This window comes from Lolium perenne, chromosome 1, assembly GCF_019359855.2.
Source record: "Lolium perenne isolate Kyuss_39 chromosome 1, Kyuss_2.0, whole genome shotgun sequence".
Lineage (NCBI taxonomy): Eukaryota > Viridiplantae > Streptophyta > Magnoliopsida > Poales > Poaceae > Lolium > Lolium perenne.
The window spans coordinates 193012160-193073107 of NC_067244.2; the positions used below are offsets into that span (position 1 = coordinate 193012160).

The following is a 60948-nucleotide window of genomic DNA, read 5'->3' on the forward strand; positions in this document are numbered from 1 at the left end:
AGGTTTCCCTTACCAATTCCACTTACCAATAGCGCGTCACTCCCCGGCAACGGCGCCAGAAAATAGTCTTGATGACCCACAAGTATAGGGGGTGTATCGTAGTACTTTCGATAAATAAGAGTGTCGAACCCAACAAGGAGCAGAAGGTGTTGACAAGCAGTTTCGATGAAGGATTAATTGTAAATGCTCACAGACAAGTATTCAGGGGGGTTTTGATATAGCAGATAAATAAAGTACAAGTAAATAAAATGCGAGAGTAATAGTTGCAGCGAGTGGCCCAATCCTTTTTAGCACAAAGGACAAGCCGGTTTGTTTACTTATAATGACCAAACGTTCTTGAGGACACACGGGAATTTAGTCTAGTGCTTTCGCTTCATATAGCTGATTAATCTTCATTGTTTTGATAAGTGTTGTGTGGGTGAACCTATGCTAATGCACCGCCCTTCCTAGGACTAGTACATACTTGTGATTATACCCCTTGCAAGCATCCGCAAATACAAGAAAGTAATTAAGATAAATCTAACCACAGCCTTAAACTCTGAGATCCTGCTATCCCTCATGCATCGATATACCAACGGGGGTTCAGGTTGCTGTCACTCCGGCAACCCCGCAATTAGCAAACGAATACAAGATGTATTCCCCTAGGCCCATAAAGGTGAAGTATCATGTAGTCCACGTTCACATGACACCACTAGAAGAATAACACCACAACTTAAATATCAAACCATTGAATATCAATCAACATAGTTCACTACTAACATTTAGACTTCACCCATGTCCTCAAGAACTAAACGAACTACTCACGAGACATCATATGGAACATGATCAGAGGTGATATGATGATGAATAACAATCTGAACATAAACCTTGGTTCAATGGTTTCACTCAATAGCATCAATAACAAGGAGTAATCAATACCGGGAGAGTTTCCCCTACCAAACAATCAAGATTCAACCCTAGATGTTACAGCGGTGACGAGGTGCAGCGGTGGAGATGACGGTGACGGTGGTGGAGATGATGGTGATGATGATCCCAATCAAGTCCAGCTCGATGGTGGTGACGATGGCGTCGATTTCCCCCTCCGGGAGGGAATTTCCCCGGCGGATTTCAGCCTGCCGGAGAGTTCTTTTCTCTCTGGTGTTTTCCGCCCCGCAGAGGCGGCTGTGTCTCTCCGTGATTATTCCCCTGAGCTTAGGTTTTCGGGGAGAAGAAGTACGCGAAGGAGAGGCGGCTGAAGGGGGCTGTGGGCCCCCTCCCCACAAGGCGGCGCGGCCAGGCCAGGGCCCGCGCCGGCCTATGGGGGGGGGGCCATGGCGGCCCTCCTCGGCTCCTCCTTTTGGCTAGCTCAATCTTCTAAAAAAATAAGATCTTCGGTGTAATTTCCGTCAATTGTTGATCTCCAGAAATATTGCATTCTGACGGTGCTTTTTTCCAGCAGAATCCTGACTCCGGTGAATGATCCTCCAATAATCATGAAACATGCAAAATAGATGAAATAACATAAGTATCACATCTAAATATGAAATATATCAATGAATAACAGTAAATTATGATATAAAATAGTGATGCAAAATGGACGTATCATCAATGAAGCTCGGGGATTTCCAGGTATGCTTGGAAGCATTGACTGCATGCATTGAAAATGGAAGAACTATCCGTTTGCCTGGCAGGAAATGTACAAGGGTCACAAAAAAGGCTGCAATATGATACTTGAGGCAGTGGCTACCCATGATCTCTGGATTTGGTACTCCTTCTTTGGTATGTTGGGATCCAACAACGACATCAACGTCTTGCAGTGCTCGCCGATCTTCTCCAAGCTTGTTGCGGGTCATGCTCCCCCGGTTAACTCTGTGATCAATGGCCGGTAATACAATAAGAGATACTATCTTGCAGACGGTATCTATCCAAAGTGGGCAACATTATATTTGTGAAGACTATCTCAGGCACCGTTCTCCCGAAGGAGGTGGAGTTTGTCAAGGAACAAGAAGGTTGCTGAAAGGACGTCGAGCATGCATTAATTTGGTGTCCTCGAGCAGAGATTTGCTGTAGTTCGGTTCCCCGCTTTGACTTGGTCCAAAGATCAGATGTGGGAGGTGATGAACGGTTGTGTGTTCTTACACAACATGATTATCAAGAATGAGTGGAAGTATCCGGTTCCTCTGAGCGAACAAGCTGCACCACATGACAGAGAGGATCCTCTTGCACAGCCTAACCACCAGGTGTCGGTATCGTGGGTTGCTTTCATCGCTATGCGTCAGGAGATTCGAGACTCCACAATGCATCAACAACTGCAGGATGATCTGGCGGAAGACATATGGACGCTTCGAGTCAACACCAAGTCACCAACTAGTTTCCATTTGATTTGTCTGAAAACTTGTCTTGTTTTGTTGAACTGTAACGTTTATTTGTAAAAATAAGCCAAATATTGGCAAAACTGGTCAAATTCGCCGAACTATGCTGGATATTTGATTTTGGTCATTTCCGGGGACGTTTTTTTTCTGAAAAACGTCGAACATCGGGTGTCTACCGGGGAGACGGCTGGAACTTCGGCGCTCCCCGGTCGAAACTTTCGTCCAATCCGGCGCTATTTAGCGCCGGATTTGGCCGTGGGAAGCGCCAACGGCTGGAGATGCCCTAAGTAACAACCTAGATTTCAAATAGGGCTATAAAAGGAGGTCTTGTTCCTCCTTTTGTTAAAAAATGTTGCCTCTCTCTCCTCCATTGTTGCCAACCTCAAACTTTCTACCCCCTAGCCACTCAAAATTGTTGATCTTTTAAGATTTGGGAGAGAATACCTTGATCTACCTCTCCAACAAAGAAAATTTGATTTCACCTTACTATCCCTTGTGTATATTGTTACTCTTGGGTGTTTAGGCATCCTAGACGGAAGAGGTCACTTCAAAGCTAAATCATTATGGTGTAAAGCTTTGTGATGGACCCAATCTTTGTTTGTGAAGGTCCAATCGCCGTTTCCAAGGGCACCATTAGTGGATTGTGGCACCTTGCATTGTGCGAGGCGCGAGGAGAATAAGATGAGCCATTGTGGCACTTGATGAGCATCGTGCCGCCATACCTCTCTAATGGAGACATACCTCCTCCAAAGGGGACCACTACTAGGAAAAGGCTTATAGCCGCACTCCTTATCGCCGGCAAATACGATATGAAGATGCCGGCGGTAATGCCTTCCGGGGATGCCTAACTCTACCGCCGGCGATTTGGGCCCAAAAGCGCCGGGGGTAGCAGGCTCTACCGCCGGCGAACACGAACCGAAGATGCCGGGGGTAACGAGTGCCAGGATGGGCCACCCAGCCTGCACTTACCGCCGGTGTTTGTGGGCCGTAGGTGCCGGCGGTAATGGGTCCTTCCGCTGGCAATTGCATCTGTAGACGCCGGCGTTCCTCCCGAGCCATGCCATTAAGATGACCAGCCGGATACGCACCCTGATCTCCCCCACCGCGACGCAAAAAAACAGTTGCCTCTCCACCAATACGCTCCCTGATCTCCCCCACCGCGCACTGCTCGCTCTCTCTCCCCAATACGCTCCTCATCTCCCCACTTCGCCGCCGCCTCTCCACCACCACGAGGTCGTGCTCGTCAACTCCAACCCGGCCACCATCATGACCGACCCGGACCTCGCCCACTGCACCTACATCAGGCCCATGACGCCGCCGCTCGTCGAGGGCATCATCACCAGCGAGCGCCCCGACGCGCTCCTCCCCACCATGGGCGGCCAGACCGCGCTCAACCTCGCCATCTCCCTCGCCGATTCCAGCGCGCTCGACCGCCTCGGCGTGCGCCTCATCGGCGCATCCCTCCGGCCATCCGCATGGACGAGGACCGCCAGTTCTTCAAGCTGGCCATGGACCGCATCGGGCTCAAGACACCGCCCTCAGGCATCGGGACCACCCTTGAGGAGTGCATCGACATCGCCCAGGACATCGGCGAGTTCCCTCTCATCGTCTCACAGCGAGAAGGAGCGGGGCTCGGAACAGATCTCCGGCGGGCGGTAGCCGATTCGCGGCGCGGAGAAGCAGCAGTAGCCTCGACGCCTCGTCCCGACCCGCCGCCTAGACGCCGCCGCCGGACATGGAGTGGTGGATGTGCTCGATTGCTTTTTTTCTTTTTTGTCCAAGGTCCTTACTGTAAAATTCAGTGACTGTGTTGTACTTTTTATTTTCTTCAGGATCTCTTTGTAAGATACATTGCAATGTGTGAATGGGTTTTCTGCATTGTTTTTCTCTCTTGTATATGCTACCGCCGGCGAAATTGGCTAGGTGCCGGTGGTAAACTGGTTACCCCTGGCGAACTGGGGAAAACGTTGGCGGTAAAGGCTAGTTACCGCTGGCGAATCCGAGGACGCCGGCGGTAAGCGCTTACCACCGGCGAGGTTATCGCCGGCGAATCCGAAAACGCCGGCGGTAAGCTTTTTCAGGTCGTCGGCGGTAAGCCTTTCCGTAGTAGTGGACCTTTGGGAACTACACCATCGTCTCCACTTGTGGTTATTTCTTTCCTTCACTTAGTTGTTCCAAGCTAGCTTTGTTGTGTATCTTATCTAACTTGTTGCTTATTGTGAGCTTGGCATATGGATTGTCCATCTAGTTGCATAATAACCTATATTCTTGTTGCATCCCTTAGAATTTGAAAATATATTAAAAATTGTTAGTCGCATATTCACCCCTTTTTTTTTTGAGAACACAGTACAACACAGACGCTCACAAACACGCACGTACAAACACCCCTATGAACGCACGTACGCACCCCTACCCCTATGAGCACCTCCGAGGGACTGAGCCGGCATATCTTGAGGTTGACGAAGTCACCACTGGCGCCTCGCTGTTGACGAGCACGTCACCTACCACTGAAAGCATAGCGCCGGTTAAATCCTGGAATAAATCCAGGTAAATGCAAACACCCATGTCAAATCTAGGACTTGAACCTGGGTGGGCTGGTTCCACCACAAGGAACCTAACCACCAGAGTCAAGCTCTGTTTGCCATATTCACCCCCTTTAGTTGACCATACCGATCCTTTCACTTGTCATGTTCAGTTTTTTGCCTGGATTTGCATGCTTGTTAGAAAAATAGGCATCTCGGGACAACATTTTTTGCGTTCGATTCGCCATGCCTAAAAATGTTGCACAAACGTTTTTTTTCTTTTGAGACAAAAAAAAGTGGAACAGTCAACAGCTGGCGTGAGCGTCGGTTTGTTGGGCCAGCCCACGTAGCCGCTGGCGTGAACTTCTAATCTTCCGCCGTACGCTTGTTATCGGCCGCTTGCACGAAAACCCTCCGCCCATTCCATTCCCATCCTCCGGCCTCCCGCCCAAACGTCCAAAACTGAAAAATTCCCCACGCACGGGCCACCGGCCACGGCGATGGAGCCCGCCGCCGCCGACCTCCTCGCCGCTCTCTCCTCCCCCGGCTCCGGCGCCGGACTTCACGCCCGCATCTCCGCCTACCTCCAGCCCTTCTCCCCGTACCTGATCACCGCGAGCCCTAACAACCCCAGGCCACCGCCCAAGAGGACGACGAAGAAGCCCACCCCCGACGCGGCCGCCGTCCGCCCCCTCGCGAAGCGGTTCCTCCCGTTCCTCTCGCGCGCGCTCCAGCTCCTACGATCGAACTCTAGATCGGCCGCCGACGATCTGCTCGAGATCTACGGCCTCGTCCTCGACTGCCTGGCCGCCATCTCCGCGTGCCTCGCCGGGAAGCCCTACTCCGTGCTGCTCCAGCGCCGCCACTTCCTGCGCTGCCTCGAGTCCCGCGGCCACTACGCGCGCGCCGAGGCGGAGGCCGCCGCCACCCTAGACGCCCTCCGCCGCGCGCTCTCGCCGACGGCCGCCCTTGGGCCCGCGTCCCACCTCCCCGAGCCGCCCGCAGGCGCCGCAATGGAGGAGGACCCTGAAGAAATCACCGCACTCGCGGTCGACCTCACCGTGTGCCTTGCGAATTGCGCCAGAAAGGGCAAGGTGAAGGAAGCCGCGCCGTATCAACGCCTCCTCCTCCTCGTTCACCAGCTCCGCCCATGGCTCCGGTGGTTAACTCTGCATTTTTCTTCTCCTTACTAAACTAAACAACGCACGCGATGCATATACAGTGTGTGACTATGAGATTTTGTCCGTCTGCAGGATTCTGACCGAGGAGTCCAGCGCGAATTATCTCACTCTGCTTGTGGATGCGCTCAGCCACTGTGCTGTTTTCCTGGCTGCCAGTGCCAAGTCTCGGTATTTCGATGAAAAGCTAGTGCACAAATTCTGTGCTGCAACATTAGAGGAGTGTGAGAAGCCAGAAATGATCCAACACTTGCCCGAGGTACGTGCACTAGCGAATTAATTGCGATTGGAACTCGACCAATATAACTTATTCCTGTTGATTTGCTAATGGTTCTACTGTTTATTCTGGTTCAAGGTTGCACACATGATCTGTTCTAATGTAGATTTGAGTTGGGGAGGGAGCACGCATCTTTTGCTTGGTGTGTTGAAGACTGTTGTTTCACATATCAAGGTATGTAAATCCCACCGGAACATGATGCATTTCGCTAAAATTGAGAAGAACGTTAAACTGCATGAAAGTTAGCAGTAAAATTCGTTACTTGACTCTGCCACATGAATGTGAAGCTAGATAATGTTCCTAAATTTCCAAAATTCAAATTATTAGTGGGACTCGTTGCTTTGGAGATGTGTGTGATTAAAAGTAGAATAAGGCCTATCAATAGTTAGACTTTGTAAACCTATCTTGCTAAACATTGTTTCCTAGCTATGGTTTACACTTCTTTCGGTACGGCACTTATTCTTTAATTTATACTGGATCATAAAATCGTGCTCGAGAAACTGTTCATGTGTGTCAAGTATAGTAAATTCAGTGCAAGGTATTTAGTATTTACACTTTTGGCTGCTTAAACCATATAGAGCTCCACTTCCCTGTGACTGAGCAATTTCACGCAGATAAAACATGTTGCCTTTCACATAATCCAGAAGCACATTAATCTGCATTGAGGCTCAGTTTGCGGTTGCTTAACTGTTCTGTGATATGCTTATTTAAAGCTTTGGAAAATTAGACACACAAGTACGCAAAAGCGGGTCAAACGAACACTAAAATGAACAAAAGCGGGTTGGGAAAATGGTATTATGATAATCCACTGAAGTACCAACCGCAACTCAAGTTTAGCAGTAAAAGTGGTGACTTGACAAAATCACATGAATGTGAAGCTGGAAGTATAGTTCATAATCTTATCAAAATTTATGCTATTAGTGTGATTCCTTGTCTTGGAAGGGGAGCCTTGGCGCAGCAGTAAAGCTGTTGCCTTGTGACCATGAGGTACTAGATAGTCAATTGTAACAGAAAAATATATGATTACTAGTTTACATGATCATGCCGCTGGCTGAGCAGCTGCGGTCACACAGCAGAAGCAACAGCGCACGATTGTGCTCCAGGATGGGAAGCGAGTAGCTGCTCCCTGTGCTGCGACGCGGCCACACGGAGGAGGCAGCAACCGCGAAGGGGTGCAGCAGATCAGCTGGCCAGTCGGTGAACCAGCACCCCCCCCCTCCCCCCCCCCCCCCCCCCAAAAAAAAATGGAAAGAAGAGCATGTGGGGAGGCTACCAGCGATGTGGGGCCAGACAAAAGATGGGAGGGTAGAGACCAGTTGATGCATTCGTGAAAAAAAAGATGGAAAACAATTCGTTTAGTTTGGTGGTGGCAGTGTGGATTTAAATAGCTCAAATGTAGGCTTTTGGGGAAATTGTAGATGGGTTGGTCAGACCCCATTCAGGTCCTCCACACCCTCATATATATATAATAGCTGAACTAGGTACATGTTAACTAGTACAGTGGAATACTCTAGAATCTGGTAGGACACTAGCCTAGACTACAACATTCACTGGAATGTTCCAGGCACTCCTAGGACAGCACTAATATACTATTACTCCTTGGAATATTCTGGGCTCTCCTAGGTCAGTCTCCAACACTCCCCCTCAAGATGGATGATAGATATCTATCATTCCCATCTTGTTACAAGCTGAACTACACTCTTTATTTCCTAATCCTTTAGTTAAACAGTCTGCAATTTGTTCGCTAGAGGTTACATGACTTATCTTAATTATACCGTCATCCAACTTCTCCTTTATGAAGAAGCGATCAATCTCCACATGCTTGGTTCTATCATGTCGAACAGGATTGTTTGCGATGTTGATTGCCGACTTGTTGTCACACCACAAATTTAAAGGGCCTTTCCTCAACAGTTTCAGTTGTGAAAGAAGATTCCTCACCCATAACATCTCACTCAAACCTTGCGACATAGCTCTGTATTCAGCTTCAGCTGTTGACTTTGAAACCACTGGCTGCTTCTTACTTCGCCATGACACTAAATTTCCCCTGACAAACACACAATAACCAGATGTTGATCTCCTATCATCCAAGCAACTTGCCCGATCAAGCATCACAATACCCATCCACATTTAGATGACCATTCCTTTTGAACCATAGTCCCTTTCCTGGACTACCTTTCAAGTACCGGAGGATTTGGTTGACCGCATCTAAGTGTCCGCTTCTAGGATCATGCATGTATCTGCTCACTACACTCACATCATATGAAATATCTGGTCTCGTGTGACATAGATAGATGAGCCTTCCAACAAGCTTCTGGTACTTCTCTTTGTTCACTGGTTCCCCAGATTCGGCGCATAATTTGTGGTTTTGATCAATAGGTGTTGATGCAACCCGACACCCAAGCATGCCTGTGTCACTAAGCAAGTCCAATACATACTTTCGCTGGGAGAGAACAATCCCTTTGGGGGATCTAGCAATTTCTATGCCAGGAAAGTACTTGAGTTGGCCAAGATCCTTTACCTCAAATTCCTTGCGTAGGCTGTCTTTCAATCGTGATATCTCCACCTCATCATCTCCGGTGATTATGATATCATCAACATATACGACAAGGATTGTAATCTTGCTATTTGAGTGCCGATAGAATACCGTATGATCCCCATTACACTGCTTATATCTCATAGCACATACAACTCGTCTAAATCTATCAAACCATGCCCGTGGAGATTTCTTAAGGCCGTATAGAGATTTTCTCAACCTGCATACCTTTCCAGATGTTCTAGGAGTGGAGAAACCAGGTGGGATATCCATGTATACTTCCTCCTTTAAATCTCCATGCAAGAATGCATTCTTGACATCCAACTGATGCAAAGGCCACCCGAAGTTAGTTGCACATGAGATTAGGATCCTTACCGTGTTCATCTTTGCCACCGGCGCAAAAGTCTCATCATAGTCAATCCCATATGTCTGACTATATCCTCTCGCAACTAGTCTTGCCTTGTACCTTTCAATTTTCCCTTCTGGATTTTGTTTCACGGTGTAGATCCATTTACACCCAACAGCTCTCTTTCCTGCTGGAAGATGTACAAGTTCCCAAGTTTTATTCCTTTCGAGAGCATTTAACTCCTCTATCATGGCCTCACGCCACTTGGGGTCTTGCTTTGCTACTTTCCAGTCTCTTGGGATCACCACAGATTGCAATGATGCGATGAAGGCCCTGTAGTTCGTAGATAGAGATGCATATGATACATAATTAGCAATGTCATGCTCCTCCTGGTACCAATTTGGAGGTTTTCTAGCTGCAGCTCGGGTTCCTTTTCTTAAGGCAATGGGCAAGTCCATTGAATCCCTCGTAATAGATGGTCCTGCGTCATCAGACAATTCATCAGTTTCAACACCTGTTGGAGCATGTTGCTCCCCTGCACCTGTGTGTCACTTGTCGTGGGAACCTGTTGTTGCACATGTTGCTCCCCCTGCACCTGTGTGTCACTTGTCGTGGGAACCTGTTGTTGCTGCTGCTCATGCTACGATTTTCTCCGTGTATACACTTTCAAGTTCTCTTCCTCGTTTGGCTTTCTCCATCTCTCCTCACTTGTAGCTTGTCTCCTTGTAGACACCCTTAGATTTTCTTCCTCATTTGGCTTTGTCCATCTCTCTTCACTCGTAGGAGATGGAATTGAACCAACAACAACTCTGGATGGTTCATGTTCCTTTGTCCTCAAAAGTTCACTCTCCCCCTCTCGACTAGCTTCGATTGTGCTAGGAGAGTCAAAGTCAAACAACGAGCTGAGGTCCGTCTTCTCTCCATAGAACGGCTCAGACTCTCTAAATGTCATATCCATGCTAACAAATGTTCTCCGCTCACTAGGGCTCCAACACTTGTAGCCCTTTTGTCCAGATGGGTATCCAATGAAGATGCACTTCACAGCACGAGGATCCAATTTTTCCACCGAAGGTCTATGGTCTCTAACAAAGCAAGTACACCCAAACACCTTTGGCGGAACGATGAACTCATTTTGGCCATAGATCATTTCATATGGAGTCTTCATCCCAAGCACTCTTGAGGGCATCCGGTTGATGAGATAAGTAGCAGTCATAACCGCTTCACTCCACAAGAATTTGGGCACATTCATGGTAAACATAAGTGATCGAGCCACCTCCAGCAGATGAGGATTCTTCCTTTCAGCTACTCCATTCTGTGGAGAAGTATCAGGACATGAAGTTTGATGAAGTATTCCTTTTTGGGAAAGAAAATTGCCAAATTCATTGTTCACATACTCCGTCCCATTATCTGTCCTGATAATTTGAATACTAGCGTTGAAGCGATTTTGGACATATGCATAGAAGTCCTTGAAGCATGTAAGCACCTCACTTTTATGTTTCAGAAGATATATCCAAGTCATTCGGGAGTAGCAATCAATGAAGGTGACAAAATACTTCATCCCGCTAACAGAGACCACCGGGGAAGTCCATACATCAGAGTGAATCAGTACAAAGGGCAACGTGCTCCGCAGTCCACGACTCACATATGATGTCCTGGTGTGTTTTCCAAACTCACATGCATCACACACAAGTTTTTCTTTGTCCACCTTCTTCATTTCTTCAGGGAATATCTTACTCATAGTATCAAAGGACATATGGCCCAATCGACAATGTTGGAGTATCAACCTTGCCTCATCATCATTGGTAACAACTGTGAGAGCAGTGCACAACGCTTCATCGGTTTCCCTTCTATCCAAGTACCACAATCCCTTATGTCTCACACCTATCCCAAGCCTCCTTCCAGTCTTCCTCTCTTCAATTGTACAATTATATCGATCGGCAATTATTCGACAATCAATATCATCAACCAAAGAGCTCATAGACACCAAACTCACCGGAAACGATGGAGCATATAATACCGAAGACAATGTAATGGACGGAGTGCATTTCACTCTGCCGACCCCTTTCACAGGTTGATAAGTTCCATCGGCTGTTTGGATTGTCTCTTTATGCATGGGTGGATGTGGAGTATATGATGCAAACTCACTCCACTTACCCGTGACATGTGCTGATGCTCCCGAATCCAGAATCCAATTTGAACAAGTTCCATTTAATGCAGGAGCCTGACTTGAGATTGCTTCTTCTGTTTGTGCAAGATTCACACAATTTCCTAGGACAGTTGTTTTTCCACTTTATTTTGGAATTTCTGCACTCTCCCTTGATTGTCTCAACTTCTCAATCTCCTTGAGCAATTGAGTCATTTTCTCAAGTAGCTTCTCAATTGTTTGATTCTCCCCCATTGATCAATATTGCTGAAAATCACCAACAAACCAGCTTATGTGCTTCTTCTCTTCTCTGCTATATTTGACCTACTCTTGCAGATCTCTCGACCCCTCTGGATCTTTCTTCTGGCTGCACACGCAGCTTAGGTCTCTCCTCTGTCCTCTACTCGCACACGCAGAAATCAGCACCTTTGCTTCTCCCTCTTCACTGCAAGCCACAAGCAGCTGCACCTCACCCAGCTGCTCCCTTCACCACCACACCGAACTTTGCAAGATTCACCACCACTCCGAACGCTGCAGACAGTTGGCTCCGCACCTCTGCAGCAGCTCACATCAACACTTCTACCTGGGTAGCACTCCACTCCTCTGCCCGTCTGTTGTATTTCCCCTGAATTTTGCGGAACTCCACCTCACTCCACCGAATCACCACAGGCAGCCCGTAGCACACACCATCACTGCCTCTAGCTCTGATACCATGTAGGCTTTGGGGGAAATTGTAGATGGGTTGGTCAGACCCCATTCAGGTCCTCCACACCCTCATATATATATATAGCTAAACTAGGTACATGTTAACTAGTACAGTGGAATACTCTAGAATCTGGTAGGACACTAGCCTAGACTACAACATTCACTGGAATGTTCCAAGCACTCCTAGGACAGCACTAATATACTATTACTCCTTGGAATATTCTGGGCTCTCCTAGGTCAGTCTCCAACATCAAAGATTAGGGGTAACGAGATATACGTACCTCTTCGTTTCTAACCCAAGAAGCTCGGGAAGCTGGCATTTTTTCGCTTCTCCGGCCAGCCTAAATTGCATTGCTGACCAGGCTGGCGGTGGGGAGAAGCAACCCAGAAATTTTGACTTCTTTTGGGCTTTTCCGGTGTGGAACCTATAAGTAAGTGTACAAGTCCAAAAGAAGGGGCCTTACTTTAGTGGTGATACTGAATGTGCTAGATGTCTTGGAGCAGCAGATGCTGTTTAAGAATCCTGATTCAGTTTGTTGTTCTATCTCGAAGCATTTTACCTCATTGTTATTTCTGATGGCCTAAGTCGCAAAGCATATTTCTGGTGCACTTCAGGTCTCATATATTATTTGCACCGGGTGTACTAATTCCATACTGCCCATCTCCATCCTGCAAAATTACAAGACAATGAGTTTTTTCACCAAAAATACATTGTTAACTGTTGTAATACCGTGTAAACATTTCCAGGATGACTCACCGAAAGCTGTAAACGAGTTACTGGAATTTGTAGCGTATTTTTTTCGGAGCTTTCTATCTTCAAATAGGAATGTACATTCTGATGCTTCAGAACTACTTTTACAAGGTGTACATGCTGGTGCTTCAGAATTACTTTTACAAGGTGGTTATTTTCCCGAGGTACATTCTGCACTGTTTTTTAGCATTCCTTGATGTTAATGCATACCATACAATGCCATTGTTATTTTTGACTAATTTATTTTCTTGCAAATTATAGATTTCCGTGCCCATCGCCTCAGTTCTTCATCTCTATGCTACCGCATTACACTTCAGTACACAGCAAATAGAAAGCGAAGATCACCTGACTATGACGGTGAATTTTCTCAAGAATGAAAAGAATCTACAAACTTTGAACACTGCACTTGACAAACTAGCAAGGATTTTCTGTGTCAACAATGGCAAATCCAATCAACGTGATAGTTTGGGGAAGCATGCAAATCGTCCAACAGACGCTGGACATCCCAATAAGAAACACACTTATAGTTATTCTCAGTCACATGAGCATATTTATTTTGTGGCGTATCTTGATTCTTTGGAGTTTCTTTGCAAGATACTATTATTGCAGCATACAAATGTAGTTTGGGAGAACTTCTGTAAAGGAAAAACAATTCCCAATTTGGGAAACATGACTTGTGTCTTAATGGCACTGGACCAATTCATTGATTCCAGCTTTGTTGCTTATAGGTAAAGCCCTCATAAAATCATAAGTATTAACAAGCGAGTGATTTCTGATTTTGCAATCTGCTCTTTTTTTCTTGTGCTGTAACAGTTGTACCAAAAGGTCTAAAGAAGAGAAGGAGAGATTGGATAAACAACGTGTAACATTACTGAAAACCCTGGTTTCAGCGGTCAAAATTTCCTTTGTGACCAACGAGGCTATCCAGGTACTTAAGTCGCTTGTCCTATACTTATACTGAATCTTATTAGTTGAACAGAAGACCATTTAGTCATTTACAACTGGGTACTATTACATGCATTTAGCTTGTTATTGCATCACTTCTGAGCATCATCATTTTGTTGCATGTATAAATTATTATGAACAAACTTTTTTGCGTATTTTCCTATACCAGTCCCATTTGTGGAGAATTGATTCTTAAATTACCGATTTACTATTTTCTAATACTCCTATCATTCTTACTGATGCATTTTGCTTTCATAATCTAGAAGAGCCTGTCTTCTATCAATTGTGCCATTTCAAGTACATGGATAAAGATTGATGAGCTCATTTCTTTAACCACTTCTATGTCGAACATTGGTGTGGCACTTTATAATATTGGACATCTTGAAGAGGTACCCTTCTGGGGTGCTGGTCTATTACTTAAATTTGCTTTTTTACTATGGACTTTTATACGGTTGACCATTGGAACTGTTTCAGGCACCAAAGGCATTAGAACTATGCTGCCAAACAACATGGGCATACGCCAGACTTTCTAGCTGTAGACTATCAGCAATAACGGAAGGTCACATCATTACTGAGGATCTACCAAAGGATATCATTGCAGGTGTATTTGCAAGGATAGCAAATGTGACTAAGGTTCTCCATAGATGTGGATCAAAAGCGATACCTGGTATTGTTGTGAAGAGCCTGTCCGAATCGCTTGTTTATAGTGACACATCTGATTATCATAAAAGCTATTTGGTTCTGATCAAGTTATGGGTGGAGGTATTATCATTAAAAAACTAGAGAAACTATCCCGCTTCAAACACTTTGTTGATGTGGTTTGATTTTTTTTATGCAAACTTTAGATAACGCTTAAAGATCTTAAAGATGGCCAATGTGTGGATAGCGCTCCTCTTTTGTATCACTCTCTTATGGGATGCTTGCCTCCCTTGCCAATGAAGTTCATAGGCTTAATCGTAGAGCAGGTAACAGATTCTGTTTTGTTAAGATTAACAATGGTGTATCTGTATTTTGATCTCATTCTGATGTGAAGTGCTTTTGACGTGCTTTGGTTTTTGCAGGAATTATTAGCATATGGAGCAACGGAATCCCGTGTGACCATGCTCTGTGCAAACATGCAAAATAGAATAATAGATGTTCTTTTGAATGAAATATATTGTTCAAAAGAATATTATCTGGACAGATCAAAGGTTTTAGTTAGGAAGGCACATATACTCCGTGCATCTGGGGTGCAAAACATAAGCAGCTGCCTTGAGTCCTTGTCTGAAGCCATATCTTTACTGGTAAGCCCCCTCCCCTCCCTGCTGTCCTCTTCCTGTCCTGTTTCTCATGTATACCACAAGGGATATCTAAGATTCATTTTCTTGCATCAAACCAGCGAGGCGTCTTACTAAATTCATCTCGAGGCAATACAATTGTGATCCATGAATTGGCTATTGCATATTGCCTGCATGCACATTGTGCCCAGGAAGCCAATCATGGCGGCAAGGTAACTGCTTCATATGAATTGCTTGTACAGTCACTTGTATATTAGCTATAACATGCCTTTGCTTTGTTTGCTTATAGTTTTTTTTGTTTTTTTTTCGAATAGGTAATCTTTGATAGTGCTAGGAGTGTTGTTGGCTTGTGGTCAAAGATGGGTACTTTGCATCATTGTTTTCCTGGTGTGATCTTTCAGCAGCAATCAGAAACTCTTGTACCACTTCTTTGTTCCCTGGTTGATTTGTTGGCGATGAAGGTAAGGCCATGCTAAAAACTATTAGGTTCGATAAGGTGCAACTGCTGGATTTTAGCAAGATAATTATGTGCTTTTACTTTATATCAGGGCTGCTTTGAGCTTCAGTTTGAGCTATGCAAGCTTATCATAATGATATGGAAGCAAGAAAACTTACCCCTAGAAAAGTTATTCTCCATGTTATTTATCAGCGGGCGCCTTAATCATGCATGCTGTCATCTCCCAATGGACCAGAAATTTGTTTCTTATGTGGCACAGCATCTTGGTGTTGATTGCCACAATACAATATTTTGGAGAAACTGTTTCAAAGAAGATTATCCTTCTCTTACTATGTTTCTTCAGCGGTTGTGGCCTGTTGAATTCTTTTCTCAATTATGTGAACACTCCTTTGGAAATCTGTTTGGTTTCAATGCTAGTGTTGATGAGATTGATAAAGTTGCATCATCTCTGGTTTCTGAAGTAAGCTCTGTTACTTGCATTGCTGTAATGTAGTATGCATTGTCTTTTCGTTTTTTGATGCATATTGTATTGTTTGATTTTGCAGGGTCCTTTGAGTAATCAATCAACCCATCTAGCTGGCTGCATGTACTATGATTTGTCAGAAAGACTTCTGTCAAGAGGACAAGTTCTCCAGGTAATCTGTTTCTCTCTCATCAATTTACCTTGGTGGAAAATCTCCAGTTATTATGAAATTTCAATGATGTGGAGCTGCTCTATAGTTTAGCCTCCCTGTAACTAGAACACCCTTTGTTGTATTTTGCAGGCCATTTCATATGGAAGAGAAGCCCTCCAATTGCGCAAGAAGCTCCTAAAAAAGAAGTTCAAATTTAATTTGGGCAAGTTTGTAAGTGGGGAAAGCCAATGTTCTGGTGGGCAAGGCTTTATTTCACTTGAAGCATGGGGACCAACGATGGCTGAAATCTGGCCAGACTGCACCAGGCCAAGCAGCATGAGAGATACTTTCCTTACCCCATGGAATGTACTTAGATGTTATCTTGAGAGCATATTACAGGTATGGCAATAGTGTGGTATGCGTTAATTTCAGTGCCAGCAAAATGATTGAAGGAGTTGGTGGAATATGTGTACCACCGCAGCAATCTATCACATGGTAACATGAGTCCAACCTACCTATGAGCGATGTCTTGTGTTGACACTGCTCTGGCTGTTGGCAGTACCACAATCATTTCCATAGTATAAAACCTGGCCTCAAGTAGGCTACAGGCATTCTCATATTATTCATGCTTTTTCACGATGTACTCAGGTTGCTGTGATGCATGAATTGGTTGGCGATGGTGCCGAAGCAGAAGTTTTATTACGGACAGGAAAGGAGATATCATGTTTCCAAGGATTACCAATTTTTGCTGTTGTCTTTACATCAGTGTTAGGTACGTACATCTATTAATGATCTATCTATTACTTCATTGTTATTTCTGTTCATCTGTCCACTCTGTCTCATGTTTTAGGTAAACTATACCACAAGAGACAACTATGGGATGCCGCTGAGGGTGAACTTAAATATGCTAAGGACCTCCTTGCAGAAAATGATGAATTCATTTCATGCAAGACATGCAAGTTGACTCTGCAGATATCAGTTGATGTGCAAGCTGGAGATTTGTTTTGGAATCTCTTTGAGAAAGACTTGCAGAAGCAGTCAACAGACAATTTGTCTAGTGCTTTAGGCATGTACCAATCTGCCGTGGAGAAATTGAATAACTCTGGTTCTGCTGGCTCCTGTGATAAACTTAATACTAGTTGTATGTTATGCATCAAAGATTCTATTGCAGAAACCAAGCGTGGAGCTTGTGATCATGGGAAAGAACCCTTAGCAGCCAAGGATGGAGTGTTACCTACATGTACTCCTTGTTTGTTGTTCAGTCAGGTACCTGTTGACCAGTACGATGTACTCATGGCATTAAAATCTGAAGAAAACTTGAAGAGTGCCGAAATTGCTCCACCATTGGATGTTAAAGTTAAGAGAGCATCTAGAACTTCGTTACGTTTAGCTAAAGAACAGAATGTGTCAGCTCATGCAAAGACTAGAACAACCCGATCTAGTAAGCGAACTGCTCATGTGAAAAGTGAAAAAGACTTGGCTGAACTGAATAGCAAAAATGAGATATATTGGAACAACGAATTGTCCACAGGTGGTTTGGTCTGTGGGAAGCTAAACCGTTCTCTTCATGGTGTTGACCGCAACAGAGATGGCATATGCAATATGTTTGGATGTTGGAGCTGCCTTTTTGTTAATTCACTCAATTTTGAGTGCATTGCGAATATACTGCAGTTCAGAGAAGACTGCATTCGCCGACGCCATCTTGTGTCGCTTCTGTTAAAAACAGGTACTATTTTTTTTGTTTATGTTCTGTTAATGTCTCAAATCAATATGTGTTACTTAGTTAAGTTTCTTAATTCTTTCATATTGTTCGTCCTGATGTGTTGCCTACTGCAGCAAGAACCTTGGGAGCTCAGGGTGGAAAACATAGAGCTCATGAAGTTCATAGTATCTACTGGCAGTGCATATCATTGTTGTATTTCAGATCTCTTCCTCAAGGTTATTATAGAACATATGGACCTTATTTAATTGAACTGATCATGAATCAAAATACTGGTGATTTTCTTTCTTTAGAGCGTGCAGAAATACTATGTAGTATGAGTTCCTTTTTGCTGAAGGGTTTCCTTTCAGAACAGTCAAGGTTTGTCTCATCAACTCCCGGTTGTGCATTTCACATGCAGAACATTCTTAATGTAGCATTTCACGACCCTTGCTATAACTTTCATGATTTCATCACTATTTGCAGGGATGGTTGCTGCAGCTTCTGTAGTGTACAAATGTCTGATGTTGTTTCATGGTTGCTAAAAGCTTTTGTGCTATCCAGAGAGAGTCCTTCACTTCTCCAGGAGGTCTTTGATCCTTCAGTCATGTGCTCTTGTAATTTTAAATGCTTAGTGCGTATATCTATTCTACCTTTTTGTGAGTTGCTGCTGAAGACTCCCCTGTTGCAGGTTTGCAGGCTACTTACATGCATATTCTTACTATCAGCGATAGATTCCACGGTCCGATTACCTTTGTATTTCAAGGGATCTCTCTCTTTGAATCATTGGGCCGCATACTTTCACCAAAATTCTGTTGGAACTTATCTCAATTTCCATTACCTTGCAAGCTTACAAGCATTGCCCAGAAAAACAGAAACAAAGGTTTGTACCATTCTAAGTTCACACCCGGATTAAAGTAGTACTCTCTCTGATTCATATTGCTTGTCGCTAATATGGATGTATCTAGAACTAAAATGTGTCAACATACATCTATATTAACGGCAACTAATATGGATCGGAGGGAGTAGCACTCATCATTTTCTCTAATAATTTCCCCTTTACGTTTTTAGGGTGTCACTGGAGATTTCGCAGACAAAACAGATGAGGTTCCAAAGTTTCTAAGGTTTAAACTTTCAAATACTTATTTTGCTTATTTATTGTTTCATATGCTGTATGTACATTCATAATTAGACTACAACTTCTATTTTAGGTTTTCATCGGCAGACATGGAACATCTTGAAAAGCATGTAATTGAATTCTTCCATGAACTTCCTGATGTACCAACTGTGTGCATTAGTATGCTTGGAGGTGATATTGTGAATCTTTTTGGGGAAACACTTTTTCTCCCTTCCCCTTTTCCTGCTTGGATGTTGATCTCAAGGTTTGATTCAACAAACAAGCCTACCACGATGCTTCTACCAGTGGATCCTATTTCGAAAGGTGTGTAGATTTCCTGTTGTGATTTCATACTGTACTATAAGATGATATTGAGTTCCACACTTTTTATTCACATGTTTATTTTTTGACAGAAGCAGAGAATGGGGACTCTTCTATCAAAGAACTGGATAATCCAACTAGAACATCAGATAAGAAATGGAAGTGCCCTTGGAGCTACACTATAATAGACTATGTAGCTCCAACTTTCAAAAAACTACTTGAGGATAACTTTAGATCCCTCTCTGGTGCGACCCACATTCCAAAGGATGGACAAGCAAACGCCATAAGGTGGTGGACAGATAGAATGAAGCTCAATGATGACCTTAATGAGATATTGGAGTAAATTTTCTTCTGTCTATTATGCGTAAAGCTGTAAATATTTCACAATGATACTCTAGATATCTTGCTCAATACATTGTTAAAAATTTGTGTCGTTATGATAAGTTTATATTTCAATAATCGTTTTTCCTTTGTTCTGATATCTTGTTTATGCTTTTGAACAGAAACATTGAAGAATTGTGGCTAGGACCCTGGAAATGCCTTCTCCTGGGCCACCAATTAGCTGACCAACATAGCGAGGCTGTGCTGGAAAATCTAATCACTGGTCTGCAGTCAGAATTTAAACTTGAAGTAGATCCAGCACTCATGAAGGTCATCCTTGGTGGGGTTGCATCAGTGGATGAATTGAAAGAATGTGTTTCTCAACTTATATCATATAGAAGTTTCTTTGGCAAGGGAGGGTGTTGCGGAAGAGATAGACTTAGAGCCATCTCTTGCCAGACTGATGCTGAAGCTCTGGTGACCCTCGAGCATTTATGCAATGGTATAGTGGATGAGCTATCTGAGCCAGTTGATAGAAATCCGGTCATTTTAGTCCTGGATAGTGATGTGCAGGTGAGTAACATGATATCTTTGTTTCTGTCTATTTCTTCTGTTATTAAAAAGGTCTTTTTAGCTCTGCGTTATAAGTTTTGATGGATGTTCTGCTTTACTGATTAGCTGCTGGAAGGGATAATTACGGTAAATGCTGTGTCATCTGCATCTAGCCTGACGTGCTCTAATGTTATTTATTTTTGTGATAAATAATTAAACAATGCATGAAATTAACACTGTAAGGCTAGATCTTCCATAGGTAAAGCTTAGTCATCTTAGCATGTATGTTGCTTGGGTACAACACCATACTCTCTGCTTGAAGTTACTGCATCATTCTCAAAAGGATAGGTTGTACTGCTAGATTTCTTGTATTGTTTGTCTAACAATATTGCCAATAGCAGCTTTTTACGATACCCATCATATATTATCTTCTTTAAGCTCTACGTAAAATGGCTGAATGCAGATGCTTCCTTGGGAGAACTTGCCTGCTTTAAGGAATCAAGAAATATACCGCATGCCATCAATGAGAAGCATCTTTCTAGCATTGACTAGAAGCACTAATCATCACAAAGATGCCAGTGCCATGGCCCCTCCTTTTCCTGTTATTGACCCTTTTGATGCATTCTATCTGTTGAATCCTAGTGGTGATTTGATCAGAACACAAGAAGAATTTTATCAGTTGTTTAGAAACTATGAGTGGAAGGTAATGATGATTTGCTTACTCTTTGTTCAAACAACCTTTTTCTCACTGTGTATATTGCAAAAGAAGATTTCTACTACATGTGTTGTATAAAACAAAACGTGGTTTGGCATGCAGAAGTGGTAAACTTACTGCTATCTTTACACTCCAGAAATGATAAATAAAAATGGCTAGGCCATGAATCCAAGAAAGATGCAAGCTTTGTTAAAGGATAAATTTGGATTATTCTTAAAACAATCACCAGCATATAATTGTGATGCATCGATGGCATGCAGGGAAATGCTGGGGATGCTCCAACAGCTGAAGAGCTCGTCTTGGCCCTGAGGAATCATGATCTTTTTCTCTACTTTGGACATGGAAGTGGTAATGCACTATGGATATAGATTCTGATAGTTTTTTTTTTTCATTTTGTTGACTTTTGCATACTGTGCTTATGTCGGAGTCATTTGTACTTGGACAGCTTCAGCCTTTGAAGCTATCTAAGTGTTGTGCACTAGTACCATAATATCCACCTTGCAGGATACAAATAGCACTTGCTAAAAACACTCCAATTGTCTATTACAATCTGCTATCGGCATAGCTACCCTTGTGAATTTAATTAGTACAAAATGCTCACCCAGCTTCATTGAGAACTTCCACGGCAACATTAACTAGATGGCACCATACTTTTAGGCTATAAAACTTATCACTTACAGTAGTAGTGGCATATGTATCTGTAGAAACTACTGCTTGTGATGCTAGTACAAACTAATGTCTCAAGTTCATGCTATTACTGTCTAGGAATATGAACTCCAACCACTAAGAAGTAAGTTCACTATTCAGATACTTGTTAAAAACTGGTAGCTCAGGTAGGTACCTGCTGTACTAACATGGCCAATCTGGAACAATGTTGCAGGAAGTCAGTATGTCTCTGGAAAGGAAATTGAGAAGTTAGATAACTGCGCAGCTGCTCTCCTTATGGGTTGCAGTAGTGGGACACTTCATTGCAAAGGAGCTTATGCTCCTCAAGGGGCACCTTTATCTTATTTATTTGCTGGTTCTCCTTCCGTCATTGCAAATCTCTGGGACGTCTCGGATAAAGATATCGATCGATTTAGTAAAGCATTGCTCAATTCATGGTTGCAAGAAAATTTTAAGGCCGCCAAGAATTGCCCTAAATGTTGCCGCCCACTAACACAAGAATTTGAGTCCATGACCGTTGCTGCAAAGGATGATGATAGGCCAAGACGAAAAGGTACACGACGAGGTAAGAAGCAGCAGCAGAGAGCAGAGATAAATGGCAGTAGTAATTGCTGCAATTGCAGGCACAGGCGAATAGCTTCGCATATAAGTGAAGCTAGGCGTGCTTGCAGGCTTCCGCTTATGATCGGCGCATCTCCTGTTTATTACGGTGTGCCTACTATCATCGGGAAGAAGTAATGGTATGCGCTTTAATGGGAGATGATTGCTGATTGGCTGCTGCAGCTGTGGGCCTTGAGCCATCGATTCCGATTCCAGCTGCACGGCACCGACGGAAAGTGCCACGATAGGCATGGCATTTCACAGGCTCAAATGTGTTCATTACATGTTTATGCTGTTGTTTGTCTTAGCGCAGCAAATGAAGAAGAAACAAGATGATGCCCTGGATCCGTTGTACTAGAGGAGAGGACAGGCCGTCCATTCTGGTGTGATTCAGTGCACCAAAGGTACATAATACGAGTAAAGAGGTCACAGGGCGTTTTTTTCACCTGGGAGCATATGCTCATGGTTTTTAAAATGAATTTTAAACACATTACAAGATGTCAAAAAAAATCAGACAAAATATCGCGCATACATCTTGATGTTCTATGTGTTTGCAAAGTTGTTTCACAGAAAAATGACATTTTTGTGGCATGTGTAAAAAGGACAATATTTGGTGCTAAAAATAAACTCTCCACGAGATATTTCCTTCCCCTTTTTATAGACACAAAAAAAAAAATCGTTTTTTCACCTAACTTGACCTGTGCACATAGAATGTTGGCATACACATGTGAATTTTTTTTGATTTTTTTTTTGGTATTTTAAAATATATTTTCCGGTAGCAGGAGCATAAGCATCCAAGATCAAAAGTGCATTTCTGAGATTGTTATTGTCATACATGTGCTTCAAAATTGAATTATGAGCAATTGCAGGAAATAAGTAGCATGTAGAGCTAATCAGTAATTGTTTGTATTGTTTTGTACACACTATAGTAGTTGTGATTCTTTTTGTTATACTAGTACCATCTCACTAGTGGAGAAACGTCCATTCGTACCGGTTCTAGATGGCCATTCGTACCGGTTTTGCAACCGGTATAAAACATCCGGTACAAAAGCCCCCCCCCCCCCCCCCTCCCCTTTCGTATCGGTTCCTTACGAACTGGTATTAAAGGGGCCTCCACGTGGGCCACCAGGAGAGCTCCGGGCCATGGAGCTTTGATACCGGTTTGTAATACGAACCGGTACCAAAGGTTGTCACCTGCGGCAGAGAAAATGCATGAATCTCTGCCGCGGCAGAGAATACAGGGTTTAGGGTTTTTGGAGGGGTTTAGGGGTATCGGAGCTTTCATATCGCGTCGATGCACCAAAAACGCGTTTGGGTTTAGGTAGTACATGAAGATCAAGGTGATGCATATCAAGTTGGTGCATATTATATAACACACATGTAATTGCATAAGATCGCAAATTAAGTAGTACATGCATGAAGATCGATCTTTATGCATAGTGGTACTCTCCGAGTGCGTACTCTATATATGTCTATTACATGTAGCATAGTGGTACTCTCCGACTCAAACTATATGTAACATGTACATCTTCATTCATAGTGGTACTCTGCGAATGGTGGTAAGACGTCCTGAAGGAAAAATCCCGCCAATTCCTCGCCTATTGCTATGAAGCGGTCCTCGATTAAGAGCTTGTTCCGCTTTCTTGCCAACTATAAAAGAATAAGATACAAATGAATACATGAGCTATGTGTGTGTGTGTGTGTATATATATATATATATCAAATCACAATCAAACAACTATTACTGAAACTCAGCACAACTTATGATAAGAACATAAATTTGTGAATATTGTTTTTGTACCTCTTCATTTCTTTCTTTATTCGTTCTCTCGCTGACAATTCTGTGTATGTACTCGCAAACGTAGTATCCACAGAGATCAGTCCCTTGTGGTTGTTGCGGGCATTTCTTTACAAGAATATAATTCAATCAAACAATAGTCAAGTATGATAAATGTGTGTGGACCTAGGTAGTACTACTTACTTTCGTACACCATCGCAGCTTCGGTTGCCATTCATGAGACTTATCTTCCTTGATGAAAGTTTCCCATACAATGCCTGATAAAAGAAAATGCATAAAAGAGTTATCAATTAGTTGATAGCAGGAAACTAACGAAACAAACCGATAAGAATTGAAATTACCTTCTGAGCATAAGAAAACAAGACTTGTATAGTTCTGAATTTTTGCTTAGTGAGTCAAAGACTTCAACTTCTCCATCGTACATTTTGATGACGAGAAGAATAAAGTGAAACCTATGCACGTTTAAATATGTAGTGTCATATATATAAGTCATCAGTTAAAATTTTGACATACGGTGAGCAAAATATAATGTGTTATAAGACGCTGGAAGTTGTAAGGCCAAATTATTAGCCTTTTGTCACGTTGTCGCTTCAAAAACCTTAGCAAAGTCTCCGGTGTATCCTTGTTATAGAGGGGTTCTTCTATGGTTCTAACATGCATTGTGTCCGGGTCAATGAACCCAATGTTCGTGATTTCGTCCCTTTTGCATTCGAGCATCTTCGATCTGCATAATATAGCGCAAAAAAGATTATAATCTGCAGACAATGAACGAGCTGAGCTAAAGACTTGTCAAATTAAATAAATCACTTACAAACAATAGCAACTGATGATAGATTTGTCGAGGGCCCGGAGATTGTATAACTGGAAAAGCTCGTTGAAGTCAACGTTCACACAGTATTCCTGGAAGTAGTGCTCTTCCCTAACTCGCACCATGATAGTCTCGGTCCCTCCCTTTGAGGCATTAAGGTACCACGAATGCAAGTTACGCATACGTGTTGGTAGCTTCCTGAGATTCTCGACCAAATCTTTCCCTTGAACAAATTGATATGCTCGTTCAGCGAAGGCGTAATCGGTTGTGTTTTGTAGAGAACTTTGAACGGTCTTCCCGTCAAACACCTTCAGAGGGGGGACCGATTGAACGGGTTGTTGTCTGAGCTGGTAGACTTGGTGTATCCCTTTTATCTCCTTGACACCCGATTGAACGGGTTTTGTCGCCTCGATCATCTTGTCATACGACCTTTCAATAGAACGCCTATAGTCAGATGGCGGCAATGGTACAAGGTCATATAGATTCTCAATGGTACGCACAACTTTCACCGGATCTAGTGTCTTCTCAAAAGGTATCTCTAGCACTTTCGGTGCAAAAAATGCTTTCAGCTCGGACTCAACGGTTTCCCTGTTTTCCTCTTTACTTTTTTCCCAAGGTAACTTCTCAATGGGCGGTTGTGGTTTCTCCTTTCTAGATCTCTTCCTAGGCGGCGTACCGTTCCGCTTAACGGGCGCTATCTTACGCGGAGGATCTCGAGATGGTGGACTCACGCTGGGGTCCCTCTCAGGTAGGTGTGGACTTGGCTGCTCACGAGGACTGATACCAGGAGGAGTCAATGGCATTTGTTGCTCATGTGGAGGAGTCGGTGGCCTTTGCAAAAGGACGATGTACTTCTTCGGCCATAGGGAGAAACCGTGTTTGACATCGGCCAGTGTCCTCTCATCGTCGCCTCTAGGAATATCAAGCTCCACTGTTTCAAAACCCGGAACAACTTCATCCACCCCGACATGAACACAGCCAGGTGGAATGGGCATATGATGGTGTGTTGCTCCATCTTCACTTGGGTACACATAGCCGACTGCCACCTTAACGGACGCGGTCCTGAATAACATATGTAGCTCATAATCTGTCTTCTCCGTGACATAATCCATGGGGTAGCTTCCTCCACATCCGTTAAGATGCGAGGAACCGACACTGCTTCTTCGCTAAGATGGGGCAGCATCGGCATGTGGATCATGTAGAAACAGCGGCTGATCAGGTGCCCTTTGATTTTTCTCAAGCGCCTCCACCCTATTTAACAATTTCGTTAACGTGTCGGCGTCCTTCTTCTTCATTCGCGAATGGCTTCTATAAGTGTCAGCGCTGTCCGGCCACGCTTCCTTCAGGGTGAGACCTGGGCGAGCTCGTACCCGTCCAACGTGTTCAGGATTCCCCAGAGCCAGTGTCAGCTCGTCATTCTCTCTATCGGGAATGTACTCTCCCTTTCCAACCTTGTCAATTGCATCTACAAGCTTCGGTACGATTGCCTCAATTTTTTCCTTCCATTTTCCCTGCGCAACGATCAACCCTGTCTTTGGGTCCAACCATGCCCCATGCGCGAACAACCAGAACTTGGACCGTTCGGGCCAGTCCCATGTATGTGGAGTGATTCCTGCATTCATCAGTTTATTTTCAAACGTTGTCCACTTCGGAATGGCAGTCTTGTAGCCACCTGACCCAAATGATGCCAAAGCTTCTTCTTTGAAGCATTTTTCGTATTTGTGACCGATCGGGACACAAAAGTAGACGATTGCTTATACTTCTTAAATGCGGGCCAGTGATCTTTTATCTTCACTAGATTATCATCGAATACTGGATCTTCATTCTTATATTTGTCCCATAAATTTTTCTTCCAGGTCTGGAATTGTATGGCCATCTTCTTCCATGTCCATTCCTTGACTTTATTCTTCTGGCCTTCCGTCATGTCTTCCGGTAGGCTGAATCATGTCAGTAGACTATCCCAAAGAAAAAAATTCATCGCGTCGTTGACATAACTAGCTTCAGTCCCCGCTTTCTTTGGCTTATTCCACTCTTGAATGCTGATCGGAACATGGTCCCTAAAAAGAACTCCGGCTTGATTTGTAAATGTGCGGCAGTGCTCTTTGGGATGCTCCGGTTCACCATTAGCCTTAAATGCCGTGAGGGCTAACCTGCCCTCGCCCTTTAACACTCTCGTCGGGCCTCGTTTTGTTTTAACAGACTTGATCGATGATGCAGAAGGCTAAAAGAAAATATTTTCTTTAATAAGTGCAATACAAATAAATGAATGCATCTAGGGATGAACATAGACTAATTGATACATAAATATACACCTCGCTGGAGTTTGTTATGGACACTTCGTTGTCTCTTCTAATTTGTTCAGACTCAAGTCCCTCGCCGAAATCATTCAGAAAGTCTTCGAACTTGTTGCTGTCATCTCCATCGGGTTCCGTACCACGGGCACCCTCATAGATCAATTTCTGCACCGCTTCTTCCCCTCCTCATCTCGGACGAAGGTGTCATCCACCATACCTCAATGTCACTACAAAATTAAGAAAGCAATTATATTTCATTCATCATGTCATGATCATATAACAGATTGCTAGATGGATAACAATTGAAATGAAGAAAGCAAAAAACCCTAACGGACCGCCATGGCCACGGACTCGGTGTTCCCCCTCCTCCTCTCGCTCTTCTCTCTTTTTCTCGACCCTAACCCTAACACTCGGTGCTCCTCCTCCTCCTCTCGCTCTTCTCTCTATTTCTCAGCCCTAACTCTATGTCGCGGCGGCACCGCCACGGACTCGGCACTCCTCCTCGATGTCGCGGCGCCACGGCCACGGACTCGGCGTTCCCCCTCCTCCTCTCGCTCTTCTCTCTATTTCTCGACCCTAACTCTATGTCGCGGCGGCACTTCCACGGACTCGGCACTCCTCCTCGATGTCGCGGCGCCACGGCTACGGACCCGGCGTTCTCCCTCCTCCTGTCGCTCTTCTCTCTATTTCTCGACCCTAACACTCGGCGGCGCACCCCTCATGCTCAAACGGTGTCATCCCGCTCGACTACGCCCAACGGTGTCATCCGGACGAGCGCTCGCGGCGACTTGGCTGCTTGGAGCACCCGCGGCCAGGAGGCGCTCGGCAGCAGAACGTGCGCGGAGCTCACGACCGTAGATGGCCGCGGCAAGCACACCGACACTGACACCCGCAGCGTCGTGTCCAGCAGCGGCGAGAGCGCCGAGGTCGACACGCGTAGCGTCGTGTGCTCGGTCACGTGCGGCCGCGGAGAGAGCGCCGAGGCTCTCCCGGACCTCTTCCTCGCCAACCGGCCTCCTCCTCCGCGGCTACTCCAAGCTCCGGCGGTTTGCTACTTTTTTCCGTATCAACAAATACGAAGAAAAATCCTAACGGACGCGTTAGGTACCCGATAAAACATGACTGGGACTCGACAAATAGTAAGACCTTAAGCGGCGCATGTCGAGTTAACACCAGTATCCCGAGATCATGTCCAGGGACGTGATCTTGAAGTAGGTTTTTGCGGATTGCCACTAGAGCAGTTAACTAGTACCTGATCCGTCAGATGAACTAGCCCCAATTACCATTATCCCTGTACAATATATAAACATCTATCTAAAGAGATATGATGGTTTGAAAGGTTGTTTAATGATTATAAAGTTTGAGATTTTCCCTGATTCTTCGATTCAAGCAAAATCTCAGGGGCTACTGACATAGGCATCCCCAATGGGCCTGCCGAAGATGGTACCCGGGGTTTGATGAAGGTCCACGAGTCAAAGAATATGAAGCCCGGAAGCCCAATTAGTATTAAGGAAAGATAGAATTTTAGTAGAAATATCAACTTGTAATTATTACGGGACGGGTCAGAAACCTTCCCGGACTCTGTAACTTGTGTACTACGAATCCCTCGGCTCCGCCTCCTATATAAGGGGGAGTCGAGGGCAAAGAAAGGATCGATTCATTGTTTCACACAAACCCTAGTTTCTTAATCGTCGAGTACTTTTCGGCTGAAACCCTCGAGATCTACTTGCCCTCTACTTCCAACTAAATCCTAGTCTACAACTTGTAGGCATTGATAAGTTAATCCCTTGTCAATGGGAGCCATGATCGTTGTGGCCGCTTCCGGAACCATTTCCGATGCTGCGCTACTCTGATCATTATGCTCAGGTTCATAAACCTTATCAAGTTCTATTGTCCTCCCACTCAAATACTTCACTAGAAAACAATTTCTTGGAAATAAGCAAGTAACATTAACAAAAACTTTTGTCTTTTACTTCACAATGGAAAGAATTCCCAATTTGTTTTCTGGGATAACCAACAAAGACATTCATCTGATTTTGATTTTAAACTTATTTACTTATGATGTGCATACCAAAATTTAAGAAAGGACTATTAGGGTTTATACCCATGCCATAAGTCATATGGTGTCATTTCAACGGATTATGATGATGCTCTATTTAGTGTAAAAGCGGTAGTCTCTAAAGCATAATCCACAAAACTATAATGGCGTCATTTTGTTTTATCTCATCATTAACCCAACAAGGTTTGGATACGTCTCTCAGATACTCCATCATCACTATGGTACTCCAAGAAACATGAGTTGTAGAACAATTTTATAACTCTCTTATATGTTCGCTAAAACTCGTAATTCAAATATTTTCACCATGATCCAATCATAGATATTTGACTTTTCTATTACGACGATTTCCACTTCATGCTGAAATTTATTTGAATACATTCAAATGTTTCAAACTTCTTCCTTATCGAATAAATATATCCACATATAGATACTCAATTCATTGTTGGAAGTTTTCATGAAGTAGAAAAATCTCCCGCACACAACTATGCCCAGTGAACCTCATACATCATCATGTATGTTTCCACCAAGTTAGTTGCCTGTTCAACTCTTGGCCTATGAACGGTATTTCAGTCATTCTCTTTAGAAAAGATTTGCAAGCGCCAAACGATTCAAAAATCAAATGACTCCAAAAATCCATTTGCATGGAGTTTCTTCATGCGTTCCTTTCTAACATGACCTAAATGGCGGTTCCACAAATAAGTGGAATTCAAATTATTTGCCTTATGGTATTTTAGCGTCAGTGTTATGCATGTGTGTTTCACCATAAAGATTTATAATAACTTATCCATCGTACATGGAATACTGTCAAAATTTGAACAACTCATTGTTTTCATTTGACCAGAACCAAACAACAATTATGAAGTTCTTTATTATAAATCTGGAAGGGCTAGATAGAATGCCAACGACGAACATAATAATACTTTATTTTTGTTCCAGACGTGCATTCCTATCATATTCCTTGTCAGCCACTTAGGCCATTGTATTCTTGTATTGCGTTGTTTTGTATGACACTTCATACCAACCAATATGGTACAAATACCCAAAAATTTCATTGTGTGACCAAACTAGGAATACATTCATAACATGTATATCATCTATATACACCTGAGCTAGACTTTCTAGTCTTTTCTTTCTTCTTGCCAAAAATCTTTTCTAGTTTCTCTTTTAGCTTTCCTCATTATTCAAAAAAACACTTCAACATCAATAACTTCAAGGTTTGTTGGTCAAATACAATTAACCTTGAGGTTCTTACTTTGAAGTTTGATCATCATATGACAAGTGTTCCGGATTTCACTATTAGTAACCTTTTAATGTGTTTCACTCATAATTTTTATCCATCAAATCATGACAACTTTCTGAGACCATGTCTATACATGCTAGGCTCGTAAAGTTTAACCTTAGTATTAGCTTGTGCAAATCTGGCTTGCACCCGTTGTATGCATACGTAGAATCTATAACACTCGATCATCACGTGATGCTTCGAAACGACGAGTCTTAGCAACGGTGCATACTAAGGATGATCACTTCATGGATATGTGAATATCGTTAGTGCCCAAATAGTTGGAGGATCGGGACGCCCAGTGTCTTCAACCTTTGTACATTCCCATAAAACTTATGAGTTTATGTAGTCTCACTAGATTATATTCTATCATCTTGCAATAAGGTCTAAAATATCAAATATATCTTATACCTCACTTATTTCTGAAAACTAAATTTCCAGCTCCTTACTTTTCAAACGGATTTGAACGGAGACAAGATGATTTTAGGTACTAATTGAAACCATTGTTCTTTGAATCAGCAATATGAGGTTTACTAAAAGTTTGCAATAAGACTTAATTATTTCTTGATTCTTTAACAATACAGTACCAGTTCGTAAAGTTACTTGTCAGACTTAACAATATTTCTATCTCAATTACAAGACTAGCGCATGGTAGAAAACAGATCCAATTCTACAAATTTAAAATACTATTCAGACTATGTTCATGATAATTAATTCATGTTTTAATCTAATTACTAATGAACTCCCACTTAATACAACATCCCTCATAGTTGTTTGGTGGCACACGATCCATATCCACTACACCAAAACCGATCATCACGTGAGATGATGTAGCTTCAATGGTGAACATCAACATGTTGATCATATCATCCATATGACTCGTGTTCAACCTTTCGGATTCCTGTGTTCCGAGGCCATGTCTGTACATGCTAGGCTCGTCAACCAAACCCAAGTACTTCTGCGTGTGCAACATGGCTTACACCCGTTGTATGTGAACGTAGAATCTATCACATCCAATCATCACGAGATGCTTCAAAATGACAAACTGTAGCAACGGTCCATACGAGGGGTGAACACTTTATTATCTTGATATTTATGTGAGGGATCATCTTATAATGCTACCGTCGTGATCTAAGCAAGATAAGATGCATAAAGGATTAACATCACATGCAATTCATAATGTGATATGATATGGCCCTTTAGTCTTTGCGCCTTTGATCTTCATCTCCAAAGCACGGACATGATCTCCATCATCAACGGGCATGATCTCCATCATCGTCGGCGTAGCGTCAAGGTCCATGGTGCCGTCTTCATGGTTGTTCACCACATGTAGCAACTATTACAACTACTTTGAAATAATACTACTACATGAAATATAAGACAACCATAAGGCTCATGCTGGTTGCCACAATACAATAATGATCATCTCATACATATTCATCATCACATCATGGCCATATCACATCACCAAACCCTGCAAAAACAGGTTAGACGCCTCTAATTTGGTTTGCATATTTTACGTGGTTTAGGGTTTTCGAGTAAGATCCAATCTACCTACGAACATGAACCACAACGGTGATACTAGTGTTGTCAATAGAAAGAGTAGATTGAATCTTCACTATGGTGAGAGAGACAGACACCCGCAAAGCCACTTATGCAATACAAGTTGCATGTCGAGCGTGGAGCAAGTCTCATGAACGCGGTCATGTAAAGTTAGCCCGGGCCGCTTCATCCCACCATCCCGCAAGATGCAAAGTACACTAACTAAAAACAACAAAAGCATCAACGCCCACAAATCCATTGTGTTCTACTCGTGCAACCAATCTATGCATAGACACGACTCTGATACCACTGATGGGATTCGTAGCATAGAAAACAAAAAAATTCCTGCCGCAAGAACGAATAACAAAACAAGATCCAATCTAGAAGATGGTAGCAACGAGAAGATCATGAGACTAACCCTCGAAGATTTCCAAAGCCTACAAGATTAGATCTCGTTGTTGCCGTAGTCGATCACTTGCCGCTTTCAAAAGCGCATAGAAGATCTTGACGGTGCCACAGTCGGGCAGCACCTCCATACTCGGTCACACGTTCGGTGTTGATGACGACGTCCTTCTCCCCATCCCAGCGGGCAGCGGAAGTAGTAGATCCTCCTCGGAATCCCGATAGCACGACGGCGTGGTGTCGGTGGTGGTGGAGATCTCCGGCAGGGTTTCTCCGTAAGCGCTGCGGGAGAAGAAGGAGGAGGGAGTAGCTAGGGTTTGGAAGAGGGGGAGGCTTGGGGCGTCGTCTTGGGTGCCCCTTTGGTGGTGCGGCCAAGGGTGGCTGGCGCCCTCCCTCTCTCCCTCATTATATAGGTGGAATCCCTAGGGTTTGCCCCAAAAGTTCGAATTAGACCCCAATTCAAAAACTTCCATATGGATGAAACCTAGGGGGACAAGGACTCCTCCTTTTCCCCCTTTCTTGGCCAACCAAGATGGTGGAGTCCACTATGGACTCCACCTTCCCTCTTGGTTGGCTGGTTAGGGTTGGTGGAGTCCAACCGGGACTCCACCTTCCATGGTGATTTCTTCCGGAAGGTTCTAGAACATTCTAGCGCCTTCCATAAATGCACCAGATCATTTCCAAACTTGGAAAGTGACTTCCTATATATGAATCTTATTCTCCGGACCATTCCGGACCTCCTCGTGATGTCATGGATCCCTTCCGAGACTCCGAACAACATTCGAACTCCATTCCATATTCCATATCTACTTAAAGCGACATCAAACCTTAAGTGTGTCACCCTACGGTTCGTGAACAATGTAGACATGGTTGAGACTCCTCTCCGACCAATAACCAATAGCGGGATCTGGAGATCCATAATGTCTCCCACACATTCAACGATAACTTAGTGATCGATTGAACCATTTACATACGATACTGATTCCCTTTGGATGAGCACTATCATCATAATGAACTTCCGCTTCATGCACAACCAAGGCGGAAGGTTATATATACATAGAGGTACAGGCCAGGTGCTATGACTGCAGCTCTGCTCCCCAAAAGGATCCATTCCATCTGTACTTAGACCAAACCTTAAGTTCCTCGCGTCATTTGCAAAGTCCGGGAACTCTCTATTGATTGTCCTCCACTGCGACCCATCAGCGGGGTGTTTCAGCATCTGATACGTCTCCGACGTATCGATAATTTCTTATGTTCCATGCCACATTATTGATGATATCTACATGTTTTATGCATACTTTATGTCATATTTATGCGTTTTCCGGAACTAACCTATTGACGAGATGCCGAAGGGCCAGTTGCTGTTTTCTGCTGTTTTTGGTTTCAGAAATCCTAGTAACGAAATATTCTCGGAATTGGACGAAATCAACGCCCAGGTTCCTATTTTGCCCGGAAGCATCCAGAACACACGAGAACCGCCAGAGAGGGGGCACAGGCCCATCAAACCCTAGGCCGGCGCGGCCAAGGGGGGGCCCGCGCCCCCCTATAGTGTCGGCGCCCCTTCAACCTCCTGATGCCGCCTCTTCGCCTATATAAAGCCCTTGGACCTAAAACCTCGAGACGAAAAAGCCACGGTACGAGAAACCATCCAGAGCCGCCGCCATCGCGAAGCCAAGATCTGGGGGACAGGAGTCTCTGTTCCGGCACGCCGCCGGGACGGGGAAGTGCCGCCGGAAGGCTCCTCCATCGACACCACCGCCATCTCCATCAATGCTGCTGTCTCCCATGAGGAGGGAGTAGTTCTCCATCGAGGCTCGGGGCTGTACCGGTAGCTATGTGGTTCATCTCTCTCCTATGTACTTCAATACAATAATCTCATGAGCTGCTTTACATGATTGAGATTCATATGATGATGCTTGTAATCTAGATGTCGTTATGCTAGTCAAGTGAATTTTACTTATGTGATCTCCGGAGACTCCTTCTCCCACGTGTGTAAAGGTGACAGTGTGTGCACCGTGTGGGTCTCTTAGGCTATATTTCACAGAATACTTATTCACTGTTATGAATGGCATAGTGAAGTGCTTATTTATATCTCTTTATGATTGCAATGTGTTTTGTATCACAATTCATCTAGGTGCTACTCTAGTGATGTTATTAAAGTAGTTTATTCCTCCTGCACGGTGTAATGGTGACAGTGTGTGCATCCGTGTTAGTACTTGGCGTAGGCTATGATTGTGATCTCTTGTAGATTATGAAGTTAACTATTGCTATGATGGTATTGATGTGATCTATTCCTCCTACATAGTGTGAAGGTGACAGTGTGCATGCTATGTTAGTACTTGGTTTAGTCGTGTTGATCTTTCATGCACTCTAAGGTTATTTAAATATGAACATTGAATATTGTGGAGCTTGTTAACTCCGGCATTGAGGGTTCGTGTAATCCTACGTAATTAGTGGTGTTCATCATCCAACAAGAGAGTGTAGAGTATGCATTTATCTATTCTGTTATGTGATCAAAGTTGAGAGTGTCCACTAGTGAAAGTATGATCCCTAGGCCTTGTTCCTAAATACTGCTATCGCTGCTTGTTTACTGTCCTGGGCAAAGCACTTTTCTGGTGCCGTTGCTACTGCTTATATTTATTCATACCACCTGTATTTCACTATCTCTTCGCCGAACTAGTGCACCTATTAGGTGTGTTGGGGACACAAGAGACTTCTTGCTTTGTGGTTGCAGGGTTGCATGAGAGGGATATCTTTGACCTCTTCCTCCCTGAGTTCGATAAACCTTGGGTGATCCACTTAAGGGAAACTTGCTGCTGTTCTACAAACCTCTGCTCTTGGAGGCCCAACACTGTCTACAGGAAAAGGAGGGGGAGTAGACATCAAGCTATTTTCTGGCGCCGTTGCCGGGGAGGAAAGGTAAAAGGCTCTCATACTTCGGTTCCAGGTAACAGTACTTTTCTGGCGCCATTGTGTTTGTGCTCGAAGCTATTTCCTTTAGATCCTGCAATTGCATCTTTTTGTTTCTTGTTTACACTAGTTAGGCATAATGGAAAACAACAAAAATATGAGAGATCTTTATGAACTTTATCTTGAATTAGGACATGATGTGTTTGAAGAGAGAATTAAAAAACCCATGGAACTTTATACGCATGCTAATGGGAATGTTATTAATATGAATGCTTTGAACACTATTGTTGCTAATGCTATGGAAAATTCTAAGCTTGGGGAAGCTGGTTTTGATGAGCATGATCTTTTTAGTCCCCCAAGCATTGAGGAGAAAATTTACTTTGATGATACTTTGCCTCCTATTTATGATGATTATAATGATAGTAGTCTTTTGTTACCACCTGTTATGGAGGATAAATTTGATTATGATTACAATATGCCTCCTATATTTGATGATGAGAATAATAATGATAGCTACTTTGTTGAATTTGCTCCCGCTGTTACTAATAAAATTGATTATGCTTATGTGGAGAGTAATAATTTTATGCATGAGACTCATGATAAGAATGCTTTATGTGATAGTTATATTGTTGAGTTTTCTCATGATGCTACTGAAAGTTACTATGAGAGAGGAAAATATGGTTGTAGAAATTTTCATGTTACTAAAACACCTCTCTATGTACTGAAATTTTTGAAGCTACACTTGTTTTATCTTCCTATGCTTGTCACTTTGCTCTTCATGAACTTGTTTATTTACAAGATTCCTATGCATAGGAAGCATGTTAGACTTAAATGTGTTTTGAATTTGCTTCTTGATGCTCTCTTTTGCTTCAACTACTATTTCTTGCGAGTGCATCATTAAAACTGCTGAGCCCATCTTAATGGCTATAAAGAAAAGAACTTCTTGGGAGATAACCCATGTGTTATTTTGCTACAATACTTTGTTTTATATTTGTGTCTTGGAAGTTGTTTACTACTGTAACAACCTCTCCTTATCTTAGTTTAGTGTTTTATTGTGCCAAGTAAAGTCGTTGATAGTAAAGTTCATACTAGATTTCGATTACTGCGCAGAAACAGATTTCTTTGCTGTCACGAATCTAGGCAAAATTATCTGTAGCTAACTCAGAAAATTATGCCAATTTACGTGAGTGATCCTCAGATATGTACGCAACTTTCATTCAATTTGAGCATTTTCATTTGAGCAAGTCTGGTGCCTCGATAAAATTCGTCAATACGAACTGTTCTGTTTTTGACAGATTCTGCCTTTTATTTCGCATTGCCTGTTTTGTTATGTTCGATGGATATTTCGATTCCATTGACTTTCAGTAGCTTTGTGCAATGTCCAGAAGTGTTAAGAATGATTATGTCACCTCTGAACATGTATATTTTGATTGTGCACTAACCCTCTAATGAGTTGTTCTAAGTTTGGTGTGGAGGAAGTTTTCAAGGATCAAGAGAGGGAGATGATACAACATGATCAAGGAGAGTGAAAGCTCTAAGCTTGGGGATGCCCCGGTGGTTCACCCCTGCATATATCTAGAAGACTCAAGCGTCTAAGCTTGGGGATGCCCAAGGCATCCCCTTCTTCATCGACAATATTATCAGGTTCCTCCCCTGAAACTATATTTTTATTCCATCACATCTTATGTGCTTTTCTTGGAGCGTCGGTTTGTTTTTGTTTTTGTTTTGTTTGAATAAAATGGATCCTAGCATTCACTTTGTGGGAGAGAGACACGCTCCGCTGTAGCATATGGACAAGTATGTCCTTAGGCTGTACTCATAATATTCATGGCGAAGTTTCTTCTTCGTTAAATTGTTATATGGTTGGAATTGGAAAATGATACATGTAGTAATTTGCTATAATGTCTTGGATAAGGTGATACTTGGAAATTGTTGTGCTCATGTTTAAGCTCTTGCATCATATACTTTGCACCCATTAATGAAGAAATACATAGAGCATGCTAAAATTTGGTTTGCATAATTGGTCTCTGTAAGGTCTAGATAATTTCTAGTATTGAGTTTGAACAACAAGGAAGACGGTGTAGAGTCTTATAATGTTTTCAATATGTCTTTTATGTGAGTTTTGCTGCACCGCTTCATCCTTGTGTTTGTTTCAAATAGCCTTGCTAGCCTAAACCTTGTATCGAGAGGGAATATCTCTCATGCATCCAAAATACTTGAGCCAACCACTATGCCATTTGTGTCCACCATACCTACCTACTACATGGTATTTCTCCGCCATTCCAAAGTAAATTGCTTGAGTGCTACCTTTAAATTTCCATTCTTCACCTTTACAATATATAGCTCATGGGACAAATAGCTTAAAAACTATTGTGGTATTGAATATGTACTTATGCACTTTATCTCTTATTAAGTTGCTCGTTGTGCGATAACCATGTTCACTGGGGACGCCATCAACTACTCATTGTTGAATTTCATGTGAGTTGCTATGCATGTTCGTCTTGTCTGAAGTAAGAGAGATCTACCACCTTATGGTTAGAGCATGCATATTGTTAGAAAAGAACATTGGGCCGCTAACTAAAGTCATGATCCATGGTGGAAGTTTCAGTTTTGGACAATATCCTCAATCTCATATGAGAAAATTAATTGTTGTTACATGCTTATGCATAAAAGAGGAGTCCATTACCTGTTGTCTATGTTGTCCCGGTATGGATGTCTAAGTTGAGAATAATCAATAGCGAGAAATCCGATGCGAGCTTTCTCCTTAGACCTTTGTACAGGCGGCATAGAGGTACCCCTTTGTGACACTTGGTTAAAACATGTGCATTGTGATGATCCCGGTAGTCCAAGCTAATTAGGACAAGGTGCGGGCACTATTAGTATACTATGCATGAGGCTTGCAACTTGTAAGATATAATTTACATGATACATATGCTTTATTACTACCGTTGACAAAATTGTTTCTTGTTTTCAAAATCAAAGCTCTAGCACAAATATAGCAATCGATGCTTTTCCTCTTTGAAGGACCATTCTTTTACTTTTATTGTTGAGTCAGTTCACCTATCTCTCTCCACCTTAAGAAGCAAACACTTGTGTGAACTGTGCATTGATTCCTACATATTTGCATATTGCACTTGTTATATTACTCTATGTTGACAATATCCATGAGATATACATGTTACAAGTTGAAAGCAACCGCTGAAACTTCATCTTCCTTTGTGTTGCTTCAATGCTTTTACTATGAATTATTGCTTTATGAGTTAACTCTTATGCAAGACTTATTGATGCTTGTCTTGAAGTACTATTCATGAAAAGTCTTTGCTATATGATTCACTTGTTTACTCATGTCATATACATTGTTTTGATCGCTGCATTCACTACATATGCTTTACAAATAGTATGATCAAGGTTATGATGGCATGTCACTCCAGAAATTATCTTTGTTTATCGTTTACACTGGAATGACAGAAACTAAGCTTGGGGATGCTGATACGTCTCCGACGTATCGATAATTTCTTATGTTCCATGCCACATTATTGATGATATCTACATGTTTTATGCATACTTTATGTCATATTTATGCGTTTTCCGGAACTAACCTATTGACGAGATGCCGAAGGGCCGATTCTTTGTTTTCTGCTGTTTTTGGTTTCAGAAATCCTAGTAACGAAATATTCTCGGAATTGGACGAAATCAACGCCCGGGTTCCTATTTTGCCCGGAAGCATCCGAACACACGAGAACCGCCGGAGAGGGGGCACAGGCCCACCAAACCCTAGGCCGGCGCGCGGCCAAGGGGCCGCGCCCCCTATAGTGTCGGCACCCCTTCGACCTCCCGACACCGCCTCTTCGCCTATATAAAGCCCTGGGACCTAAAACCTCGAGACAAAAGCCACGGTACGAGAAACCATCCGAGCCGCCGCCATCGCGAAGCCAAGATCCGGGGACAGGAGTCTCTGTTCCGGCACGCCGCCGGGACGGGGAAGTGCCCCCGGAAGGCTCCTCCATCGACACCACCGCCATCTCCATCAGCGCTGCTGTCTCCCATGAGGAGGGAGTAGTTCTCCATCGAGGCTCGGGGCTGTACCTGTAGCTATGTGGTTCATCTCTCTCCTATGTACTTCAATACAATAATCTCATGAGCTGCTTTACATGATTGAGATTCATATGATGATGCTTGTAATCTAGATGTCGTTATGCTAGTCAAGTGAATTTTACTTATGTGATCTCCGGAGACTCCTTGTCCCACGTGTGTAAAGGTGACAGTGTGTGCACCGTGTGGGTCTCTTAGGCTATATTTCACAGAATACTTATTCACTGTTATGAATGGCATAGTGAAGTGTTTATTTATATCTCTTTATGATTGCAATGTGTTTTGTATCACAATTCATCTATGTGCTACTCTAGTGATGTTATTAAAGTAGTTTATTCCTCCTGCACGGTGTAATGGTGACAGTGTGTGCATCCGTGTTAGTACTTGGCGTAGGCTATGATTGTGATCTCTTGTAGATTATGAAGTTAACTATTGCTATGATGGTATTGATGTGATCTATTCCTCCTACATAGTGTGAAGGTGACAGTGTGCATGCTATGTTAGTACTTGGTTTAGTCGTGTTGATCTTTCATGCACTCTAAGGTTATTTAAATATGAACATTGAATATTGTGGAGCTTGTTAACTCCGGCATTGAGGGTTCGTGTAATCCTACGCAATTAGTGGTGTTCATCATCCAACAAGAGAGTGTAGAGTATGCATTTATCTATTCTGTTATGTGATCAAAGTTGAGAGTGTCCACTAGTGAAAGTATGATCCCTAGGCCTTGTTCCTAAATACTGCTATCGCTGCTTGTTTACTGTCCTGGGCAAAGCACTTTTCTGGTGCCGTTGCTACTGCTTATATTTATTCATACCACCTGTATTTCACTATCTCTTCGCCGAACTAGTGCACCTATTAGGTGTGTTGGGGACACAAGAGACTTCTTGCTTTGTGGTTGCAGGGTTGCATGAGAGGGATATCTTTGACATCTTCCTCCCTGAGTTCGATAAACCTTGGGTGATCCACTTAAGGGAAACTTGCTGCTGTTCTACAAACCTCTTCTCTTGGAGGCCCAACACTGTCTACAGGAAAAGGAGGGGGCGTAGACATCAGCATCTCGTCTTTCTTACGGTCTTCTTTGTGCCATCACAACAACTTGGCATGCTCTTTATTTCTGAACAGACGTTTCAACTGTGGTATTATAGGAGCATACCACATAACCTTGGCAGGAACCCTCTTCCTGGGGGGCTCACCCTCAACATCACCAGGGTCATCTCGCCTGATATTTTTCCAAATTTTTGTACTCAGCGCGGTAGAGGATGCAGTCATTAATGCATGCATGTATCTTCATCACCTCTAATCCTAGAGGGCATAGAACCTTCTTTGCTTCGTACGTGCTGTCAGTCAATTCGTTGTCCTTTGGAAACCTCCTCTTCATTATTTTCAGTAACTTCTCAAATGACTTGTCACATATACCAGCCTCTGCCTTCCATTACAGCAACTCCAGTGTGGCACTGAGCTTTGTGTTGCCATCTTCACAATTTGGGTATAACTTTTTTTGTGATCATCTAACATGCCCTTTAACTTCCGCTTCTCGTTTTCAGTTTCTGCTTCTCTGTGTGCATTAGCGATGGCCCGATGAAGATCATCATCAACGGGCTCATCTGATGCCTCTTCGTCTTCACCTCCTCCTTCCTCTTCATCTTCATCATGCCCCGTTGCAGTATCACCGTAGTTAGGTACATATCATCATCCTCTTATTCTTCTTCATTGTCTTCCATCATAACTCCTCTTTCTCCATGCTTGGTCCAACAATTATAGCTGGGCATGAAACCTTTCCAAAGCAGGTGGGAGTGAATGACTTGCCAGTCAGGGTATTGCGTTAAGTTCCGGCAACTAACACATGGACAACATATAAAACCATCCGCCTGTGGGTTTTTCGTAGCCACACGGATAAAATAATCCAAGCCCGAAGTAAACTCGGGTATGCGTCGGTCAACGTACATCCATTGCCGCCGGTTCATCTACATCAAATAATTAAGTTTATCAAAAAACCATTACAAAACATCATAATATATATATATAGTGAAAATTAGCACCGTATAAATGAAAGGGTAAAGTTGCGTAACCTTGATCGAGGAGGAAAGAAAGAGGAGAAAGCTTAAGTGTCACTCCGACACCTCATATCATTTTTGTTTTGTGTAAAATCAAGCGACATCATTTTCTCAGACATTTCATCGAGCACCTTATGTGCATGGCAAAGAAAAGCAAGCAAGCACTCAACACACACACCTTCCTCCAAGAAAAATGAAGTGAGTGGGCTGGTTGGGGGTGAGCTCAATATATGGGGCAAAGGGAGCTTTAGCACCGGTTCGTGTTACGAACCGGTGCTAATGAGGTTCGTAACACGAACCGGTGCTAAAGGTTCCGCGGCTGCCACGTGCCTGGCGACGAACCTTTAGCACCAGTGCTAAAGATACGGTAGGAACCGATGCAAATTCCCCGGCGGGTCCCCTGGGCGTCTGCTGGCGTGCAGTTGACGTGGGAGTTAGAAATCTTTGTGGTGTAACTTTTCTTCAGGTCCCCGGCAACGGCGCCAGAAAAAGAGCTTGATACGCGTACAGCACGCGTCCGTTGGGAACCCCAAGAGGAAGGTGTGATGCGTACAGCGGCAAGTTTTCCCTCAGTAAGAAACCAAGGTTTATCGAACCAGTAGGAGCCAAGAAGCACGTTGAAGGTTGATGGCGGCGAGATGTAGTGCGGCGCAACACCAGGGATTCCGGGCGCCAACGTGGAACCTGCACAACACAACCAAAGTACTTTGCCCCAACGAAAGCAGTGAGGTTGTCAATCTCACTGGCTTGCTGTAACAAAGGATTAGATGTATAGTGTGGATGATGATTGTTTGCAGAGAACAGTAGAACAATTGCAGTAGATTGTATTTCAGATGTAAAGAATGGACCGGGGTCCACAGTTCACTAGAGGTGTCTCTCCCATAAGATAAATAGCATGTTGGGTGAACAAATTACAGTTGGGCAATTGACAAATAGAGAGGGCATGACCATGCACATACATGATATGATGAGTATTGTGAGATTTAATTGGGCATTACGACAAAGTACATAGACCGCTATCCAGCATGCATCTATGCCTAAAAAGTCCACCTTTAGGTTATCATCCGAACCCCTTCCAGTATTAAGTTGAAAACAACAGACAATTGCATTAAGTATGGTGCGTAATGTAATCAATAACTACATCCTCGGATATAGCATCAATGTTTTATCCCTAGTGGCAACAGCACATCCATAATCTTAGAGGTTTCTCTCACTCCCCCAGATTCACGGAGACATGAACCCACTATCGAGCATAAATACTCCCTCTTGGAGTTACTAGCAAAAACTTGGCAAGAGCCCCTACTAATAACGGAGAGCATGCAAGATCATAAACAACACATAGACATAAATTGATAATCAACATAACATAGTATTCTCTATTCATCGGATCCCAACAAACACAACATATAGCATTATAGATAGATTATCTTGATCATGTTCGGCAGCTCACAAGATCCGACAATGAAGCATAATGAGGAGAAGACAACCATCTAGCTACTGCTATGGACCCATAGTCCAGGGGTAGACTACTGATGACCCACAAGTATAGGGGATCGCAGCAGTCTTCGCGGGAAGTAAATCCCAATTTATTGATTTGACACAAGGGGAGACAAAGATTACTTGAAAGCCTTAACAGCGGAGTTGTCAATTCAGCTGCACCTGGAAACAGACTTGCTCGCAAGAGTTTATCAGTAGTAACAGTTTTATAGCAGTAACAGTAGTGAAATAACAGCAGCAGAGTAACAAAGACAGCAGTAGTGATTTTAGTAAACAGCAGGATTAAAATACTGTAGGCACGGGGACGGATAACGGGCGTTGCATGGATGAGAGAAACTCATGTAACAATCATAGCAGGGCATTTGTAGATAATAATAAAACGGTGTCCAAGTACAAAGCAATCAATAGACATGTGTTCCAATTATAGTCGTACGTGCTCGCAATGAGAAACTTGCACAACATCTTTTGTCCTACCAGCCGGTGGCAGCCGGGCCTCAAGGGAATCTACTGGATATTAAGGTACTCCTTTTAATAGAGTACCGGAGCAAAGCATTAACACTCCGTGAACACATGTGATCCTCACATCACTACCATCCCCTCCGGTTGTCCCGATTCTTGTCACTTCGGGGCCATTGGTTCCGGACAGCGACATGTGTATACAACTTGCAGGTAAGATCATAAAACAATGAATATCATGATGAAACAATAACATGTTCAGATCTGAGATCATGGCACTCGGGCCCTAGTGACAAGCATTAAGCATAGCAAGTTGCAACAATATCATCAAAGTACCAATTACGGACACTAGGCACTATGCCCTAACAATCTTATGCTATTACATGACCAATCTCATCCAATCCCTACCATCCCCTTCGGCCTACAGCGGGGGAATTACTCACACATGGATGGGGGAAGCATGGCTGGTTGATGGAGAGGCGTCGGTGGTGATGATGGCGATGATCTCCTCCAATTCCCCGTCCCGGCGGAGTGCCAGAACGGAGACTTCTGGCTCCCGAGACGGAGTTTCGCGATGTGGCGGCGTTCTGGAGGCTTTCTGGCGACTTCGACTTCTCCCCGTGCGTTTTTAGGTCGAAGGCAATAAATAGTCCGAAGGAGGGCGTCGGGGGCCAACCGAGGCCGCCACACGGTAGGGCCGCGCGGGCCCCTCCTGGGCCGCGCCGGCCTAGCGTGTGGGGCCCTCGGGCCCCCACCTGGCTTGCCCTTCTGGCTCCGCCAATATTCTGGGAAAATAGGACCTTCTGCATAAATTCCGAGGATTTTCCTGAAAGTTGGATTTCTGCACAAAAACGAGACACCAGAACAGTTCTGCTGAAAACAGCGTTAGTCCGCGTTAGTTGTATCCAAAACACACAAATTAGAGGCAAAACAATAGCAAAAGTGTTCGGGAAAGTAGATACATTTTGGACGTATCAACTCCCCCCAAGCTTAGCTTATTGCTTGTCCTCAAGCAATTCAGTTAACAACTGAGCGATAAAAGAACTTTCACGAACACATTTGCTCATATGATGTATATATTCTCATGCTATGGCTAACACTTAGGCAGTTTATAATGAGATGCATACAAATAAGATCATCTAACAGCTATGTCAAGCATGGAGAGGTACCAACAATTAATAATAAGCATCATGAATCATGTATATAAGCAGGATTGCAATGTTCATAAGAGAGTATGATAAAGTGGTATCTCGCTTGCCCATGTTTGATCAGCAAAACATAAATGCTCAGGCACCTCTGGAGTTCACAGAAAGACTAGAAGTAGTGATTGTCAAAGATAAAAGCATCAAAGTTATACCACAATCAATCATATTTTGAGACAAGCATATTATACTAAGAATGACAGTCGTGCTCTCAAGATAGTGCTCAAAGAAAGAATGGAGACACAACATAAAAGTAAAAGATTGACCCTTCGCAGAATCTGTTTTCAGGCAGCACTTCCCCAAATATCATCTTCCTCTCATTAGAAAACCACTCAAACAAACTAAACAAGTATATACAAGTATCCAGCAACCATAATATGCAAAGAATGAGTGATGCCGGTATACCTTCCCCCAAGCTTAGGCTTTTGGCCTAAGTGGAGTTCAACCCCAGCGAGGGTCGCTGTTCCTCGCCGGTGGATAATGCATGGCGTAGTCATAGTAAGGTTCCTGTGCAAAAGAAAAGCGTGGAGGCTCCACATGCCCAAAATGTTGATGCGAGGAACTTGCTGCATCGGATGATGAGTCGAGGTGTTCCTCGACCTCCTCCGTGTTGCCTCTTGCATGATGGCCTCCTCCCTCCATGTGTGCATTCAATGCACTTTCTGTGACTGACCAATCCTCCCTGGAATCAAGGTTAAATAGAACAGGTGCAGGCAATCTCACTAGTTTTTCAGTTTTCTTAGTTGTTCTCCAAGACTTCTTGTAAAATGTTATCTTGTAAGACAGGTTACCCAAATTAGATGAATCAGAAACAAATTCATGTCGGATCATAGAGACTATGTCAAGTTTTTCTATGGAAAGTTGAATATCAAGATGATGAGGTTCTACACCATGCAAAGCTAGTAAACGAGAGGCGATGAGACCTCCACAAATTCCGCCCTTCTCACGGTTAGTAGCAAGTCTATAAGCTATCAATGCCCCCAAATTATAAGTCTTACTACCTTGTAGTGCAGCAGCTAGAAAAGCTAAATCCTGGATAGATAGTTTACAACCATTCTTTCTAGCAAGAACGCATTTAGTAATGAAATAAGCAAAGTAGCGGATAGCTGGGAGTTGAATGCTAGTGATTTTACCACCATCCTCTGAGAAACTCCTTCCATGACAAATCATCTCGAAGAGGCTTAAGAGCTCTCGCGGCGATCCCCTTATCTTCTCGCATGACCCCCATTGCGGTACTCTAATTGTTGTACAAAAATCATTGAATGGCAAGTTGACAGTTTTATTATAAATCTTATACTGAACCATGGGGTTAGATCGCGACCAATTGAACTTAAAATCCTGCACAACAGACATAGTCAATTTCGCATATTGGCATGGTTCTCCATCAACAAAATCATTCAACCCTGCACGAGAAATTAGATTCTGAACATCTTCCAATATTCCTGCGCTTCTCATGAAATCTGTGCACGGGTAGTAAGAGGGGTATACTCCCTCTTCGCGGTTCACTCTCATGACTTGTTGCACCTCCAATTCTTGTTGGTTAAGTTGATATCTATTCCACTCCATTTTCTGAAATTTTTCAACAAACAATATAAAATTTGATTTGGTGACATATAATCAAGGGGAACTACTATAGGAACTTGCTAGAGTACTAATCATGCATCAAAACTAGTTTATACAACTTAGAACAAGCATGCAAGCTCACTAAACATGTTACCTACAGCAGCAAAATATTCAAGATATACTCAACCAAACAAAATTCTACTTGGATAGACGGAGGAGTCACATACCGAAGAGCAAATGTGCCAAATTTCAGACAGAAATCTGGGCTGAGCAAAGAGATCGAAAAATCCTGAGCTCTTGAGCAAAAACGCGAGTGAGAGAAAGCTGGTGTCGATTTTTTCGGGAGAGAAGAGTCTGGGAGGAAGAGATGCTAAAGTGGGGCAAAGGGGGGCCCACACGCCAGGGTGGCGCGCCCCCCTTGCTGGCCGCGCCAGCCTGTGGGGTGCCACCCTGGGGTGCCCCACTGGTCATCCCCAGGTGCTCCCAGGTGCATTTTCGAAAATAGGACCAACGGTATAACTTTTGTGAATTTTTGAAAACTTTGAAAAATGCACATTTCTGGGTATTAAGTTTATTATTACTGGCCAGGAATTTTTTTGAAATCTCTAATTAACTAAGGAACTTTGCAAAAACAAAAGTGCTACAGCAAGTAAAACAAGTGGAGGGAGAAAGAGATGTTGTTTACCTCCTCTATGCATATAAAAAGTATTTGTTAACAAGGTTGATCAAGTCTTGCCACCAAATAAATTTTACATAGCATATGAAGAAATAACCTCAAATCAATCATGTTACCTTGAATTGTATTGATATGGATCCAATCATAAGATTTTGATATCCTTCTTTAGGCTCATATATAGGACAATCAATAGTTCCAACTTTGATAGTTCTCACATTAGAAATAGTATTGACTCCACATACTTTATCAATCCTCTTGGGAAAATAGACGGTATGCTCCTTATCATCAACATTGAAAGTAACCTTTCCTTTATTGCAATCAATAACAGCCCCTGCGGTGTTAAGAAAAGGTCTCCCAAGAATAATAGACATATTATCATCTTCAGGCATTTCCAACACAACAAAATCAGTTAATATCAAGCAGTTATTAGTAACTTGAACAGGAACATCCTCACATATACCAACAAGAATAGTAGTAGATTTATCAGCCATTTGCAAAGATATATCAGTAGGTATCAACTTATCTAAATAAAGTCTCTTATAAAGAGAAAAAGGCATAACACTAACACCGGCTCCCAAGTCACATAGAGCGGTTTTAACATAATTATTCTTAATAGAACAAGGAATAGTAGGTATACCTGGGTCGCCCAACTTCTTTGGCACTTTGCCATTGAAAGAGTAATTAGCAAGCATAGTGGAAATCTCCTCATTGGGGATTTTCCTTTTGTTAGTAACAATATCTTTCATATACTTTGAATACAGAGGCAATTTAATAGCATCAGTCAAAGGGATTTGCAAGAATAAAGGTTTCATCCAATCACAAAATTTATTATAGTGTTCTTCTTCCTTTGATTTTAGTTTCTTAGCAGGAAAAGGCATTTGCTTTTGCACCCAAGGTTCTCTTTCGTTACCATGTTTCTTAGCAATAAAATCTTCTTTAGTATACTTTTTATTTTTAGCATGCTTTTCAGGTTCATCTTCAACCTCTTCTTTATCAGAAGCATCATTCTTATTATTATCATTATCATTATCATTATCATTATCATTATCATTATCATGTTCATGTTCATTACCACTTTCAGTTTCAGCATCGGAAATAGAAATACTATTAGGATCATTAACAGGTTCAGAGGATTCTACAACATTTTTATGTTTCTTCTTCTTTTTCTTCTTAGAAGGAGCACTAGGGTCAATTCGTTGAGAATCTTGTTCAATTCTTTTGGGATGCCCTTCAGGATAGAGAGGATCCTGGGTAGAGACACCACCTCTAGTTGTTACTTCATAAGCATGTTTCTCTTTAGAATTATTTTTTAGCAAGTCACTTTGCACTTTAGTGAGTTGATCAATTTGAGTTTGAACCATTTGAAAATGTTTAACAAGCATCTTAACATCATTGGAGGTTCTCTCCACAATATCATGCAAATTGCTAATAGCTTGAGAATTTTCCATTAGATGATTCTCTACTCTCATATTAAAATTTTCTTGCTTAACAATATAATTATCAAACTCATCTAAGCATTGCGCAGGAGGTTTTGAATATGGAATATCTTCCCTAGTAAAGAGTTGAAGTGAGTTTACCTCAATCATGGATGAAGGGGGAATTATCTCACATATATCTTCTATGGGAGGTAGATTCTTCACATCTTCAGATTTAATACCTTTCTCCTTGAGAGACTTCTTGGCTTCCCTCATATCTTCATCATTCAATTCAATTAAACCCCTCTTCTTCAATATTGGCGTTGGAGTTGGTTCAAGTGTATTCCAATCATCATGATTCCGGCTTATTCTAGCCAATAATTCTTGACTTAAATGCAGAGTTCTTTTCCTGAAAACACAACCAGCACAACTATCCAAATATGCCCTAGACTCAATGGTTAGTCCACTATAAAATATATCAAGTAGAACATTCTTTTCTAAATCATGTCCAGGTCGAGCTCTGATAAGAGAACAAAATCTTGCCCATGCCTCAGGCAATTTCTCTTCATCTCCCTGATCAAACCTATAAATTTTCTGTAAAGCAATATGTTGAGCACTAGCAGGAAAGTACTTTCGAAAGAAAACATCACGCAGCTCAGTTGGACTTTTAATAGAACCAGGAGGCAAATTATTATACCAAGTTTTAGCATCATCCTTTAATGAGAAAGGAAAAAATTTAGCGACAAAGTAAGTACGCATCTTGACATCATCAGAAAACAAGCTACTCATAGAAGAAAGTTCAATCATGTGTTCTACAGCACTTTCTTTTTCAGTACCACAAAAGGGTGCTTTCTCTACAATAGCTATATGAGATAGATCAAGAGAAAAATCATAATCTTTATCCTTAATGCATATAGGAGATGTGGCAAATTTAGGATCAGGAGATAGCTTATGTCTAACAGTATATTGTGTAAGAAACTTTTTAATTTTTCTTGCATCAGCAGTAGCATTGCATCTATTAATAAAATCATCATTAAGCTCCACATAATCTTCATCAGGATCATCACTAGAATAATCAAGTTCAGGTGAATTAACAGGTGTAGTGGCATTTTCATTAGGAGTTTCAGCATTTTCAATTTGTCTAGACCTAGCAATTGTAGCATCTAGAAAAGATCCCAATGAACCACTATCATCAAGCACAATGAAACATTATCAATATTATGAGAGTTTTCAGATTCAGCAGAAGTACCAGCAAGTGAAGCTTGCGGCGGTGAAACAAGTTGACTTATCACAGATGGTGAATCAAGAGTAGCAGAGGTACTCAGAGTTGTACCTTTTCTTGTAGTGGATGGTAATATGACGACTTTAGGATCGTGAGTTTTACCCATGATGGAGAATTTGCAGCGAACAATATCAATCCAAGTGAACTTCCAAATAAAGCTATGCTCCCACAACGGCGCCGAGAAAAGCTTGATCTTGATGACCCATAAGTATAGGGGATCGCAACAGTCTTCGCGGAAAGTAAATCCCAATTTATTGATTCGACACAAGGGGAGACAAAGATTACTTGAAAGCCTTAACAGCGGAGTTGTCAATTCAGCTGCACCTGGAAACAGACTTGCTCGCAAGAGTTTATCGATACAGTTTTATAGCGATATGATAGTGAAATAACAGCAGCAGAGTAACAAAGACAGCAGTAGTGATTTTAGTAAACAGCAGGATTAAAATACTGTAGGCACGGGGACGGATAACGGACGTTGCATGGATGAGAGAAACTCATGTAACAATCATAGCAGGGCATTTGCAGATAATAATAAAACGGTGTCCAAGTACAAAGCAATCAATAGGCATGTGTTCCAATTATAGTCGTACGTGCTCGCAATGAGAAACTTGCACAACATCTTTTGTCCTACCAGCCGGTGGCAGCCGGGCCTCAAGGGAATCTACTGGATATTAAGGTACTCCTTTTAATAGAGTACCGGAGCAAAGCATTCAAATTCTCGTACTCCTTGCGGCAGAGGATGCAGTCATTGATGCATGCATGTATTTTCTGCACCTCTAATCCTAGAGGGCAGACAACCTTCTTTGCTTCGTACGTACTAGAGGGCAATACGTTCTCCCTGGAAGCATCTTCTTTATTATTTTCAACAACTTTTCAAATCCCTTGTCAGAAGTACCCATTCTCTGCCTTCCGAGCGGTTCCATTTCCGTCGCTCCGCCTCCGAGCGGACGACGGAGGGGGGGGGGGGGGGCGACGAGTTGCTGCCACCTGCCTCCCTCCCACAGCTGCCGGCGCCAACCATACGGTCGTGGTGGATCTCATGGAAGAGCGGATGCGGCGGTGGATTGGCTCGGATTTCTCGCCGGAAGTGAAAGCGGCAGACGGCGGAGGAAGAGAAAGCGGCAGATGGGAGTAGGGTTTTGGAATCGAGCTCCCCTCCGAATAATAAATAGGGGCCACACGCGCACTTTCTCGGGCACCCGAGAAAGTTTTTCGGGCCGGGCCGCCGTTCAGACGCTGCTCTACGGGTATATCGGCCCGAACCCTTAAATCCGCCGGAAAAATTCATTTCCGACGGTATTTACGGGGCTGTGTTAGAGTTGCTCTTAGTTCATGTGGCTTTGTGATCTTTGTGTTGGTATGTGTGAGTGCCGCTCCATTGTTGCAGATTTCTATCCGATTTTCTTCTAAAAACTAGACCCCTTCTTCTTCATTAAACCTTCTTCTTAATTAAACGAACTGTGAAAGGAATCTTCTCGTTTTCGAAATTCATAGCCGCGAAATGGAAAATTGAACACACGCTCCCTCTGCTCTCCATACCACGCGCCCAGAACGGAGCTGATCCTCTCTCTTACCCGCCCAAACTTTTCTTGCCACTCCAGCGATCCGCGCCGAGACTCATCCAGACCGTCCATACCGAACAGCGCCCGGGCATCCAACCGTTGCGGAGGACTGATCCGGGGCACCGACCCATGCACCAATCAGAGCCCACCTCTGTCCCTCTATAAACACACCCTGCTCCTTCTTCCCTCACATCGCATCCCAAGTTCCTCCGCCGCCGCCGCCGCCGCCGCCGCCGCCACCACTCCCAGCCCTCCATCGAACCACCACCTACCAACCTCCAGCAGCAGCGATGGCCCCCAAGGCGGAGAAGAAGCCGGCGGCCAAGAAGCCCGTCGAGGAGGAGCCGGCGGCGGAGCCGGCCGCGAAGGCCCCTGCCACGAAGAAGCCCAAGGCCGGGAAGAGCCTTCCGGCGGGGAAAACCGCCTCCAAGGAGGGCGGCGACAAGAAGGGCAAGAAGAAGGCCAAGAAGAGCGTCGAGACCTACAAGATCTACATCTTCAAGGTGCTCAAGCAGGTCCACCCCGACATCGGCATCTCCTCCAAGGCCATGTCCATCATGAACTCCTTCATCAACGACATCTTCGAGAAACTCGCCGGCGAGGCCGCCAAGCTCGCCCGCTACAACAAGAAGCCCACCATCACCTCCCGGGAGATCCAGACCTCCGTCCGCCTCGTCCTCCCCGGCGAGCTCGCCAAGCACGCCGTCTCTGAGGGCACCAAGGCTGTCACCAAGTTCACCTCATCTTAGATCTGCTTTCTTTGCAGTCCTTAGCAACTGCAGTGTCTGGTGGTAGTTACATCTGTTTATCTAGTAGTAGTCTTATTGCTGAATGGAAGCTGGTGGTCGTTGTTGGTATTGTCATGTGGTTATGAGAAGTGAAATAGTAATGATGTGGTGTTCTTTCGTGAAACCTTGGATCCTGATTAATTCACTCCTATGCTGCTATGTCTGAGTGATCTCTGTTATGCTAACTGTTACTGTTGAATTGGAATTTGTGAATATTAGTTGACATGCGTCAGTTCTGAAATTTGTGTATATATTTTGCAGGGAAGCATAGTGCATTAGTGCTAGTATATGTTGCTTCATATTTCAGGATGATACATTCATCATTCTTTTACAGTGTTTTGATGCTGCAATCTCCTAAAAAAGTAAGCTGTTTCAATGCTACACCTTATAATCGTTCTAACTTTTGTAACTTATACCATTTGCTCAGATTCTTAGAGATAGCGTAGAAATGAAATCGACATCTAAAATTGATTGTACTAAGCTGTTCTCAATCATTTTTGACCAAGTTCAGATTTTCCATCTATTTGTTTTGTGGGGGAAGTTTGCTTCCGGCACAGTTACATCTTCGCAAAGTGGCATCAAAACATTCAGTTGTTTATATCTTGGGCGAGTAAGAAAACTGCAGCAGCCAGTGTTGGGTACTCTTAAACATTCCAAGATCGAGTATATGCCATCATCTACTGTTTACTTTTTTGTTGAGTTCTGGTTGCTGCAATCCGCAGAATGTAGGCAATTAATTATTAAAAGCCTGTCCACAATCAAAAGAAGAGTAGGATAGTGCCACTGTGGTTGGTGCCTACCATACCTGATAAATAGTACCACAACTGAAGGCCCTAAGGTGGGCCCCACTTGTGATAAGAAAACCAAAACGATGACTTCTTCAAGTGCTAAAGTATATGCCATTTTGTTAATGAGAACACTGGAAGATGTTCATGATTTGATCCCTTATAACCCAAAGCGTCTCTCTGGAAAGTCCTTGACCATGTCGGCATTTTCCCACTCTTAGTGACATCTTATTTTGTTTCTACTTTTGCCTTCTGGAGTTCTGGTGTTGAAATGAATGGTGGAGCTTCTGCACTTGGTTCTGATTTTTTATTCATTCTTCCACTTTATTTTCTTTCTCAGAGCTCTTGTTTTTTGTTGTGCTATGGCTAGGAGAACGAGACAATAATGACTGAAACACAAAGGACACATGAATACATGATGGTTCTTTCAAATACAACATTATAGCTTTATTTGGTATAGTAGCAAATAGCTGCAGTTACTTAAGTTCTTGTAGAAAAGAGAAAGGCATGGGTTCTAGAGCGAATGTGGAGGTGTTGCAGTGGTTGCTGGATCTGTCTAAGTAGTTGCCATGCTCTGTGCCTTTTGTATCTCAAGCTGCAAATGTGGTTACTGTATGGTCGTATGCAAGATCTTCTTGTCAAGACCTCAGTTCTCCCCTAGACACTCCACACATCTATATAAGCCATCCAGGAATGTTATCTTGGGAACATGCTTGTCATCAAAACTGTCTCGTAATGTTTAAGGATCACTCAGAAATCATCCTTTTTTTTTTAACAAGCACAAAAATTATCGTTGGTCATCCTCAGAAGATATAAGGTCCATTTTTCCACAAAAGAGCATTCGGATGCTCACCAAACTTAGAGGTATTTTTTCGCACACGTAGTCTTGCAAATTTAACAGCTCTGCGCCAAAAATTGAGCATTGAAGTTAGACTGTAGTAAGCCACGAATCATGTTTGCAGCTACGGAACATTGCATCAATGGAAAGAAACACACTTGGAAGGACTGAATTTAGACAGAGAATGTGTGACTCACCCCAAGATCTTCTGTCTTGTCCTCTCCATTGCCTTGGCTTCTGAAGCTATCTAGATTATAATAACCCCTACATATCTTTCCCCAGTACGCTCAGTTGACCCGTTTTTTAAAAAGTATGCTCAGCTGCTGTATCATCGCTTGGTTTGCAATATGCCGCACCTCTTCCTCCTCGACTATGATACGAACCGGAAGAAGCAGCCGTTGTAGGGTCTGTAGTTTGAGGTTCTCTTCCATGACCAGCGACGCTGGGTTCGAGTATTTGTTGAACAAGAAAGATATGGACCGATTTGTTACTTCACCCTTAATTGCGGCCTCGATCCTAACGAACGAACCTCTTTTGTTTTGCGATGGAGAGCAGTAGATAAAACCTTGCTCGCACGGTACCGCATTGCTTCGGAATGGTTACACGCAAAGCGAAACACCAATGCTCGGAAGCGATTCTATCGCGTCACCATGGCCTTGGAGATGCATTCGTGTTCATCTGCTATAGCCTGATGTTGCTATTTTATGCAAGCTTTGATCCGAGTTAAGGAGTTGCTACCAGCCATTTATGTCATGTCATGCATACTGACGCAGTCTGTCATCTTCGACGTAATCAAAGGCAGATAGCGCCTGTCACCATCTTTGATGGTATCCTACGCGAAGGTGGAGAGAAAACAGATGCAACACAGGGGTATACAGAAACTGCATTTATCTCGAAGACATTACTCCTAATGATATCGCACAACAGTGCACTAATGGTGTTATTTCTCAGCTCTCCAAGTCTCACCTCCAAACCAATAATACAATGTACCAACACGGCCATCCTATCAAACTCCGGTATACGATAACATATCAGCTTAACAAAGGCTGGAACAGGAAAATTTTGGTATGGTGGTAAATACAGTACGGGTGTTTGTAAGATATACAAGAGAAACATGTTTAAGTTTAGCCAGCCGCCCAGGAAAAGAAGCTCAAGGTGCGGAGGCGAAGGATGGCAGCAGCCAGCCACGTTCCGTCGCAAGCTCCACGTAGGCTCCAAACTTCTCCTGCGCGTTCGGGATGTCGAGGACCAGGTCGTCGAGGCCTTCCTTGACGCGGGCGAAGCCTTTGGTCATCTGGTTGATGGTTATCAGGCCCTCGCCGAAGCACTCCTGGAGCAGGGCCAGGATGCTGGCCTCATTCTGCTTGTCCATCGCCATCACCAGCGCCTTCTTCACCACCTCATGGTTGAAGAAGGGCATCCCAAGGTCGCGGATGCACTGGCAGGCTTCACCCAGGTCACCACCGGTGTTGTATTCCTCAAGGAGCTTTGAGATCTTGTCCTTTGCGTCTTCCACTGCCCAGCCTGTACCCCCGCCCCAGCAGCGCAGTATCCTCTCGCCAGAGTGGCGCGCAGCAAGCAAAGAGCTGGCCATCTGGACGGTCTGACTACCGCTGCTATTCGGGCGTAACTTGCTGCTGATATCATCCAAATTCAGTGGCACCAAGACCTCGTCGATCACTGCCCTAGCCAGGAAGAGGGCGAGTTCACTGGGAGCATCCACAATGTCAAGAGCAGTGTCCTCCGCTGACTGTAGGAGCATTATGAACCCCTTCATAATGTCATCTGTGGAAAACAGTTCCAAACTGAGTGAAGAAAGGAGCACAGAAGCCATCTCCTTCTCCCTGTTCTTTCTATCCATAGCAACCGTAATAAGCTTCTTGAGGAAAATGGCGTTGTATTCAGGGGCAGAGAGCTCTTGAAGGCTTCTTAAGAGTTCCGGGACATCATCTGACATAAAATACTCCTGAATTATGTGTCCAGATTCTTCTTTAAAACGCTTCACCTTTTCACCACTTGCATTCACATGATCTTCATCAGAGGCAGCACATTTACTGAATGAAGCATCAAGCCACCCTTCAGATATAGCTGCTGAAAGCAGCTTGTCAAAAAATGTTTTGGCCGAAGGAACATCAAGGCTCAGGTCATCAACACTCTCAGCTACCCGAGAGAAACCCTTTGACACCTGATTAGAACTGATGAAAGAACCCGCTGTTGATTCCTTTAGCAACTTCAGGACTAATGGCTGTGACGATGGATTCTCTATGCCAAGGATGAGAGCACGTTTAACAACCTCATGATGGAAGAATGGAAGGCCCAGCTCCCTTATGCACCTAAAGGCTTCATCAGTGTCTCCACTCTCAATATACTCCCTCAGAATACTTTGGATCCTCTTTTTCGCCTCTTCTACAGTAAAGTAAGTGCTCCCGCCCCACTTGCTTTCAACTAATTCTGCATGGTGAGGAGCTGACAAGTAACTCTTCTCAGCAATTTGCAGAACTTCAACACCTTTTGAAGATTCTGGAAGCAATGCCCTGCCTCGAGTGAGAAAAACAGGAGGCAATATTTCATCAACAATGGCGCGTGCAACGAAAACAGCCAAAACATCAACAGCATCTGGTATATCCACAGATAGATCTTCTGTTGACTCAAGTAGCATCATAAAACCTTCACTCATCTTGAAGGTGCCCAATAGATCAGCATACAAGGCAGACAGCAGAACGGACGCCATTTCTTTTTCTTTATCATGGCGGTCCATCGCCATGGATATGAGTTTCTTCACAAAGTAATAGTGAAACTGATCTGATCCAAGATTCCTTAGCTCGGAAGCTGCCAGTTCCACGTCTCCTGTACTAAAATACTCCTCAATTACTGGAACTACAAGCTTTCTATAGTCATCTAATGTAGCAGGAACCTGCATTTTGCAGTGGAGGCTAGATTAGAATAATGTCGTATGAACGGAGAAAAAATATTGGTAATATCATAGACAATAGACAGGTCAAACCTTGTTGTTCCCATTAACTAATTTGTCCAACTCTTGGGATGGTGAAAAATCTGCATCTCCATGGTTGTTTTCTTCACTTTTCGCACCAACACCTTCTGAAATCAGCATTCATAGAGTTACAGCAATACGCATAGGAACTATTAGCAATAACAAAGATAAACCAATGTAAATCCACACATGAATAACACTAGAAGAAAACTACATATTGCCTTCTCATTTTGACAATCAAATCTAATTTCAACAAGGCCAGCATGTCACAGTTAATATAACAACAACAGTTTTAGTCGCATGTGATCGTAATGCACAGAAATGGCAAATGATACACGTGCTAATGGAAGGACGGTCATGCCTCGCCGCAAATGAATTTATTGCACATAACAATAATTTGGAGGAACAGGCCAAAGATACTGCAGTTGCACACACTCTAATAGGTACCTTCTGGGATCTAAGGGTTCAGATTATGCACAACATCCATAACTTTACAAAGTAGGGATGGTCTAGCTTGAGCTTCCCAATATACGGCAGTTGACATTTATGGAAAATAGCAATCAGATCCCTTAATTGGAGATTATGCTTTGATCAGCAATAAGCACAAGCTTAAAAGCACATAGCCAGAATTATGAATCAATATGGAAACAAAGGGCATTAATGGCACTGGATTGTATCGAAACTGACAAATATTTTAATGTTGAAGTCATGAGGAATTTGCACACACAAGAATTAGAGCCTTTTGGTCAAGAACAGGCAACCAAAAACTACCAGAAACTGTCAGTAGACTTCTTACAGGATTTGTAAGCGCAAGCTCATAACCTTCCAAACACGTAATCATACTACCGAACAGCCATGGAACGCAATGACAATACTGGGAGGAACATATTGAAACCGACAAATGCGCTACCAATTGTATGACCAAACCGGGCAGCAAACACTGAAGTCCAATATAAACAAGTGGCGCCAGTATAGTTGATGTCTACGTTTTGGACGTTTCAGCTTTGTCGGTGACCCCTAATGACATATCCTGAATTGAAATCCTAGGTTTGAAGGACAAGAAAAAACCACCTAGAACAACATGAAACACAAAGACAATACTCAGAGCAACATATCGAAACCGACAAATCCGCTACCAATTGCATAAACAAACTGGGCAGCAACTAAAGAAGTCTAACATAAACCGACAAATCCGCTACCAATTGCATAAACAAACTGGGCAGCAACTAAAGAAGTCCAACATAAACCGACAAATCCTTTTTTCTGTCGAATCCACAAGAATGTTGCACACCGAGGCACCAAAAACTCACAGAAACTGTCACAAACTTCTTTTAGTATTTGCAAGTACAAGCTCATAACCGTCCAAACATGTAGCCATACTACCAACCAACCATGGAACGCAATGACAATACCCAGAGAAGCATATCGAAATCGACAAATCCACTACCAATTGGATGACCAAACCAGGCAGCAAGCACTGAAGTCCAATAAGAACAAGCGGCGCCGTGTATTGTTGCTGTCTATGTTTTGGACGCTTCGAATCTGTCGGCGACCCCCTAACGACAAATCTTTAGTCAAAACCCTAGGTTTGTATTTTTAACGACAAAACTTTTAACTCCTTTCGGCGCCGTGTATTGTTGCTGTCTATGTTTTGGACGCTTCAACTCCGTCGATGACCCCCTAACGACAAATCTTTAGTCAAAACCCTAGGTTTGTAGTTTTAAACGACAAATCTTTTAACTCCTTTCGGCGCCGTGTATTGTTGCTGTCTATGTTTTGGACGCTTCAACTCCGTCGGCGACCCCCTAACGACAAATCTTTAGTCAAAACCCTAGGTTTGTACTTTTAACTCCTTCCAGAGAAGGAAATAAAAAACAACCTAGAACTAGGAGAAACCACTGATCTCCGTACAAAATCAGGACCCCAAGACATCCAACCAAACGGCGTTTTATTTTTTCCCGCCACTTTGAAACTACTACAAAGTAGAGCCAGTACCATATTAAAGAGAACAAACTCGATCCCGGTCCTGTATCGCTTATGATCCCCTGACGAGACTCCGCCCGCCCGCACGCACGGATCGAACCATGTACTTCCGAAACCTATGCTGCTCCATCAGGCATGCATAGCAGCAGGCAGGCGACCCTAAGATGAGCTAAATCTACCGCATCTCGTATGCACCTTCATCAAATCACCTTGTAGAGTTAGATGCCATAGCTCCAAGCAAAGCTGAACACTCCCACTGCCTAGGATTATAGACTATAGTCGGGTCTCTCGTGATTCCGAGACCGATTCCCATAACTTAACATAATTCAGCGCTATATAGAGAGCATAGATGAATCAGTGGTATATAGAAAGCATGGATGTGTACATAGATGGCCATAGAGGGGGCCAAGCCAAGCACAGACAGTCACCTTTCTTAGCGGTGTGGTGGTGGTGTGGGAGGTGGCGGACGGCGATCCCGCCGTCAGCCGGCGCGCCCCCTCCCGTGGCGACCCGCAGATGGCCCTCCGCCAGCATCCTGGTGGGCGACCTCGCCCCGTCCTCCGCCGCCATCTCCCTCCGCCTCCTCCGCGCGCGCGCGCTCCCTCCCTCCCTACAGCACACACACACGCAATCGAATCAGCGCCCAGATCGATGGGCGAATCTGAGCTGCGGCCGCGGCCGATCGGGGTGGGTTACCTGTGGAGATCGAGGGCGGCGGGGCGGATCACGGGCGCGGCGCGGTGAGTTGGAGCGAGGCGAGGCGAGACGGGGACGCTAGCGCAAGTGAGAACTGAGGATTACTTCCATTTTAGGAAAAATCTCCTTGCAAGACTGTCCGACTTTGTTCTGCTTGGCTTATTCGCTGAAGCGCAAAGCTGGTATACATAAAGAACGGCTATTTTTCCAGAGTGAATTTTGGCTGTACTAAGTTTGGTTTTTATGGAACAGACACATAGGATTTAGAGTCACTTTAGACGATTGTATGCTAGTATAAGGCTGGTGCCAATGGGGGCGGGAGGGGAGGCGATAGCGCCCGGCGCGGGGCGGGAGGCGGGCGGGAGGCGGGCGGGACGAGAGCGAGGGTATCGCCCGCTCCCGCCCGGCTACCGCCCGCGTTGGGGGCGAGAGCGAGGCGAGAGGCGGGGCGGCGCGCTGGCAGAGTGGGGCGAGAGGCGGGGCGAGAGGGAAGGGCTGAGGTGGCGCGTTCTGAGTGGTCGTTGGGGTAGCCGTTGGGGTAGCCGTTGCTGGTTCAAAAAATCCGAAAAAACCCCAAAAATTCATCCCCACCCCCTATAAATACCCCCATATGGTTTCAGTCATTCCACACCTCAATTCATCTCCTCCACTCTCCATTTCCACTCCTCTCAACGCCATGTCTTCGTCTAGCAGCAGTTCGAGCGAGGGAATGGAGGGTGATATGATCGAGCAGTTCCAGGAGGAGTATGAGGAGGAGATGCTCAACGAGGAGGTGGTGCCAAGACGTCGACGCCGCCGAGAGTTCATCAGGCGTGATCGTCTGGGTGCCCACGATCGGCTCTTCGAGGACTACTTCGCCGACGACTGCAACTATCCTCCGAGCTACTTTCGGCGAAGGTATCGGATGAGGCGCTCCCTTTTTCTGCGCATTGTGGATAGATTGGGTGAATACTCTCCGTATTTCACCCAAAGAGTTGATGGCGTGTTGGTTTTTCTCCCCTACAAAAGTGTACTGCGGCTTTGCGTCTGTTAGCTTATGGAGCCACTGCAGATACGATAGATGAGTGGCTTAAGTTAGCTAGACAAACTTCATCAGATTGTCTAGATAGATTCTGTGAAGGCATCATTGAGTGTTACGGGGAGACGTTTTGCCGTCGCCCAAATGTGGAGGATACTCAGCGTCTGTTAGCGAAAGCCGAGGAGCGTGGCTTTCCGGGCATGTTAGGGAGCATCGATTGCATGCATTGGCAGTGGAGGAACTGCCCAGTGGCTCATGCTGGTCAATTCACAAGGGGAGACATCAAACACCCTACCATAATCTTAGAAGCCGTGGCGTCGTATGATCGTTGGATCTGGCATGCCTTTTTTGGAGTGGCCGGGTCCAACAACGACATCAATGTACTCAACCAGTCGCCGTTGTTCACTGATGTGCTTAGGGGAGAAGCACCCGTAGTGAACTTCACGGTGAATGGACACGAGTACCACTATGGTTACTACCTTGCCGACGGCATCTGCCCCTCCTGGCCGGTGTTCATGAAAGGTGTTACTCTTCCACAAAGTGAAAAGCATCGAATGTTCACTTCTGCTCGATCAGCGCATTGCAAAGATGTCGAGTGTGCCTTTGGAGTGTTGAAGGCTAGATTCAACATTCTAGCAGTTCCGGGACGCTCCTACTCGAGGCGTACTCTTGGATTGATCATGCGTGCATGTGTCATTCTGCACAACATGATCATCGACGATGAGCGTGGTACAAATTTGGACAACATCTATGAGACAGTTGCTTCAAATGTCGGCCCTGCAATACACCACCATGCACCACCAAGCCTAGCAGCCAGGATTCAGATGGACACCGAAATGAGGGAGTCACCGATGTATACACAGCTC

The 60948-nt window shown here is 43.7% G+C and overlaps 3 protein-coding genes across 6 annotated transcripts; 2 read left to right on the forward strand and 1 right to left on the reverse strand.

The window, feature by feature from the left end:
* The first annotated feature begins 5365 nt into the window (after positions 1-5365).
* On the forward strand, positions 5366-22535 carry LOC127317065 (separase-like). Of its 2 annotated transcripts, none has more exons than XM_051347590.1 (27): positions 5366-6032; positions 6127-6310; positions 6407-6502; positions 12803-12970; positions 13068-13534; positions 13620-13734; positions 14015-14140; positions 14226-14513; positions 14597-14716; positions 14813-15034; positions 15130-15240; positions 15343-15489; positions 15577-15945; positions 16031-16120; positions 16250-16498; positions 16748-16871; positions 16950-17825; positions 17936-18179; positions 18285-18387; positions 18490-18681; positions 18870-18922; positions 19010-19239; positions 19329-19575; positions 19740-20130; positions 20573-20812; positions 21085-21172; positions 21705-22535. In XM_051347590.1, exons 1-27 carry the CDS (start codon positions 5374-5376, stop codon positions 22226-22228), a joined length of 6723 nt encoding a protein of 2240 aa, XP_051203550.1. In that variant the 5' UTR covers positions 5366-5373; the 3' UTR covers positions 22229-22535. The 2 variants fall into 2 exon arrangements, with proteins under 2 accessions (XP_051203550.1, XP_071677308.1); XM_071821207.1 differs by having other exon boundaries at positions 19329-19524.
* Positions 22536-51169: 28634 nt separating this feature from the next.
* LOC127317071 (histone H2B.1-like) lies at positions 51170-51894 on the forward strand. Its single transcript, XM_051347591.2, has one exon. The coding sequence runs from the start codon at positions 51273-51275 to the stop codon at positions 51729-51731; it is 459 nt and encodes a 152-aa protein (XP_051203551.1). The 5' UTR covers positions 51170-51272; the 3' UTR covers positions 51732-51894.
* A 2370-nt stretch (positions 51895-54264) lies between these two features.
* LOC127317074 (MA3 DOMAIN-CONTAINING TRANSLATION REGULATORY FACTOR 1-like) lies at positions 54265-59221 on the reverse strand. Of its 3 annotated transcripts, none has more exons than XM_071821212.1 (4): positions 59064-59221; positions 58797-58945; positions 56398-56489; positions 54265-56307 (listed from the first exon to the last, which is right to left on the reverse strand). In XM_071821212.1, the coding sequence occupies exons 2-4, from the start codon at positions 58936-58938 to the stop codon at positions 54544-54546; spliced, it is 1998 nt and encodes a 665-aa protein (XP_071677313.1). In that variant the 5' UTR covers positions 58939-58945; positions 59064-59221; the 3' UTR covers positions 54265-54543. The 3 variants fall into 3 exon arrangements, with proteins under 3 accessions (XP_071677313.1, XP_051203557.1, XP_051203555.1); XM_051347597.2 differs by having other exon boundaries at positions 56398-56492; positions 59064-59220; XM_051347595.2 differs by having other exon boundaries at positions 56398-56492; positions 58797-58978; positions 59065-59201.
* Positions 59222-60948: the final 1727 nt, after the last annotated feature.

What these genes read in the sequence shown, in the direction of transcription:
- LOC127317065 (XM_051347590.1), top strand. Translation starts at nt 5,374, where the DNA reads ATGGAGCCCGCCGCCGCCGACCTCCTCGCCGCTCTCTCCTCCCCCGGC. An exon ending in TGATCCAACACTTGCCCGAG is followed by an intron (nt 6,311 to 6,406) that starts GTACGTGCACTA and finishes TTCTGGTTCAAG; the next exon opens with GTTGCACACATGATCTGTTC. An exon ending in GAGGTTCCAAAGTTTCTAAG is followed by an intron (nt 18,923 to 19,009) that starts GTTTAAACTTTC and finishes CTTCTATTTTAG; the next exon opens with GTTTTCATCGGCAGACATGG.
- LOC127317071 (XM_051347591.2), top strand. Translation starts at nt 51,273, where the DNA reads ATGGCCCCCAAGGCGGAGAAGAAGCCGGCGGCCAAGAAGCCCGTCGAG.
- LOC127317074 (XM_051347597.2), bottom strand. Translation starts at nt 58,938, where the DNA reads ATGGCGGCGGAGGACGGGGCGAGGTCGCCCACCAGGATGCTGGCGGAG. An exon ending in CCACCACACCGCTAAGAAAG is followed by an intron (nt 56,493 to 58,796) that starts GTGACTGTCTGT and finishes TGCTGATTTCAG; the next exon opens with AAGGTGTTGGTGCGAAAAGT. An exon ending in TAGTTAATGGGAACAACAAG is followed by an intron (nt 56,308 to 56,397) that starts GTTTGACCTGTC and finishes TGCAAAATGCAG; the next exon opens with GTTCCTGCTACATTAGATGA.